Source organism: Leucoraja erinacea, chromosome 18 (genome assembly GCF_028641065.1).
Source record: "Leucoraja erinacea ecotype New England chromosome 18, Leri_hhj_1, whole genome shotgun sequence".
NCBI lineage: Eukaryota > Metazoa > Chordata > Chondrichthyes > Rajiformes > Rajidae > Leucoraja > Leucoraja erinaceus.
This window is the reverse complement of record NC_073394.1, coordinates 27,021,826-27,093,914: the sequence shown is the minus strand read 5'-3', so window position 1 is coordinate 27,093,914 and position 72,089 is coordinate 27,021,826. Positions and strand designations below refer to the sequence as shown.

The 72,089-nt window shown below is 44.2% G+C and overlaps 2 protein-coding genes across 7 annotated transcripts in view; both read left to right on the top strand.

Annotated features, from left to right (window-relative positions):
* Window positions 1–7,249, top strand: part of LOC129705841 (cell cycle exit and neuronal differentiation protein 1-like) — a 9,605-nt gene extending 2,356 nt beyond the window's left edge. The window contains exon 2 of one of the 2 annotated variants that reach the window (XM_055649678.1): window positions 5,693–7,249. In XM_055649678.1, the coding sequence (XP_055505653.1) occupies window positions 5,852–6,238 (387 nt within the window). In that variant the 5' untranslated portion in view covers window positions 5,693–5,851 and the 3' untranslated portion in view covers window positions 6,239–7,249. The remainder of the gene's footprint in view (window positions 1–5,692) is intronic. The other variant, XM_055649679.1, reaches the window with a different exon arrangement.
* Window positions 7,250–21,240: 13,991 nt separating this feature from the next.
* On the top strand, window positions 21,241–62,887 carry mrpl23 (mitochondrial ribosomal protein L23). 5 transcript variants are annotated; one of them, XM_055649675.1, is made up of 6 exons: window positions 23,460–23,494; window positions 37,298–37,420; window positions 40,454–40,536; window positions 40,748–40,821; window positions 41,182–41,230; window positions 45,579–45,679. In XM_055649675.1, exons 1-6 carry the CDS (start codon window positions 23,475–23,477, stop codon window positions 45,662–45,664), a joined length of 435 nt encoding a protein of 144 aa, XP_055505650.1. In that variant the 5' UTR covers window positions 23,460–23,474; the 3' UTR covers window positions 45,665–45,679. The 5 variants fall into 5 exon arrangements, with proteins under 5 accessions (XP_055505649.1, XP_055505650.1, XP_055505651.1 ...); XM_055649676.1 differs by lacking the exon at window positions 45,579–45,679 and adding an exon at window positions 42,493–42,563; XM_055649674.1 differs by lacking the exons at window positions 23,460–23,494; window positions 41,182–41,230; window positions 45,579–45,679 and adding exons at window positions 21,241–21,333; window positions 62,008–62,887.
* The last annotated feature ends 9,202 nt before the right edge of the window (window positions 62,888–72,089 follow it).

The window sequence follows — 72,089 nt, the reverse complement described above, 5'->3', positions numbered from 1 at the left end:
CTCCTGCCTGATCATAATCATCATACTTTATTAGCCAAGTATGTTTTGCAACATACAAGGAATTTCATTTGCCATGGTCATACCAATAAAAAGCAACAGAACACATAAAATACATTTTAACATAAACATCCACCACAGTGACTCCTCCACATTCCTCACTGTGATGGACAGCGAAAAAAGTTCGATCTCTTCCCTTCTTTGTTCTCCCGCGATCAGGGGCCTCGAGCCTTCCGTTGACGGGATGATCTTGGCTCCCGTAGCCGGCGTCGTTTGGACCCTTGCGTCGGGGCGATCAAGCTCCTGCATGGGGGGGAATCACAGCTCCCCCGCGCCGGGTGATCTGACCCCAGGTCGGGGCTGGTCGAAACCTTCTGCGAAGTTTGGAGCTCCTGACATCGGTCTCAACCCGAGACTGCGATCTCCTTGATGGTGAAATCCGCAGGCTGCGGTTGGAGCGTCGATCCCAGGCTAGGGATCGGCTTCAATGGTAAGTCCATGTCCACGTCCCCACGGTGGGGCTCAAAGTCAGTCCCGAGCAAGGCCGCCAGCTCCATGATGTTAGGCCGCAGAGTGACTGGAGATATGATCCGGAAAACAATCGCATCTCCGGCAAGGTAACAGATTGAAAAAAAGTTTCCCCCCACCCCCACATAAAACAAACCAGAAAACATTAACACATACTTTTGAGACACACTAAAAATAACAAAAAAACGACGAAAAGATAGACAGACTGTTGGCGAGGCTGCCATCGTGCGCTGACGGGAGAGGGGAGAAGAGGGAGTGACCGGGGTGAGACTGGTCCTTGATTATGCTGGTGGTTTTGCCGAGGTAGTGTGAAGTGTAGATGGAGTCAATGGAAGGGAGGCCTGGAATTGGAATTACACTGGTCCCCAAAACACACAGTTGTTATGAATAATCTTCACTGGGACCAGTTTACTGTAGTCTTATACAAGCTTATTTTTATACGTTCCATGAATTCCACCCAAGCATGTTAGCTGACTGCACATCATATGATCCATGAGTATACTGTGGGATGTGAATTATTCTACATTAGTCATCCTTGTTAGATGCCTGGTTAGAAAGCAGGAGTCTCGGTGCATAATTTAAATCACTCCCACAGCGATGACAAGCTCGCACTTCAATTCATTGAGTGAGGACCAACTAGTGGGTTGGATGTTAGTTTGCGAGGCCAAGTAGCTGATCCTTAGAATATTCAGCAATGAGGCCCAGATGAAAGTCACAATGAACATTACCTTGTTTTGTTCCCCCCCTATAACAAAAGCTTTTCACTGTGCCATTATACACGGTAATAAACCTTAACCTAAATCAGACTTATTTATCCTTTTTAACGGGGGGGGGGGGGGGGGGGGGCGGGGGCTCATTGAAACTTACCAAATACTGAAAGGCCTGGATAGGGTGGATGTGGAGAAGATGTTTCCACTAGTGGGAGAGTCTAGGACCAGAGGGCTCAGACTCAGAATAAAAGGACATAACTTTAGAAAGGAGATGAGGAGGAATTTCTTTAGTCTGAGGGTGGTGAATCTGTGGAATTCATTGCCACAGACGGCAGTGGAGGAAAAGTAATTGGATATTTTTAAAGCGGAGATTGACATTTTTAATTAGTAAAGGTATCAAAGGTTATGGGATAAGGCAGGAGCATGGGGTTGAGAAAGAAATATAGATCAACCTTGATTGGATGGTGGAGTGGACTCAATGGGCTGAATGGCCTAATTCTGCTCTAATCATTTATGAGTGTATGAGCTTAATAGTCTGGGGCCTGCAAATGGTTCCTTAAGATTAAAATGGCATCGTGGGCCACCGTCCTACAGTTTTCACAGCAGTGAAGAATAAGACTGGCTGTGGACATAGCCCAGACCATCACACAAACCAACCTTCCTTCCATTGACTCCATCTCCAATTCACATTGCCTCAGCAAGGTCACCAACATAATCAAGGACCAATCTCACACCGGACACTCACTCTTCCCCCCCTCTCTCACCGGGCAATAGGTACAGAAGTTTGAAAACGCACATCTCCAAATTCAGGAAGAGTTTCTTCCCAGCTCTTATCAGGCAACTGAACAGTCCTCTCATCAGCTAGAGTGCGGTCCTGACCCATCTACTTCATTGGACACCTTTGAACTATCTTTAATCGGACTTTATCGGACTTCAATGGTATATCTTGCACCGAGGGTATACCCTTTATTTTTTATCTGTGCTCTGTGAATGACGATTGCATTCATGGATAGTCTCCTTTTTGACAGGATAGCACGTTAACACAAACCTTTTACTATACCTGGGTACACGTGACAATAACACATTAAACTAAACTCAATTAAAGTTGAACTGGCCTCACTGAAGAAAAAGAAAGATCTGTAATGAGTAAGGATCTAAATTATTGGTTTTCCACATTGAAACTGATATTGTTGGTCTTGGCACAATGCTCTTGAAATATTGATGTCACCCAGATGTCAAGATGTAGCGGATCTTCCAGAGACTACAAGGGAGAGCAGCTAAGGATGAATGAACGCTGCAATGAGAGCAGGGGTTGGGAGCTTCAAAGGCACCTCCATGGGGTTGGTGAATAATAGCTCCCATCGGAGGCATGCGCTTTATTTTAATTTAGAGATACAGCGTGGAAACGGGCCCTTTGGCCCACTGAATTCCTACCGACCAACGATCCCTGCACACTAACACTATCCTACACACGCGGGGCAATTTACAATTTTACCGATGCCAATTAGCCTACAAACCTGTACGTCTCTGGAGTGTGGGAGGAAACCGGAGAACCCGGAGAAAACCCGCGCAGGTCATGGGGAGAACGTACAAACTCCGTACAGACAGGATCAAACCCGTGTCTCTGTCGCTGTAAGGTAGCAGCTCTACCACTGTGCCACCATGTCGCTTTGTGGATGGATACAGATGTTCTTCAGGATCACTGCCACTTGTAAGTAGTTTCCAGAGGTTCTCTACGAAGAGGAGAATGAAGTCCTCAATGTCTGCACCTCGGCAAAGCCTACAAAGCTGGACTATTATATAACATAAAGGAACTGCAGATGCTAGCTTACAACCGAGTAGTATGACCGTTGAATTCTCTAATCTTAGTTGACTTCAACAGACGCTACCCTCCCCCTTCTTCCCCTCACTCTTCATTAAAAGTCAGTTAACCCTCACGCCCCCACCCCCTACAATCAGTGTGAAGAAAGGTCCCGACTCAAAACGCTGCCTATCCATTTTCTGCCTGACCAGCTGAATTAATCCAGCACTTTTGTCTATCTAATGCTAGACTATTGCAATCACATTGGCCCCTACTGTAGGTTAAAGGAAAAGCAGAGGAAATCTTCTGTCCTTGCATGTAGAAATCTGGTGACCTCAAGATAGTTGTGAGCAGTAGGCTGAGTGATAGGGCAGGGAGCAACCTGAGTGACCCTGTTGTAGGGAGCTGAGGGTGACCCTGACCCTGACCCTGACCCTGACAATTATGGGCAAAGCACACACGTGAGGCAGTATCTGGTATCACAGGAGGTCACAAGGCCCAGTGATGACAAAACATTGCCCTTTGAAAGACCTTCCATTCCCTTTGGCGAGACCAAATGCAAACTAAGCGATCGTTTTGCTAAACACTTACATGCAGTCCGCCTTGGCCTAGGCAATCTCCTGACCTTTATGTCCTGGACCTCCTTCACTGTCAGAGTGAGGCCACATGCAAATTGGAGGAACAGTGACTCATATTTCACTTGGGACGTTTACAACCCAGTGGTATGAATGTTTAAGAAGGAACTGCAGATGCTGGAAAATCGAAGGTAGACAAACATGCTGGAGAAACTGGAAGAAGGGTTTCAGCCCGAAACATTGCCTATTTCCTTTGCTCCATAGATGTTGCCTCGCCCATTGAGTTTCTTCAGCATTTTTGTCTACCAGTGGTATGAATATTGATTTCTCTAATTTCAAGTAACCCCTGCATTCCCTCTCTCTCCGTCCCTCCCCCACCCTAGTCATCCTACTAGTTCCACTGTTTGCACCCCTGGATCCCTTCGTCATCACCTCTTCCCCAGTCAGTGGGCCATTATGGCCTCCATCCGCCCTTCCTTGGTCATCTGTTGCCGGCACTTATTGTTCTGCTGTTTTCTTACCTCTAGTTCCCTCCCCTCTACTTTCAGTCTGAAGAAAGGTCCCAACCTGAAACGTCACCCATTCCTTTTCTCCAGAGATGTAGCTTGACCCGCTGAGTTACTCCAGCATGTGGCATCTTCCTTCAGTCTAAACCAGCATCTGCAGTTTCTCCTCACACGCTTTCCCTTTGAAAGTTTCTCCCAGTTTCCCTATGAAAGTCGCCACTAGGTGGGCTTTCACCATTCTCTCTGCTGCCATATTCAAGAATTCATTGCAAAGATGTTGCTCCTCATCTAGTCATGAGTGAAGTGTTTAATTGCCATGTGTCCCCACAATGGAACAATTAAATTCTTACTTGCAGCAGCTTAACAGGTCTGTAAACACAATACACAGAGATAATAAGCGAGTTCGGTATTCCGAAAAACATGAGGAATCATGGGATTTGTCAAAGGTCATTCCTGAAAAAGAAAAAGCGAATAAAGCGCTGGCTGTATAAACTGTGTATTAATTGTTAATTATTCTACCAATGAAGTAATCTAGAATTCTGTCAACTCAATGGCAGACAGGCGTTGCTCTTTTTTGAACATTAATTTGATCTTTTTTCTATCTCACTTCACTACTGGAATTCCGCAGAACCTCTCCCGGCAGCGTTGGACTTTGCCTTCCATCACAGTGAGGAGGAGATTCGCTGTGATGGATGTTTGTGTGAACTGAATTGTTTGTGTGTCTTGTAGAAATTGTTCTGTTTGTATGGCTGTAGAAACAGAGTTTCATTTGAACCTCATTTGAGGTTCAAATGACAAAGAATAAATATTGTATTGTATTGTATATTGTATTATTGTGTAGTGTTCAAGAGACACCTGGTTTCCGGGAAGAAGCTATTCTTGAACCCAGTGGTCATAGTTTGCAGACTTAAGAGTCATGGAGAGTCATAGAGCCATACAGCGAGAAAACAGGCCCATTGGCCTTACTTGCCCACACCAACCAACATGCCCCATCTACACATGCCCCACCTGCCTGCATTTGGCCCACATCTCTCTAAACCTGTCCTATCCATGTACCTGCCTAAATGTTTCTTAAACGTTGCAATAGTACCTGCCTCAACTACCTCCTCTGGCAGCTCGTTCCATATACCCACCACCCTTTGTGTAAAAATGTTACCCCTCAGGTTCCTATTAAATCTTTTCTCTCTCACCTTAAACCTATGTCCTCTGTTTCTCGATTCCTGTACTCTGGGGATAGATCTGTGCGTTTAACCAATCTAGTCATCTCACGATTTTGTACACTGCTATACCTTCTTCCTAACGGTAGGAGTGAAATGAAAGTGTGATCAGGGTGGTGTGGGTCTGTAATGATATTGGCTGCCTTTTTTATGGCATGCCTCCTGTAAATCCTTTTGATGGTGCGGAGGTCAGTACCTGTGATGTACCGGGCAGAGTTCACGACTCCCTTTAATCTCCTTCGCTCTGCCTACTTTATAAATCTTGTAATTTTGAACGCGCCTGTTAAATCCTCCCTTAACTTTTACTTCATAGAAAGCTCACGTGGTGATTGATTGCTCTGTCTTCTCTTCTCTCAAGGTTGTTCCATCAAGACAATGGAATGTGAGAATTGAAGAGAGAACAGAAAAGGAGACCTGTTCATTTACAATGAATACATTTTAAAAAGACCGTCTGATAATTTTGCCTTTGTAGATTGGAAAATACTGGGAAGCAGCCTAAGGGAGCTCGGAGCCAGCCATGGAAACAAGAAACAGATCCAAGGCAGAAGCAAAAGAATCGCCCAAGTCTGCCACCTCAAAGGTAAACGCTGGTGTTGCCGATAAGAAAGAATTTGCCGGCAAGCAACCGGAGCCCACAAATGTTCCCAAGAAGGCAGCCGCTGAGGCTACAGTGGCCAGTGAAACGAAGCCCGCAGCGGACAGCTCAGTGACACTACCAGCCGTCAGCACGGAGGGCAAGAAGCCTGCAGACCCAGAGCTTGAAACCCAGGGCACCAAGGAAGAAACGTCCGAAGGTCAGCCCAGCAACTTGTTTGAGAATATGAAGCCGTACATACTTGGAGGGGTTGCCATCACAGGTCTGGCAGTCCTGGTTGGAGTGATCTTCATCCTCCACAAGAAATAAAGAAAATGTATAAAACTGTATATTGATATCGGTTATTTTCTGCATGTGTGTACATTGGCGAATATCTTCTCGCTCCTGAACTAGTACTTGTACAACTCTGCTCACCACTATAATCTTGGTTCAACGTGATTGTATTTAACTCACAGTGTCCATACGCATTGCAGAACATTTTGGATTAACTTGTATATTGTAAAGGTTGACTCTCCACTCCCACCCCTCCATCCCCACCTTTCCGCAAGGCCTATGGCAATGTTGAACGGGCCACTCTTGTTCCCATGCTAGCTTCCCACTGAAGATGATAACACACTGTAGATCTCCCCCCCTCCCCTTTCCCTTTTAAGTATTGAGTGTTTATCTCATAGGAAGCCTTATAAAGCTATTCCATTCTCTTGTAGCGAATTAAATAAGATGCATTTCAGCAGCATGCAAGCCAAATTTTTATCCCCTGGGCTCTTCTAGCATACACACACATCCCTCTTTCGTTTGACCCTTGCTATCATTGTCAGTGATAGCAACCCCCACAAAACAAAATACTTTTGAATTGGATGGAGGTGACAAACTGAAGCTCCAACACAGTCGGTAGAAAGAGAACAAAATGGTGGCAGCAATAAAACCAAGTTCACCCCGAACTTCCCATTCCTTCTAGGATTTACTAGTAGATGCTCTGTGTGATTTGTTCTTGGGCCCACGGTAGTATTTAATTCAAATGATGGTGTCACATTTACTTTGACTTAAAACAAGCGTATACATGCAATAAAAGTTATGTTTAAAAAGAAAACAAATTACTAGTTGGAAGTTGATAATAGTTAGAATAGCTGTGACCCAGGCTGCTGCTAATGTTCCCATCCCTCGTTTACTCATATACTCTGGACACTGCTTGTTATTTTAGGTGTTGTATCCACTTGTATGTGGACAGTAAGGTTGCCTAACGGATGTGCTGTATGTGGACTATGTATTCTTTATTCTGTACATAATAAACTATTGGTCGGATTTCAATGTCTGACTACCCAATTGGTCCGAGGAATGTCATTAAATAAAATAACATTTCCGAAAGTTGAATGTGATGCGCTGCCACCAAGTTTGAGTTGATGTGTAACATGAAGAGAAAATACTGCAAACCACTTAGGCAGTGTCTATAGAATGGGAAACACTTCCATAGAGGCGTTTCAGGTCTGGGGCCCTACACGTGAGATAGATAGATAGATAGATAGATAGATAGATAGATAGATAGATAGATAGATAGATAGATAGATAGATAGATAGATAGATAGATAGATAGATAGATATAGATAGATAGATAGATAGATAGATAGATAGATAGATAGATAGATAGATAGATAGATAGATAGATAGATAGATAGATAGATAGATAGATAGATAGATAGATAGATAGATAGATAGATAGATAGATAGATAGATAGATAGATAGATAGATAGATAGATAGATAGATAGATAGATAGATAGATAGATAGATAGATAGATAGATAGATAGATAGATAGATAGATAGATAGATAGATAGATAGATAGATAGATAGATAGATAGATAGATAGATAGATAGATAGATAGATAGATAGATAGATAGATAGATAGATAGATATATAGATAGATAGATAGATAGATAGATAGATAGATAGATAGATAGATAGATAGATAGATAGATAGATAGATAGATAGATAGATAGATAGATAGATAGATAGATAGATAGATAGATAGATAGATAGATAGATAGATAGATAGATAGATAGATAGATAGATAGATAGATAGATAGATAGATAGATAGATAGATAGATAGATAGATAGATAGATAGATAGATAGATAGATAGATAGATAGATAGATAGATAGATAGATAGATAGATAGATAGCCTTTATTGTCATTCAGACCGAAGTCTGAACAAAATTGCAGCAGTCATACATACAATACAATAGAAACAACAATATTTGCTGCAGATTTGTAGACTAAGGTTTATTATTGTCACATGGGCAGCACAGTGGCACAACGGTAGAGTTGCTGTCTTCCAGCACCAAAGCCCTCGGTTCGATCCTAACCAAGCGTGCTGTCTGTACAAAATTTGTGTGATCGCCAGGTCACGGCATGGGTTTTCTCCAGGTGCTCCGGTTTCCGCCAACACTCCATAGACGTGCAGGTTTCTAGCTCAATTGGCTTTTGTTAATTGAAAATTGTCCATACGGTGTAGGATAGTGCTAGTGTACAGGGTGATCGCTGATCCACACGGACCGAAGGGCCTGTTTCCACACTGCATCTCTAAAGTAAACGTGTAAGTAAACATGTACCAAGGTACAGTGAAAAGTTATTTGGCTACTATAATTCACCACTTGGTTTAGCTAAGTGATTGCTAAGTTTAGCTCATTTGAATCTAAGATACAAAGGGGGTCGGTGAGAGTGAATAAGTTAGCGGGGGGGGGGGGGGGGGGGGGGGGGGGAAATAAGGAGAGGGGGAATAAGGGACTGATTGGATTGCTCTGCTGGGAGCTGGCATGCACCTGATGGGCTGAATGGGCTCCCTCTGTGTCATGAGGAGATATATGCCATGCAGAACAGAACAAACTGTTTAATGGACAAGCCTTCCACTATTGAACATCTATAAGCCACCGCGTGGTACACCCACTATGTAAACAGTATAAAGCATCTACAAGGTGCGCAGCCGCAACTCACTAAAATGGAGACACAAGGTGCGGGAAGCATGTGTAGAGCAGAGTGCTGGAGTAACTCAGTGGATCAGGCTGCATCTCTGAAGGACTTGGATAAGCGCTGATCCGGGTCGGGACCTTTCTTCAGACTTGCTAAAGTTCCTTAGGTACGAAGGCCACAGAACAGCACAGCACAGGTATGGGTCCTTCGGCCCACAATGTTGTGCCAAACATGATGGCAAATTCAACTGATCTCATCTGTCTGTACATGATCCATATCCCTCTGCAACTGCCATGTGCCTATCTAAAAGCCTCTTAAACACTACTATCATATCTGCCTCTTCCACTACCCCAGGCAATATATTCCCGGCCCCAACCACTCTCTGTGTAAAAACTACCCCTCTCATCTTAAGGTTATACCCCCTAGTGTTCGACATTCTTTGCCTCTCAAAATTTTATATTTTTATAATTTTATTGTAATCTCATATTTCAATTAATTAATTAATAGTAGTAATTCACAAGCACACAACATTGAAATCTCAGAAAACACCACCATCTCCCCCTCAAATGTCTACATGACATTGTCACTTAGATATATTTTGCTGATCATTCATCTTCTTTCAGTATTGCAACATCATTGTGGAAAGACTTTTACAACAGGTACTACAGTGGTTCAAAAATATGGCACACACCATCTTCTCAAGAAGAGGGAAGAATATTGACCTGCAGTAATGTTCAGTATAGTTTTGTTTAGTTTAGTTTATTGTCACGTCTCCCGAGGTACAATTAAATACTTTGTTTTTGCGTGTCAGCAGAAAGATTATACATGAAAGATTATCCAGTCAGCAGAAAGATTATACACGATTAAAATCATGGTGGCATAGCGATAGAGTTGTTACCTTACAGCGCCAGAGACCCAGGTTCGATCCTGACTACGAATGCTGACTGAACAGAGTTTGTACGTTGTAACCATTGGGTTTTCTCAGGGTGCTCTGGTTTCCTCCCCCACTACAAAGATGTGCAGGTTTGTAGGTTAATTGACTTTGGTTGTAAATTGTCCCTAGTGTGTAAGATAGTGTTAGTGTTCAAGGATCACTGGTCAGGTTGGACTTCAATTCAATTCAATTCAATTCAACTTTAATGTCATCGCACAAATACAAGTATCAGTACAACGAAATGCAGTTTTGCGTCAGTCCGTAGTAGTTGTACATAAAGAAAAACAAAAAAAAATAGAAAGAGGGAAGATACAGAATAATCAGGAAATACAGAATGATTAAACAAAGGGGACGGAGGGACCAGAGAAATCTATCGTCGGGACTCCGAGTTCAGCAGTGTGATTGTGTTGTTGTAGAAGCTTTTCCTCATCCTACTAGTACGTGACCTGAGGCTCCTGTACCGCCTCCCTGATGGGAGGAGGGCAAACAGTCCATGGTTGGGGTGTGAGGGGTCTTTGATGATCTTCCCAGCCCGTCTCAGACACCGTTTTCGGTGGAGGGCATCCATGGCAGGGAGCGGGGCACCGATGATGTGCTGCGCGGTTTTCACCACCCGTTGTAGTGCCTTCCTGTCCGCAGCAGTGCAGCTGCTGTACCATACCGTGAAGCAGGTGGTCAGGATACTCTCTATGGTACAGCGGTAAAAGTTGGTCAGGATCTGGGGGGACAGGTGGGCTTTCTTGAGCCTCCTCAGGAAGTAAAGGCGCTGCTGTGCCTTTTTGATCAGCTTGGAGGTGTTGAGGGACCAGGACCAGTCCTCCGAGATATGTACTCCGAGGAATTTATAGCTGGAGACGCGCTCCACCTCAGTCCCGTTTATATGGATGGCGGTATGACTGCCTCCTCTGGTCTGCCTGAAGTCAACAATAATCTCCTTCGTCTTTTTGGAGTTGAGGACGAGGTTATTGTTGGCACACCAGGTGGTCAGGTGCTGGATCTCATCCCTGTAGGCTGACTCATCGTTGTCGCTGATCAGTCCTACTACCGTGGTATCGTCAGAAAACTTAATAATGGCGTTGGATCCGTACTTTGGGATGCAGTCGTGGGTGAAGAGGGAGTAGAGGAGAGGGCTGAGCACACAGCCCTGTGGCACTCCGGTGTTCAGTGTTATAGTGGAGGAGGTGAGGTTATTGACCCTAACAGACTGTGGTCTGTTAGTGAGGAAGTCCAGTGTCCAGTTGCAGAGGGAGGTGGAGATGCCAAGTCCACTGAGTTTGGTGATCAAGCTGGCTGGGATGACGGTGTTAAAGGCAGAGCTGAAATCAATGAACAGCAGCCTGATGTAGGAGTTGTTGTAGTCCAGGTGGGTCAGGGCAGAGTGTAGGGCCGCCGATATGGCGTCCTCTGTAGACCTGTTGGTCCGGTAGGCAAACTGGTGGGGGTCCAGTGTGGGGGGGAGGCAGGCTTTGAGGTGAGCCAAGATCAGCCGCTCAAAGCACTTTGCAATGACAGGGGTGAGTGCCACTGGGCGGAAATCGTTGAGACTCCCTGTAGCTGACTGTTTGGGCACTGGCACGATGGTTGATGTCTTGAGGCAAGTGGGGACAACACCCTGGGCCAGTGAGAGATTGAAAATGTCGGCGAGGACTGGGGATAGTTGTCCAGCACATGCCCTAAGCACCCGGCCAGGGATGCCATCGGGGCCGGCAGCTTTGCGCTCATTCACCTTGCTCAGTGCATCTTGTACAGCAGAGGTGGAGAGGCTGAGAGGTTGTTCATTCGGGGGTGGAGCAACTTTAATGGCTGGGGTTTTGTTGTCCCGGTCAAAGCGAGCATAGAAGTGGTTTAGCTCGTCAGGCAGGGTGGCGTTGTCTGGGGGAGGGGTGTTAACTTTCTGATAATCGGCAAGGGATTTGATTCCTTGCCACATGCGCCTGGGGTCAGAGTTGTTGTGGAAATGCTCCTCAATCCGCCGTTTATGATTGAGTTTAGCAATCCTAATTCCCATTTTCAGATTGGCCCTGGATGAGCTGTATCCCTCAGCGTCGCCAGATCTGAAAGCGGCATCGCGAGCCTTCAGTAGGAGTCTGACCTCCCTGCTCATCCACGGCTTCTGGTTAGGGAAGGTCTTTATCTCCTTGTGGGTAGTGACATTATCGGTACAGAATTTTATATAGTCCAGAACTGTTGAGGTGTACGAGTTGATGTCCACTTGTGAATTGGAGGTGGACTGAGTAGCAAAGAGACTCCAGTCTGTCTGCTGAAACTGCTCCTGTAAGTCAGAGACAGCCCCCTCAGGCCAAACCTTCACTGTCCTCATGGTAGGTTTCACACGTCTGATCAGAGGTGTGTATTTGGGGAGCAGGAACAGGGAGAGGTGGTCAGACTGTCCAAGGTGGGGGAGGGGGAGGGCTTTGTAGGCTTCAGTGATATTAGTGTAAACTTAGTCCAGAACATTGTTTCCTCTGGTTGGGCAGGAAACATGCTGATGGAACCTGGGGAGTACAGTTTTAAGGTCGGAGTGGTTGAAATCACCCGCAACAATAAATGCCCCCTCTGGGTGAACAGATGGATGTTTGCTGATAGCAGCTTGCAGCTCTTCCATTGCTAGCCTGGCATTAGCGTCCGGGGGAACATAGACTGCAGTGATAACAGTTGATGTGAATTCCCTGGGCAAATAGAAGGGCCTGCACTTTAACATCAGGTATTCCAGGTCAGCAGAGCAGTGACTACCAATCTTAACAGCGTCCGTGCACCATGTATTATTCACATAAATGCATAGTCCGCCGCCCTTGGTCTTACCGGAGTCCTCCACTGATCTGTCGGCCCTGAAGACAGTGCGTCCCTCCAGCTCAATGGCGTTGTCTGGGATGTTGTCCTTGAGCCATGTTTCCGTGAGGCCGTGGGCCGAAGGGTGAGGACTTGGTTGGCCGAAGGGTGTGTTTCCGCGCTGTACCACTCAACTAAATTAAACAAAACAAATTCAAACCGTCTAGAGTGTACAGATACAGGACAAAGGGAATAACTTCCCCTTAGAGCAAGATAAGGTCCTGTGATGTCCGATTAAAGATAGAACGAGGGTCTTCAATGAGATAGAGGGTACGTCAGAACCGCTCTCTAGTTGGTGAAGCAGATGGTAGGTCAGGACCACTCAAAGTCTCAGTAATGAATAAACAAAGATATTAAAGAAGGGTAGACTGTCTCTGGGTGGAAATGTCAAAACCTAGAGGGGGCTGCTTTAAAGTGGGAAGGGCAACATGCAGGGCAAGTTTTTTGACAGAGTGTGGTGGGTGTCTGGAACATGCTGCCAGCTGTGGTGGTGGAGGCAGATACCATAATGGTTTTTGAAGCTTTTGGATAGGCACATGGATAAGCAGGGCTTGGAGGGATATGGATTTTGTACCCGCAGAGCAGATTAGTTGAACGGCATCATGTTCAATGGGAACATAATGGGTCAAAGGGCCTGTCCCCGTGCTGTGCTAAGCTGTTCTAAGCAGAAGACAACTGACTGAAGAAAGTTCTCGACCCGAAACGTCACCTATTCCTTCTCTCCAGAGATGCTGCCTGTCCCGCTGAGTTACTCCAGCATTTTGTGTCTATCAACTGTTTCAAATCAGTACATAGCACTCAGTAGATCAGAAACATACAGTAATATTGAAAATGTGAAATAAAAATTGAAAATACAGTGCATTCAGAAAGTATTCAGACCCCTTCACTTTTTCCACTTTTTGTTATGTTACAGCCTTAGAAACATAGAAATATAGAAAATAGGTGCAGGAGGAGGCCATTCGGCCCTTCGAGCCAGCACTGCCATTCATTGTGATCATGGCTGATCGTCCCCTATCAATAACCCATGCCTGCCTTCTCCCCATATCCCTTGAATCCACTAGCCCCTAGAGCTCTCTCTCTCTTAAACCCATCCTGTGACTTGGCCTTCACTGCCCTCTGTGGCAGGGAATTCCATAAGTTCACAACTCTCTGGGTGAAAACGTTTTTTCTCACCTCAGTCTTAAATGACCTCCCCTTTATTCTAAATAAAGCCTTATTTTAAAATGCATTAAATTATTTATTTTTTTTAAATCATCAATCTACACACAATACCCCAGAATAAAGAAGTGAAAATAGGTATTTAGAAATTTTTGGCAAAGTAATTAAAAATAAATTACTGAAATATCACATTTACATAAGTATTCAGACCCTTTGCTATGACACTCAAAATTAAGCTTAGGTTCATCCTGTTTCCATTGATTATCCTTGAGATGTTTCTACAACTTGATTGGAGTCCACCAGTGGTAAATTAAATTGATTGGAAATGATTTGGAAAGGCACACACCTGTCTATATAAGGTCCCACAGTTGACAGTGCATGTCAGCAGAAACTACAGAGGGCTATAATAAAGGTACAAGAGTGGTCATATAAATGGGGATTCAAATTTTCTGTGGAAAAGACAAAGATAATGTTTTTTACTAGGAAGAAAATTGATAGTGAGGTAAAACTAAAATTATATAACCAGGAATTGGAGAGTAAAATACTATAAATTTTTAGGTTTATGGTTTGATGAGAGGATTACATGGATGGTTCATATTCAGAAAGTAGTGGACAAATGTAAGAAGATACTTAATGTAATGAGATGTTTAGTTGGATGTGATTGGGGGCAGATAGAACAGATTTGAAGGCTATATACACTGGGTTAATTAGATCTGTGTTAGATTATGGTTGTGTGGTGTATGGGTCCGCATCAAGTACTTCTCTTAAGAAAATACACACCATTCAATACCAGGCATTGAGAATATGTACAGGTGCAATAAAAACATCTCCAACAGCAGCATTACAGGTTGAAATGGGGGAGATGCCTCTAGAGATGAGAAGGATACAGCTTTCATTGAATTACTGGATTAACCTACAGGGCCACAGTCAAGAACACCCAGTACAAGTTACTGTCAAACCATGCTGGGAAAAGGAGAGAAGGGAAACAAAAAGTTTTGGATGGACAGTGACCCAGAGAGCAATACAAATTAGCATAGCCCAATTAAATGTGGTTCCAACGGTTCCATTACCTTCAATTCCACCTTGGATACTTCCAGATGCAACAGTAGACTTTACAATATTAGAACAGAAAAACAAGGATGAACAGCATATGTATAATTCAGTCATCATACAGGAATACATTGACAGATACTACAGTTTTGTCCAAATTTATACAGATGCATCAAAAGATTCAGTAGATAAAGTAGGAGTAGCATTTATTGTACCAGAATTTCACATCAAAGTAGGGAAGAGGATCAATAATGAGGTCTCAGTATACACAGGTGAAATGATTGCAATATTGTTAGCAGTACAGTGGGTCGAGGATACTAGGCCTTTAAGGACAGTTATTTGTTCAGATTCAAGTTTAGCAATAAAGAGTTTACAGCACAGTCATTCAGACAATAGACCAGACATTTTGATAGAAATACAACAAACACTATTCAGAATTCAAATGATGGGGCTTAGTCATATTTTTATGGGTACCAGCACACATTGGCATTAGAGGAAACAAAATGGCAGATAAGGTAGCAAAAGAGGTAACAAAAAGAAGTAAGATTGATTTAAGTATTAACATAGGTAAAACTGAAATCAAAGACATTATTAAGCAAAGACTGAAGGAAAGATGGCAAAAGCAATGGGAGGAAGAGCGGAAAGGACGGTGGTTCTACAGAGTCCAGAGGAAAGTGGGAGAGATGAGATGTGCAGGAAAGAACAGAGAAGAGGAGACAGTGATTTCAAGAATTAGATTTGGACACACTGGTCTGAACAGTACACTTTTTGTAATGGGCAAGCATAATACAGGCAGATGTGAATACTGTGGGCAAGAGGAAACGATAGAGCATGTCATTGTACATTGTGAGAGGTATGAGGAGGAGAGAGAACGGACAAGTGAGCAGTTCAGAAAAGAAGGAGTACAATTTGATTTGGTAGATATTTTGCAAGGGAGTTCAAATAAGTGCTATCAAATCCTGATGCTTTTTCTTAGGGTAACCAATTTGTTCGGAAGGATATAGGTTATTAGAATATGTAATGGTGTTGTTTGATCCACACTCCATGCCAGTTGGTGGCGGTAATGCACCAAAAAAGTTGTTTGCCAACCGCCAAAAAACACTATATAGAAGAAGAAGAAGTGCATGCATGTCAGCATAAAAACCAAGCCATGAAGACGAAGGAATTGTCCGTAGACCTCCGAGACAGGATTGTGTTGAGACACAGATCTGGGGATGGGTATGAAACAATTTCTGCAGCATTGCAGGTCCCGAAGAGCACAGTGGCCTCCATCATTCTTAAATGGAAGAAATTTGGAACCACCAGTACTCTTCATAGAGCTGGCCGCCTGCCCAAACTGAGCAATCGGGGGAGAAGGGCCTTAGTCAGGAAGGTGACCAAGAGCCCGATGGTCACTCTGACAGAGCTGCAGACTTCCTCTGTGGAGATGGGAGAACTTTCCAGAAGGCCAACCATATCTACAGCACTTTACCAATCAGGCCTTTATGGTAGAGTGGCCAGAAGGAACCCACTCCTCAGTAAAAGGCACAAGACAGCCCGCTTAGAGTTTGCCAAAAGGCACCTAAAGGGCTCTCAGACCATGAGAAACAGGATTCTCTGATGAAACCAATATTGAACTCTTTGGCCTGAATGCCAAGCGTCACATCTGGAGGAAACCAGGCTCATCATCTGGCCAATACCATACTTACGGTGAAGCATGGTAGAGGCAGCATCATGCTGTGAGGATGTTTTTCAGCGGCAGGTACTGGCAGATTAGTCAGGATCGAGGGAAAGATGAACAGTGCAAAGTACAGAGAGATCAGATGTTTGGCAACTGTGGCAGGTCTTGAATGCCATCAATCAGGAGGCAGCTCAATTGTCAGCGAAGCATCACTCCCCGACAAGCTCAATGTGTTTTATGCACGATTTGATAGGGAGAACACTGATGTGGCTTCCCGAGCCCCCATTTGTCGTGATGGTATTTCAGTCACAGTCACAGAGGACGATGTCAGAAGATCCTTTGGGGGGTGATCCCTCGGAAAGTACCTGGACCTGATGGCATACCCGGTCGTGTTCTTAAAAACCTGTGCGGACCAACTGGCTGGAGTTTTTACGGACATTTTCAACCTCTCACTTCTGAGGTCTGAGGTTCCCACCTGCTTTAAAAGTGCATCAATAATACCAGTGCCCAAGAAGAGCAAGGTGAAGTGCCTCAATGACTATCGACCAGTGGCACTATCGTCTGTGGTGATAAAGTGCTTTGAGAGATTGATTATGGCGCATATCAACTCCTACTTGAACCCAATCGAACATCTCTGGAGGGACCTGAAAATAACTATGCATCGACGCTCCCCATCCAATCTGACAGACCTTGAGAGGATCTGCAGAGAAGAATGGGAGAAATTACTCAAATACAGGTGCCCCAAGCTTGTAGCGTCATACTCAAGAAGACCTGAGGCTGTGATTGCTGCCGAAGGTGCCTCAACAAAGTACTGAGTAAAGGGTCTGAATACTTATGTAAATGTGATATTTCAGTTATTTTGTTTTAATTATTTTGCAAAAATTTAGAAACCCTGTTTTGCTTTTTTATTATGGGGTGTTGAATGTAGATTGATGATCAAAAAATGAATTTAAACCATTTTAGAATAAGGCTGTAACATAACAAAATGTGGAAAAAGTGAAGGGATCTGAATATTTTCTGAATGCACTGTACATGAATAGCCAATAGGTGGTGTCTGTGGAGAAAGAAACAGATTTATTATTTCTGGCTGATGACTTTTTCCCAGTGCACTAGTGGGTGAGGCCTCTCTGCTGGAAATGCCAACTTTCAAATGTTAACTTAAGCTATAGAACAGTGCTGTACAGGAACAGGCCCTTTGGTTCCACAATGCCTGCGCCAAACATGATGCCAATTAATCTAATCCATTCTACCTGCTCATGATCCACATCTTTCCATCCGTTGCATAAAGTATGGCATCGTTTAGTTTAGAGACAAAGCGTGGAAACAGGCCCTTTGGTCCACCGAGTCCTTGGTGACCAGCGAACACCCATACACTAGTTCTATCATGCACACAAGGGATAATTTACGGAAACCAATTAACTTACAAACCTGCACTTCTTGGAATGTGGGAAGAAGCTGGAACAGCCAGAGAAAGCCCAAGCAGTAACAGGGAGAACGTACATACTCTGTACAGACATCACCCATAGTCAGGATCAAACCCAAGTCTTTGGTGCTGTAAGGCAGCAACTCTACAGTTGTGCCACTGTGCCACCCTGGATGGGAATAAATAATAGCTTCAAAGAGAGCAGATGAGACCTCTGTGGAATCTGGTTCATGTTCTCTCCATTGGAGATCAGACACTTACGTAAGAATGCTGTTCACTTACGTAAGAATGCTGTTCATCGATTACAGCTCAGCATTCAACACCATTATACCATCAAAACTGATCACCAAACTCGGTAACCTGGGCATCGACCCCTCCCTCTGCAACTGGATACTGGACTTTCTAACCAACAGACCCCAGTCTGTGAGGTTAGACAAGCACACCTCTTCAACCCTCACCCTGAACACCGGCGTTCCACAGGGCTGTGTGCTGAGCCCCCTCCTCTACTGATTGGCCTCATCAGCAACTACGATGAGCTGGCCTACAGGGAGGAGGTCCAGCATTTAGCAGCATGGTGCGCTGACAACAACCTGGCCCTTAACTCCAAGAAGACCAAGGAGCTCATTGTAGACTTCAGGAAGTCCACAGGCGGCACGCACACCCCCATCCACATTAACGGGACGGAGGTGGAACGTGTTTCTAGCTTCAGGTTCCTGGGGGTCAACATCTCCGATGACCTCTCTTGGACCCACAATACCTCTACTCTGATCAAGAAGGCTCATCAGCGTCTCTTCTTCCTGAGGAGACTGAAGAAGGTCCATCTGTCTCCTCAGATCCTGGTGAACTTCTACCGCTGCACCATCGAGAGCATCCTTACCAACTGCATCACAGTATGGTATGGCAACTGCTCTGTCTCTGACCGGAAGGCATTGCAGAGGGTGGTGAAAATTGCCCAACGCATCACCGGTTCCTCGCTCCCCTCCATTGAGTCTGTCCAAAGCAAGCGCTGTCTGCGGAGGGCGCTCAGCATCGCCAAGGACTGCTCTCACCCCAACCATGGACTGTTTACCCTCCTACCATCCGGGAGGCGCTACAGGTCTCTCCGTTGCCAAACCAGCAGGTCGAGGAACAGCTTCTTTCCGGCGGCTGTCACTCTACTCAACAACGTACCTCGGTGACTGCCAATCACCACCCCCCCCCCCCCCCCCCCCCCAGGCACACATTATTATTTATTCAAATCGTTTGCTATGTCGCTCTTCCAGGGAGATGCTAAATGCATTTCGTTGTCTCTGTACTGTACACTGACAATGACAATTAAAATTGAATCTGAATCTGAACCCCAGTGTTCTCACGTTGTTGTCCGTGGGATCTCACTGAGGGAGGCCAGTCCAACACAAGCCAGCCCTCAAGGACAGCGGTTGTCCTGTACTTCAGTGGTTTGCTCCACACCAGGCCCTGCTGCCACCACATAACCCTCCTGTTGTTCTTGGAGCATCAAGCACTTGGCTCAACAAGGTGCAGCCTGAGAGAAACCCTTTGTAAATTACGAAGGCAAACACAACTGCAGGACCAAGAGCAATGGAGCGGCACAGCTGGTAGAGCTGCTGCTTCACAGACCCGGGTTCAATTCTGACAAGGATGCTGTCTATGTGGAGTTTGCATGTTCTCCCTGTGACCGCGTGGGTTTTTCCCAGAGAGGGGAAAATTTATCAGCCATGATTCAATGGTGGGGTAGACTCGATGGGCCAAATGGCATAATTCTGCACCTTTGTCTTATGATATTATTGATTTGGAGGGAGGAAAGGGAGATTGACTGAAAAAGAGGAAAAGATGAAGATACGGCGCAATGGAGATGCCCGCTGGGGCCGTGGTGCGGAGCTGCTGCCGCCAAGGGCACTCTCGGGGCAGGGTTGGTGCCGCCAGGGGCGCTGTGGGTGCGGACGGCTGGGGCCGCCGTGCGTGTGGGGTGGGATTGGGGCCACCAGAGGCGCTGTGGGTGCGGGGTGGGTCTGGGGCCACCAGGGGCGCTGTGGGTGTGGGGTGGGTCTGGGGCCACCGGGGCACTGTGGGTGCGGGGTGGGGCTGGGACCGCCAGGGGCGCTGTGGGTGTGGGGTGGGTCTGGGGCCACTGGGGCACTGTGGGTGCGGGGTGGGGCTGGGACCGCCAGGGGCGCTGTGGGTGTGGGGTGGGGTTAGTGCTGCCAGGGGCACTGCGGGTGCAGAGTGGGCTGGGGCCACCGGGGGCGCTGTGGGTGCGGGTGGTGCCGCCAGGGGCGGTGTGGAGTGGGGTCGGGGCCGCTAGGGGCGCTGTGGGTGCGGGGTGCAGCTGGTGCCGCTAGGGGCGCTGTGGGTGCGGGGTGGGGCTAGGGGCGCTGTGGGTGCGGGGTGGGGCTGGTGCCGCTAGGGGCGTGGTTGTGCGGGGTGGGGCTGGTGCCGCTAGGGGCGCTGTGGGTGCGGGGCGGGGCTGTGCCGCTAGGGGCGCTGTGGGTGCGGGGTGCGGCTGGTGCCGCTAGGGGCGCTGTGGGTGCGGGGTGCGGCTGGTGCCGCTAGGGGCGCTGTGGGTGCGGGGCGGGGCTGGTGCCGCCAGGGGCGCTGTGGGTGCGGGGTGCGGCTGGTGCCGCTAGGGGCGCTGTGGGTGCGGGTTGGGGCTGGTGCCGCTAGGGGCGCTGTGGGTGCGGGTTGGGGCTGGTGCCACTAGGGGCGCTGTGGGTGCGGGGTGCGGCTGGTGCCGCTAGGGGCGCTGTGGGTGCGGGGTGGGGCTGGTGCCGCTAGGGGCGCTGTGGGTGCGGGGTGGGGCTGGTGCCGCTAGGGGCGCTGTGTGTGCGGGGTGGGTCTGGGGCCACCAGGGGCGCTGTGGGTGCGGGGTGGGGCTGGTGCCGCTAGGGGCGCTGTGGGTGCGGGGTGGGGCTGGTGCCGCTAGGGGCGCTGTGTGTGCGGGGTGGGTCTGGGGCCACCAGGGGCGCTGTGGGTGCGGGGTGGGGCTGGTGCCGCTAGGGGCGCTGTGGGTGCGGGGCGGGGCTGGTGCCGCTAGGGGCGCTGTGGGTGCGTGGGTGGGGCTGGTGCCGCTAGGGGCGCTGTGGGTGCGGGGTAGGGCTGGTGCCGCTAGGGGCGCTGTGGGTGCGTGGTGGGGCTGGTGCCGCTAGGGGCGCTGTGGGTGCGGCTGGTGCCGCTAGGGGCGCTGTGGGTGCGGGGTGGGGCTGGTGCCGCGAGGGGCGCTGTGGGTGCGGGGTGGGGCTGGTGCCGCTAGGGGCGCTGTGGGTGCGGGGTGCGGCTGGTGCCGCTAGGGGCGCTGTGGGGCTGGTGCCGCTAGGGGCGCTGTGGGTGCGGACGGTCGGGGTCGGGGTCGGGGAAGCTGCGACGCGATGCGATGGCGCGGAGGGTGATGTGAGTGACCGGGGCTCGGGGTGGGGGCGGTCGCTGTCGCCGTCGCTGCAGGCGGACGGATCCGGGAGGGGAGGCCTGCAGTTTGGCGATGGCGACCGGTGAAGGTCAAACCAAATCTCTCCGTCCGTCTCTACCCCCACATCTCCCCTATTTACGCCTCGTCTCCCCCACATCCCAACCTCCACTCACTCCCTCCCCCCCACGTTGTTCCCTTCCTCTAGCCGCTACCATCCTCCTCCCTCCCTTCCCGTCCCGTCCCCATGCAGTCTCTCCCCCTCTTGCTGTCCTGCACTGCCACTCATACCCACTCCCCCCCTTATCCTGCCCTATTCCCGTCTACCCTCCCTCCACCTATCCTCCTACCTTCCTCCATACCGTCATCCCTCCCTCATTCCCGTTCCAGTTCTCCCGTCCCCTCTTCTCTCACACCCATCCCGTCCTGCATTCCCCCTTCATGTCCTGTCCTCCCTTTCTTCTTTTCCATCCCATACTCTCTGCTCCACTGCCCTCCCTCCCCCTCTGTTCCTCACCTCATCCCCTGCCCCTCTCTACTAATGGTCCTTTCCCTGCGCAGAGACTAAGATATCGGAGTCTCCCAGCAATGCCTCCCTTCCCTATCCTGGTCCATTAAAGCTCAGACCTGCTCTCTGGGAGCCCTGTATTTGCCGGGCTCTCCTGGTGAATGGGGTGATAGCCCATGTTTGGAGACTGGCGAACTTTTTACTAGACATCAACTGATCTGTGTACTGTTTTACAACAAGACCTAAATATATCTCGTTTGGTATACCGTGAAGAAACATTTTTGACATGTTCGAATTTGAACATATTTTGGAGGTTGATTTCCAAGTAAAAGCATTGAAATTAAAAAAATCAGGAATATAAATATTACGTCACTATTAAATTTACATTATAAATTGGACTTTCAATAAAACAAAGGGAGGAAGTATATCCTGAGTCGACTGAAATGGTTGGGCAGCTCTGTTGGCATCACGTTCCTCCCCTCCACACTTTGCCCTCATCCCCCTTCCTAAGATTGACACAAAAAGTTGGAGTAACTCAACGGGTCTGGCAGCATCTCTGGAGAAAAGGAATGGGTGACGTTTCGGGTCGAGACCCTCCTTTCCCTTTATCCCTTTATCCCTTGTTAGACTTTAGAGATACAGCATGTAGTCCACACCGACCACTAGCACGATCGTACACACTAGAGACAATTTACAATTTTACCAAAGCCAATTAACCCATTAATCTGTCCGCCTTTGGAATGTTGGAGGAAACGAGAGCACCCAGAGTAAGCCCATGTGATCACAGGGAGAACGTACAAACTCCGTACAGACAGCACCTGTAGTCAGGATCGAACCTGGGTCTCTGGAGTCATAAGGCAGCAACTCTACCCCTTCCCACTGCATGGCTTATTTCCTGATGTGAAGAGTTTAAGATCTTGGGGCCCAGACTACAAAAGCCAGTTCCCTCTGTTCCACTCACAAATGCTGACTGACCCACTGAGTTCCTCCTTTTGCTCAAGATTACAGTGGCTATGTGAGGCAAAGATAAGGTCGACAATCAGACCTCTTATCCCAGGGTGGAAATGTACAATACTGGCGGGCAGTGATAAGGTGAGAGGAGGAAAGTTTAATCGAGTTGTGCGGAGCAAGTTTTTACACAGAGAGCTCTGACGACCTGGAACACATTGCCAGGAGTGGTGGAGGATGATACGATAGTGAGACTTTTAGATAGGCACATGGAAGTGCAAGGATTAGAGGAAAAATGTAGAAACAAGGAACTGCAGATGCAGGTTAATACACAAATGAACACTAAGTGCTGGAGCAGGTCAGGCAGCTTCTCTGGAGGAAATGAATAGGTGATGTTTCGAGTCGGGGCTTCACCTATCAATTTCCTCCAGAGAGATACTACCTGACCTGCCTCGAGTACTTTAAGGAATTACTTTGAGTACTTTAAGGAATAGAGGGATATGGATCATGTACAGACAGATGAAATAATGGCATCATGTTTGGCACGGGCATTGTGGGCCGAAAGGCTTCTTCCTGTGCAGTACTGTTCAATGTTTTAATGACAGTTGCTTGTGCCCCATTTTCATGCTGCTTTTCAGTTGAGCCTCACTCAGTGTGCCTGGCCAAGTATGGATGTCTGAGATGAGCTGGAGGTCAGTTGCATTTAGTCTGCTGAGCTCACTGTTTAGTCCAAACGGAGAGCATTGATGTGTTTACAGGTTCTGGATGTGCTTTACGCTGTGGTACAGAATGGCGCATCTGCCTCCATGCCTTTTTCTATGGGAAGGAATCCTCAACCATCAGTGATAACCCCTCCTCTCGTCTCCAAAGGCCCTCCTCCTCTTTGACCTACCCCGGACAGCCTTCTACCCTCTTTAGACCTTTTCATTTCTAATTGCCGGCAGTACATCAACCATCAACATCAAATCCCCTTACCTATTCTAACCTCGTCCCCTCCGAACATACAGCCTTCTGCTCACTCTGCAACAATCCCAACATCATCAAAAGGAGGTGCCGTGGTAGTCTGATGGGCTGATCACTACTGGGCTGAGTTCTCTAACACCTTCTCCCACTTACCCCAAGAAGACCATGACCCCACAGATTAGCACCAGGCCATTATCTCCCAGACACTTTCAGTCTGAAGAAGGGTTCCGACCCAAAACATCACCCATCCTTTTTCTCCAGAGATGCTACCTGACCCGCTGAGTTACTCCAGCACTTTGTGTCTATCTTTTGAATGGCGATCCTATTGATTGATTGATACAGTATGGAAACAGGCCCTTCATCTTTTGGAGTCCATACCGACTACCGATCACACTGACCATTGATCACATCGATAGACATATGTTAGTTACCCTTTTCCCACTCCCTATACACAAGGGCAATTTACAGAGGCCAATGAATCTACAAACTCACATCTTTGGGATGTGGGAGGAAACCAGTGCACCCGGGGGAAGCCCACGCGGCCAAACTCCGCACAGACAGCATCCTGTGTCATGATTGAACCTGGGTCTCTGGTGCTGTGAGGCAACAGCTCTACCAGCTGCACTTCTCTACAGCCCCATTAGAGTGACTTTATTTGAAAGGCAAGAAATAGCAAATGCTGGAAATATGAAGTACAATCAGAAATTATTGCAGATTCCCAGTAGGTTGGGCATCATCTCTGGAGAGGGAAAGAGAGTTATTGTTTAAGGTCAGTGCCCCTTCATTAGAGTTGGAAAACTGAATTGCTTCAATGTTTTATCCCATTCATTAGATTGGTGTCACTGACCCTGCGGATAAAGCTGACTACAGCTAAATAATTGAATTACTTTACTCTGTTGACGTATTTCTAATTAGCTTTATTTTAATGCATTTCTAATCATCAATTTTAAAAACTAACTTTTATAAATCAATATAAAGTGTTCTTGTGTAGGCCATATTTCACTGAGGCAGCTAACAACCCAGAGGTATGAGTATTGATTTCTCTAATTTCAAGTACCCCTTGCATTCCCTTCCTCTGTTCCTCCCCCACTTTGGTCGCCCTGCTAGTTCCACTGTTTACATCTATATATCCCTTTGTTTTCACCTCTTTCACAGCCTACAATGGACCAGTGTGGGCTCCAGCTTTCCTTGGTCATGGGTGTCAGCTCTAATTTGTTTTGAACCTTTTCATACCTCTAGATTCTGTCTCTCCCGTCTCTCAGTCTGAAGAAGGGTCTCGACCTGAACCGTCACCTATTCCTTTTATCCAGAGATGCCGCCTGACCCGCTGAGTAACTCCAGCATTTTCTGTCTGTAAAGTGTTCTTGAATGTCTTTGACAATCAAAAAATCTCAGACATCCTTTGAGTTGTCAACAGTCATTAGGATGATACTAGGGCCTGGCCTAGGGACATGCTGCCCCAGTCCTGCTTGGCTCTTGCAGCTCAATCCATCTCATGGATAACTTTCAGTCCACCTCTCCCTCATCTTTGGGAGAATGGGCAGGCACTACAGGCAGCGATTGTGGCCTTTATTTGGGTACAGCATGTTGTGCCCCAAGTCAGACAATGGGACTACCAGATCGGGAACTAAATGGGCCTTTATTACTAATCGTTTCTTGGAGAAATAAATCTGTCCTTAACCCAGTTTGGAGTACATACATAATGGTTGCTAAAAATTCTATGGTGCAGCATTAGAATAAAATTGGACAGACTACTTGACAATCAACCTTTGTTCAGTTAATTGGACTTTACTGGACTTCAATGTTATATATTTGCACTGAAAGTGCTCTTTATCCTTTATCTGTGCACTGTGGATTGAAAATGCCATTCAGTTTCAGGTATAGTCTTCATTGACTGGATAGCACGCAAACAAAATCTTTTCACTGTACCTCAGTGTACATGACAATGGAACTGATGCACTACAATATTAAGAACACAATTCTTAGGTCTGCCTATTGTATTTGAATTTAACTTGGTTGTATTTATGTATAGTATTATCTGCTCTAATTGGATAACATGCCGAACAAAGCTTTTCACTGTACCTCGGTACACATGACAATAAAAAGCCTACACCTGATAAAACAGTGCTGAATATTGTTTGGGCTGGTAAGTGGTGTGGCACAATGACCATCACCACCATACATGAACCCAAATACTTTTCTTAAGGCAGGAACTGCAGATGTGGTATAAACCGAAAGACTTCAAAAAGCTGAAAACTCATGGGTCAGACAAAATGCAGTTATTACAAAGGAATAATTAACATTGAAAAGCCCAGAAAATGAGTCGTGAAGCAGGGTTATGTTCGACTTAAAACTCTCTCCCTTTGGTATCTCCTGCTGCCCAATAACGCTTGTATCTTTGTGACTTTCACTTTAAACTTTCTTGCCTTCTTTCACTCCCTTCCAACTTCTCTTGGTTTTGCATTTCCTCTTTTGCACATTTTCTGATTTTCCCATTGGAAGCTTCTCTTTCTTCCATAAAACCCATGTTTTTCTCCTATTGGATCAGCGTTGATTATTCTACAACGTAACTTGGGACAGTTTTCAACGTATACGCGTTATTCAATTGCAAGTTAGATGTGGTGGTGAAGCCAGTGTAGATCAACAAGGCATATTTGGATTTAGCTGAGGGAAAGCCTATGGAATTTGTGGAGAATCCATTTGAAAGCCTGATGGGAAAGGTTCAGAGGTGATGAAAGCATGGATTAGGAAATGGAGGTTAGAGACATCACAGGCGCTAGAATATGGATTTAAAGTGCAACTTGAGATAAGCTTGAGTGAATAATTGGTGTAGGGTGGAGAAATGGTGATTGGTGGAGATTTGTATATTGGGTGGAGAATGAAAATATAGGCTTTGCTATCCTGTAATTGAATTGGGGCTTGTTGATTCAAACCTCAATTCTAGATACGTAGTTTCAAAGGGAAATGAATTGTTAGTTATGGAAAGTGCAGAGAGATAAGATTGTTGATCTCAAACTCCGTGCAGAGACTGCATGAATTGTGATTTTGAAAGATGATGGATTAAAGTTCTCACATAAAGAGATCACTCAACCTAAATCAGGCTGTGTCATTTATACTTGTTCACAGGATGTGAGCAATACCGGTGTTTACGTTCCTTCCTAATTACTCCCAAAGGGTGGCACAGCAGCATAGTTACTGCATTAGTTACAGCACCAGAGACCTGGATTCAACCCTGATTATGGATGCTGTCTTTAAGAAGCTTGCACGTTCTCCTTGTGACCGGGTGGGTTTTCTCCTGGTGTTCCGGTTTCTCCCACACTCCAAATACGTGCAGGTTTGTAGGTTAATTGGCTTCTGTAAATTGTCCCCAGTGTGTAGGATAGAACTACTGTACGGGCGATCATAGGTCAGCATGGACTCGGTGGGCCAAAGGGCCTGTTTCCTTGTTGCAGTTCTAAACTCTAAACTATGGGTTATGATGAGTCACATGGATAGGCAAATTGGCCATATTTCGTGAATTTCCTTTCCTGAAAGAAATTAGTAACTTAGATGGGTTTTTACAATTGTTCATTAGTTCCATGATACTGATAATGAGATGATTTTTTTAAAATACAGATTTATTTAGTTTCTTGAATTTAAATTCCCAGATACCATGGTGAGTTTCAAACATGTCTCCAAGATTCTGTGGGACTAGTTCAGTAACTTTACTATATTCCTTATTTGTATATCAACTGATGCTCCCATACAGATATGCTAGTTGATCCTGTGTATGGGAAGGCTATCAACAGGAACTGTAGTTGGAATAAGAGACAAAAAGTGCTTGAGTAACTCAACGAGGCAGGCAGCATCCTTGGAGCACATGGATAGGTGATCTCTGCAGACTGATTGTAAGAGGGGTGGGTGGGGAGAAAGCTCGAAGAGAGGAGGAGTAGGACAAAGCGTGGCTTATACGAGGTGAACACGGGGTTTATTTATGGCAGATGGTTGAACAATGGCCGATGACGAAAACAAAGGTATGAGACAAAAATAATGTAGGGTTATGAATTGTGAAGCCAAAGGAAGGACTGAAGATGGAAGTGGTGGGAGAAATAAATGCGAGTCTAGGTGGGGCACAGGGGAGTGGACGGGGAGAAAGAGCAGTGTGGGGGGAAAAGGGGTTGTTAGAGGTTACTTAAAATTGGAGGTTTAAATGTTCATAACTTTGGGTTGTAAGCTACCCTAGAGAATAAGAGGTTCCACTTATATTAGGGGAAGCGAAGATGAAATGCCTTTTTGTTTGTAAGTTGGTTCGCTATTTATTATAAAATATAATATCCAGATGCAGGGCATAAAGTGGCCATATGTGTGAATTAGAATATGTGTTGGTTTTTTTAAAACTCTGGCGAGACTGCATGAATTGGCATGATTTTGGAGGCTGATGGTATGAAGGGATTATTCAGGCACACCATCGATTTTCCACTACCCTTGATTCCAGAGCCTTGCTGGATTATCCATTTTGCTGGACCACCAGAGAACATGTAATAATAATCCAACAATATACCTCCAACCCACTAATTATGCCCCCCCCCCCCCGTGTCTCTACGCACCATGGCCTTCTAGAAACCGGTACAAAACTTTTCTAGAATCGAATAGTTTCTTTATTGTCATTGTAACATGGGCCATGTACAACGAAATTTAAAATGTCAGCCAGTCAGTGCAGCATTCAAACATTTCTAAAGCTAACGAAACATCCACGGTAAAATAATAAAGATAAGCAAATAAATAAAAAACACAGACAAAGCACGCATACACACCCAACCCTCCATCCTTCTGTCGATTTCACCGTTACCACAGTCCCTTAGTCTGTATCGCCCCTGCGTTCCTTGGCGGCCACATTTAGTGTTTTTATAGCAGTGGGGTAAAAACTGTTTTGTAGTCTATTTGTCCTTGTCCTTGTGGATCTGTACCGTCTGCCTGACGGCAACAGTTCAAACAGGGAGTGTCCAGGGTGGGAGATGTCCTTTATTATATTCTGGGTTTTTTTGGTGCAGCGGGAACTGTGTAGGTCCTCCAAGGTAAGGAGAGGGCAGCCGACAATCCTCTGGGCGTTGTCAATGGCCCTCTGGAGCGCTTTCCTCTGAGCCACTGTGCAGCTGGTGTACCACACGCATACACAATTCTAATTTCTTTGTTCATTGTGAATTCTTTATTTAAGTTTCTAGCAGTCCATGGTGCTTTAGAGACACAAGAACGACATAATTAAAGGAGGTGCCGGACCATCAGTGACTGGAAAATCAATGGTGGAGCTTTATTAATGCAGAGCCATTTTTACCACTCTATTGTTTAGAACCATCTTTGCCCCTTGAAGAACTGCCATGAATTTTGAACATGTAAAAGGTATGCTTTAGAAGTTCTGTTTTTTGTGAAATAATGTTCAAAATTTTAACTGTTCTACCTAACACAGATATATCACACTAATTATCTAAAGATGTGGTGTTATGCAAACTATTCCAGAATTAATTGAAGGAATAGTTGTTTGCTGAAGCGCCCACAAATTTGACCAGGTCTGCCCGATAGTAAGGCAATTGTTTTTTTTTGTTAATTTTGTGCTGTAATCTCTTTTCTAATTATTTTGCCTTCCAACCCACCCCTTCAACGTTTCTCGCTTCAAGGTGAAAAATGGATGCTGAAGTTAATAATTAAACAAAACTCTGGCTTTTTAAAAGAATCCAGATGGTGAGAGGCCATTGCACCAAGTGGAGTATTGCCAAAAAAAACTTTCCATCTGCCAACTGTTGTGAATTAAACTGTGTGTGAACTGAACCTAACTGGCCTCAACCCTGTACAATAACGGCAATCTGTTTATTGCTCCCTTTTTTAACGGATGCATAATCTTGTTCACTTTGACTCTTGACAGATAGGTAGTTACCACGCTGTGAACTGTGAATTTAAAAATGGCAAAGCCGAAGGGTTGGAATGTTTGGTAGGGGCTGATATGATAGTAACTTTCTAAAAGGTCTTAGGATATGCTTAGAAAAGGTTATAAGGAAAGCACACTTAAATCTGGAGCAGGAACAAGTCCTCCAAGCCTGCTCTGCCATTCAGCGAGATCAGAGTTGATTGTAACCTCACCATTTTCCTGCAGTAATTTCTTACCATCTTGCTTATCACAAATCTATCTCTGCCTTAAAATTATTATAAACTCTGCTTCTACCAACCATTGAGGGAAAAATTCTCAAAGATTTACAAAGAGAAAATGTCACCATGACTTTGCCTTAAATGGTTGAGCCCTGCCTTCGTATAGTGATTCCTAATTCTAAATTATCCCACAAGAGGAACCATCTTCTCCAACTCGTTAGGATTTTTTATGTTTCAATAAACATAGAACGGTGCAACACAGTAACAGGCCTTTCAGCTCATCATGTCTGCGCTGGCCATGATGCCAATCTTACTAATGCCATCTGCCTGCACGTGTCTGTATCCCTCTATCCCAGCTCGTTCATGTCTGTCGAAATGCTTCTGAAATATTGCCATCAATTTGCTTCCACCACTTCCCTAGCAGCGCGTTCCAGGTGCAACTACTCTCTGTGTAAAAAATACCAGTCATGTACTCTTAAAAACTTCCTCCCTTCATTTTCCAGCTGTACTCCCTAGTGTTTGACATGTCCAGTCACTTTTCTTCAGGACTCCTGCCAATAGATGCATAGCCTTTCCAAACTCTGTGGCAAGACAAACCTAACCATCCCAGGTATCAGTCTAGTAAACCTCAATTACTCCCAAAGTGTGAACATCCATTCCAAAATGCGGAGGCTAATAGTTTATGAAGTAGTCCAAATGAGGGAGTGGAATAAATTAGATAAATTTTTGATAAATCAGATAACACTACTGCTACAGTGGCCCACATAACCACCTCTTGTCCGTCATTGTAAAATCTGAAATAAATTGGATATGAAAATCTTAGTTTAGTTTACAGATGCAGCCCTGAAGCAGGCCCTCAGCCCACCGAGTCCGTGCCATCCAGTGATCATCCCGTATACTAACACTATCCTACATACTAGGGACAATTTACAATTTTACAAAAGCCAATTAACCTACAAACCTGTACATCTGTGGAGTGTGGGATGAATGTGGAGCACCCAGTGAAAACCCACACGGTCACAGGGAGAATGTACAAACTCCGTACAGACAGCATCTGTAGTCAGGATTGATCTCGGGCCAATGATGCTGTGAGGCAACAATTCTACCGCAGCGGCACTGTACTGTCCTGGGGGAATTGTGAGGGTCAGGCAGCCTCTGTGGAGGCAAAGGAGGCAAATTGTTTTCCCAGTGCTTGGAAAGAGGGCAAATATATCATTGTTTTCATTGTAAGAATAACATTGTTCTGATAAATTATCTCCAGCTGCAGTATTAATTAATTTTTACCCTGAAGGCTAAATACATCTGTCGCTTAAGTTTGATTTAGTCATGTTCATAGTGCAAAAGACTCCGGAGTTGTACCCAGTTTAAATACTTACCTTGGCTCACTCTGACAGTGGAGGAGGCCCAGGACAGAAAAGACAGAATGGGATGGGGATTTCAAGTGTTTGGCAACTGGGAGAGCGCAAGGGCCAAGGCGGACTGAGCATAAGTGTTCAGCGAAATGACTGCCCAGTCTGCACATGTTCTCGCCGATATATAGGCAGTAGAAATTCTGCTTGGTGAAATGCACAGTAAGTAGCAGCTGACACATTTGCTGTAGTGGCTGAAATAGATAGGTTGTGAGGGGGAGTACAGAGGGAGGAAAATAGGAGAAATGGGAGAGGAAAAGCAAATAATTCACGGGGAGTAGGATGTGACAGTGGGTGAGACTTCCAGTTGCATTTGCATTCTAAACTAGAATCATAGTCATACAGCATGGAAACAGGCCGTTCGACCCAACTAGTCCTTGCTGAGTACATAAATTATGTTTTCACAAATAGTATTTTTTTCACTCTGATGATTAAATGCTGTTCAAATAAATCATTGGGGTTCCCTTGGCACCAATCACAACCATCCCTAAATTGTCTTTTGTCACCAATGCATAATCCAGTGGCTCTTCTGTGGTCTTAATCACAGCAGGAATAAGAGAATGCAGTAGAATGCAGATGCTGGTTAATACACAAAGTGCCGGAGTAACTCACAGTTGAGGCAGCATCTCTGGAGAACATGGTTAGGTGAATTCTCGGGTCGGGAGGTGATGTTTGAGTCTGAAAAAGGGTCCCGACCCGAAATGTCACTTATCCATGTTGTCCAGAGCTGCTGCCTCACCTGCTGAGTTACTCCAGCACTTGGTGTCCTTTTAAGAGAATGCAATGTTTGTTGCTGCTTATCTTTATATATATCTTTCTTTATTTTTTCAATTGTGTTCTGTTTACCTGAGCATATTTCCTTTCTTCATAGCTAACAGGTGATTTGGTACAGTCAACTCAGTAATCTCAAAGGCTGCTGTGTTTCCCATAATTACATTCATAGAGCCAGAGAGTCATACAGCATGGAAACAGGTTATTCATCTTTGCCCATGTCCACCCAGATGCCCCATCTATACTAGTCCCACCTGTCTGCATTTGGGTCTTATCTCTCTAAACCTTTCCTATCAAGCAAGGTTTGCTTCTGTCAATATGCTTCTTGCTTGCACCTATATCAAACGTCATAGGCTAGAAAGACAGAAAGTACAGGAGTAACTCAGCAAATTAGACAGCACCTTTAGTTTATTTTCAGTTTAGAGATTCAGCACAAAAACAGGCACTTCTGCAATTCCGTGCTGACCAATGCTCCCGTACACTAGCACAATCCTACACACTAGGGACAATTTACTATTTTTTACTGAAGCCAATTAACCTACAAACCTGTCTGTCTTTGGAGTGTGGGAGGAAACTGGAGTAAGACAGCAACTCTATGGTTGTGCCCTCTTCCTCTGGAGAACATGGATAGGTGATTTTTCGTGTTGGGACCCTTCTTCAGTTCGCAATGGCTAGTTTTGTTCAACCTATGTGCTGACTCTTGTCATTTTAGTTTGATAATTTTCTCAGTTTATTTGAAGCTAAGTGTAAGTACGCCTCACTGATTTGCAACTTGTTTTGTCTGACCTTTCTTCATGTCCTTCTCTTGGTCTTTCCTTGCAAACCCACAGCCTGGCCTGTAGGCCAGTTGCATTCCTTTGTATCAAGCTATCAACTGCAGTTTTTCTGTCATTGACCTCGTTCATCATGTAAACATTTTTCTTCCCTAATTCTATGAAAATTTATAATGTTAAAGCAGATAAGTGATTTAAAGGTTTTAGATAATGATGACCGTCATGACAGAGCAGCTAGCAGCAACAGAGTAATGCAGCGTGGAAACGGGCCATTTGGCCCAACTTACCCACCCCGAACAACATGTCCAATCTAACACTGGTCCCACCTCAGATTCAGATTCAGATTCAACTTTAATTGTCATTGTCAGTGTACAGTACAGAGACAACAAAATGCAGTTAGCATTTCTCTGGAGAGCGACATAGAATATATTTCAATAAATAAATCTATTTACATGCATACAGTCACCTGCCTGCATTTGTCCCATATCCCTCTAAACCTGTCCTATTCATGAACCTGTCTAAATGTTTCTTAAACTTTGCCATAGTAACATTTAGCTCTCTCAATAAGAGAGAGAAACAACAAGATATAAATGAGGTGAGGGTTGGACTGAGGTCAAAAATGGATGTAAGCAGCTCAAAGGAAGAAGCTTCACTAAAGTAGGTATTATCACCGGGACAGTTGATGCCAATAGTTAATTAGAGCTATGGTACCCATACAAGTTACTAACAGGGAGTTGAAATGTATGGAATGTGCAAAGATGGATCATACTGGGGGGGGATATATGTCAGAGCTGCAGTCAAGAGGAGCTGAATAAACAAAATAATTAACAATTTACAGGAGTTGGTGAGGCCTTCATGTTGAGGTCTTAGTGTTTAGGTAGTTTTGTTAAGGGTAGTGTTTGGTGTAGTGTTAAGGGCCTGTCCCACTTAGGCGATTTTTTAGGCGACTACCGGCGACTGTCATAGTCATAGCAGGTCGCTGAAAAACTGGCGACTGGACCCCCCCCTACGACAATGCCTATGCCAACCTATCACCTAGTCGACATCAAGCTACGGCAAGCTACCGACAACCAGCGACCCAATCGTCGCGACTTAGGACGTCTACCTACGACAACCTATGACGACATCTACGACAACAGAAGTCTACCGAAGTCCACCCGTGCAAGCTACGACCTTGTCGACGACAACTGAAGACAATTCAGTCACCGGTTAACGTAGGTAGTCGCCAATGGAATTCACTGGTCAGCACCGGCGAGAGATATGGTCAGCGCGGAGAAGCAGTGCTGGTATCCAGACACACAAAAATGCTGGAGAAACTCAGCGGGTGCAGCAGCATCTATGGAGCGAAGGAAATAGGCGCCGTTTCGGGCCGAAACCCTTCTTCAGACTGATGGGGGGTGGGGGGGGGAGAAGGAAGGAAAAAGGGAGGAGGAGGAGCCCGAGGGCGGGGGGATGGGAGGAGACAGCTCGAGGGTTAAGGAAGGGGAGGAGAGAGCAAGGGCTAACAAAACTGGGAGAATTCAACGTTCATGCCATCCGGACGCAAGCAACCCAGGCGGAATAAGGACTGTAGGTTAACCCAGTGAGACAGGCATAGTTGTGCTGCATTTAGCACTGGATTGAGCCTCCGAAGCCTTGCGCGCATGTGTGTGTGAGTGCGAATGCCAAAAAATTGTGTCCCCCGTCCCCTCCATGTTTCGATAGCGAGTTCCGCTCTTGCATCATTGCACATCCAGTTCTGTCAATTTGTCTCCTTGCCTTGGCTTTCATGTTCCAAAAAGCCTGTGCATTTATAACATTCACCTCAACTACTCCCTGCAGCAGTGAGTTCTACTTCCTCACCTCCCTCGAAGCTTCTCAATTCCCTAGGTGGCTGTCATATTCATGGCTGAAGATATTGATGGTCACAATATTTTTTCTACCTCATGTGGAAAATAACCCTGCACCTACTCCTTCATGATAAATATGACCTTGTACTCTGATGTCATTGTAAATCTCTTTTTTATATCCTTCCTGTGCCTTTATATTATTTTACTCACTATTGCGATCAAGACATGCAGCTTATGCTGTGTGGTCTAACTAAGGTTCAATAGAAGTTTAACATAACATCTAATTTATCCTATCCCCCTTGTGTTTGGTTTGTTTTGTTCCTGACCTTATTAACTGTGTTACTCCTTTTGGTGATTTGTGTATTTGTACTCTCAGATCCCTTTGCCCTCTTGTCCCATTTATATTATTTCTAGTTTAGTGGATCTTATTTTTATTACCAAAAACGACACCCCATTTAGTGATGTTGCAATTCATTTGCCTGTTTCGTGACCATTCTACAGCAGTATTGGTGGCAACAGTGGTGCAGCAGTAGAGCTGCTGCCTCACTGCACCAGAGTTGTTAAATCCTGACCCCTGGGTGCTATCTGTGTGGAGTTTGCATGTTCTCCCTGTGACTGCATGGGTTTTCTCCGCGTGCTCTGGTTTCCTCCCACATCCCAAAGACTTGCAGATTTGCTGATTGGCACAAAGTACTAGAGTAACTCAGCGGAACAGGCAGCATCTGTGGATAGAAGGAATAAATGACATTTCGGGTTGGAACCCTTCTTCAGTTGTGGCGATGATCAAAACCATGTGATCACAGGGAGAACTAGCAAACTCCTCACATGCAGCTCCCGAGGTCAGAATTGAACTCTGGGCTCTGATGCTGTGAGGCAGCAGTTCCACCCACTGTGCCACCACTGGCCACTGGCATCTCCGACTGACCATTGGGCTGTAGATATGTAAATCTCTGGAGATGTTTTATCTCCCATCTTAAACATGGTAATTATAGTTATTTACCAGTCCTTTGATACTATATTTTAACTTATATTCCCCATTGCTTGCAATGGGGAATATAAGTTTGAGATGCTTTCAGAATTTGTAACTTGTTGCATTCTCTCAGTCGCAGACTGCAACCACACCGTTATAGTACCCCCAGGGCAATATGTGGATAGAAGGCATGCTTCAGGTCTAGGTACATCCCAACCACTTAGCAGTCAGAAAGTTACTTTGAAAATGTGGCTACAGTAGTCGTCAAGTCAAGTCAAGTTTATTTGTCACATACACATACAGTGAAATGAAAGTGGCAATGCTCGCGGACTTTTGTGCAAAAGACAAACAACCAAACAACCAAACAAATTATAAACACAGTCATAACACACATATTCTTTAAATAATAAATAATGGAAGGAAAAACGTTCAGTAGAGTTAGTCCCTGGTGAGATAGGCGTTTACAGTCCGAATGGCCTCTGGGAAGAAACTCCTTCTCAACCTCTCCGTTCTCACCGCATGGCAACGGAGGCGTTTGCCTGACCGTAGCAGCTGGAACAGTCCGTTGCAGGGGTGGAAGGGGTCTCCCATGATTTTATTTGCTCTGGAGTTGTACCTCCTGTTGTATAGTTCCTGCAGGGGGGCGAGTGAAGTTCCCATAGTGCGTTCGGCCGAACCCACTACTCTCTGCAGAGTCTTCTTGTCCTTGGCAGAGCAATTCCCAAACCAGATGGTAATATTTCCGGACAAGGTGCTTTCCACCGCCGCTGTGTAGAAGCACTGGAGGATCCTCGGAGACACTCTGAATTTCCTCAATTGCCTGAGGTGGTAAAGGCGCTGCCTTGCCTTACTCACGAGTGCTGAGGCGTGTGATGCCCATGTCATATCCTCGGAATTGTGGACTCCCAGATATTTAAAACAGTTCACCCTATCCACAGGATCCCCATTTATCCTCAATGGAGTGTACGTCCTCGGATGATGTGCCCTCCTAAAGTCCATGATCAGCTCCTTCGTTTTTTTGATGTTCAAGAGGAGGCTGTTATCCTGGCACCAGTGCTAGATCAGCCACCTCCTCCCGGTAGGCCTTCTCGTCGTTGTCTGAGATCAGGCCCACCACCACAGTGTCATCAGCAAACTTAATTATTGAGTTGGAGCTGAACCTAGCCACACAGTCATGTGTGTACAGGGAGTACAATAGGGGGCTGAGGATGCAACCCTGGGGTGATCCTGTGCTCAGGGTGAGGGACTTCGATGTATTCCCTCTCATCTTGACTACCTGGGGCCTGGCGGTGAGAAAGTCCAGGACCCAGGTACACAGGGAGGTGTTGAGCCCCAATTCCATTAGCTTCCCGGCCAGTCTGGTGGGGACTATCGTGTTGAAGGCTGTAGTCCTGAGAAATATAGCAGTTAGCAAGTATGTAAGGCCCCATGAAGAATAATGAAATAAATGACTGGAAAATTTGATGTGGTTTCATTTGTTGCATAAGTACTGGGCTGGAAGTCAGAAGAAGCCCCCTTGACTTGCCTCAATGGAAAGTCAGGGAAGTATGGAGGCCAATAAAATGAACAAAGAATGCAGGCTTTCACATGATTTATGAATGTAAGCCCAGTGGCAAAAAATGTTTGTATAAATTTTAAATCTCTTTTATTTTTGTTTCTGCAGCTATCCACTGTATCAATATGGAAACCCTCAACTCAGGATATTTCGAACCAACTTTTTTATGACCCTGGTGAGGCCTGGGAAGGAGCAACCAGAGGATACAGCCCAGTTTAGGATCCCCATGGAGTGAGTAGGAGGAGATAGAACCAAGCCCGCACAGTGGTGCAGCGGTAGAGTTGCTGCCTTACAGCGCCAGAGACACTGGTTCAATCCTGGCCACGGATGCTATCTGCACAGTTGTGACCACGTGAGTTTTCACTGGGTGCTCTGGCTTCCTCCCACACTCCAAAGATATGCAGGTTTGAGGGTTAATTGACCGGTAAAAATTATAAATTATCCCTAGTGTGTAGGATAGTGCTAATGTGCGAGGATCGCTGGTCGGTGAGGACTCTGGGCTGAAGGGCCTGTTTTCGTGATGTATCTCTAAAACTAAAACTAAAGCAGCAAAACTTCAGGCTTCTGCATGAATTTAGGTGGATCTACTATTCTCACTGGTTCGTTGGAGCTCTCGGTTATTTAACTGAGGATGAACTAGTCCTCAAACGCTAGTGCTGTGCCTTGTGCGTTACTTAGCAGGATGTGACACCAGGATAGCCATTAAAATGATTTATGAATTTGGATTGTGCTTGGATTGGTGCATCTTGATTATTCCTGAATCTGTTGGGAAGCTTTTAGTTTAGTGTTGTTTAGTTTAGAGATACAGCGTGGAAACAGGCCCTTTGGCCCACTGGGTCTGCGCCAACCAGCGTCCCCCGTACACTTGCACTATTCTACACACGAGGAACAATTTGCAATTTTTACCAAAGCCAATTAACCTTCAAACCTGTACATCTCTGGAGTGTGGGAGGAAACCGGAACATCCGGCGAAAAACCCTCACGGTCACGTGGAGAACATACAAACTCCGTACAGACAGCACCCTTGGTCAGGATCAAACCTGGGTCTCTGGCACTGTAAGTCAACAACTCTACTGCTGTGCCACTATTTTTCTCTCTCAACCCATTCTCCTGCCTTCTCCCGTAACCTTGGAAGCCCTTACTAATCAGGAATCTACCAATATCCACTTTAAATGTAGCTAATGTCTTGTACCACTGTAATGTAATGTACCACTGTCATCTCTGGAAATGAATTCCACAGATTCACCACTGTAAGACTGCGCTTCCAGCTGCAGGTGTAAAGCCATTTGTCAAACACATCCTGGGATTATAGTAGTTTTGTAATTCCAAGATATTTATAGTGGAACCACTGACTATAACTAACACAACTCGGCTACGTTAGTGTGCTTCAAACTTTATTTAACTTTAGTGTTTCATCCACCATCCACTAGAGGACTCAAGAGAGCTGTGCAGGAATTATAGATCCACCTACCGGTACATTAAAAATGGGCACATCTAACTTGCAGTGTATTGTATATGAAACTGGGAGCCAGTGTGCAAAACTTTAATGATCGTCAATCTATGATATTTTAGTATAGAGATACAGCATGGAAGCAGGCCCTTCTACCCACCAAGTACACGCCAACCATCACACCCGTTCACACTAGTTCTATGCTACCCCACTTGCTCATTCACTCCACAGTAGGGGCAATTTTACAGCAGCCAATTAACCTGCAATCCCGCACGTTTTTGGGATATGGGAGGAAACTGGTACACCCAGAGGAGAACATGTAAATTCACAGGGAGAACATGTAAAATCCACACATACAGCAGCCGAGGTTAGGATCGAACCAGGGTCTCTGGCGCTGTTAGGCAGCAGTTCTATCAGCTCCGCCACTGTGCCCCATTTTGATATGACAACACATTTCTCCAATAATTAAATGGCATTCAACTACAGGTGCACAACCTTTTATCCGAAATTCCAAATAACGAAAAGCTCCGAATAGCGGACATTTTTTCAGTCCTTGAAGAAAGGTCCTTGAAGACGTTCACCGAGGGCGGCCCGCAGAGGTGACAGCGGAACCTCCGGTCGGTCCTCGAAGAAAGGGGAACTAAATCCCCATTCATAAAAGAGAAGGTGAGGGTATATTGCGCGGGATTAATAATTGACAATCTGCTGCTGCCTGCTCGCTGAGTTAAAAAGTTCCCACGGTAGACTCACGATACACAGTGTATCGTGAGTCTTGCGTGGGAACTTTTTAACTCAGCGGGCAGGCAGCAGCAGATTGTCGCTCCCTTCAGCTTCACCCCACCTACACCCCTCTGCTTCCCGGCCATGTGTGTGACCCCTTCCCTCCCCTCTCCAGCTCCCCGCCCATTGCACCGGCGCGGGGGCTTTGCACTGTCTTCACGTCGGCGATGCCAACAGGTCAGTGCCAGTCACCGGAGACGTCGGGACCAACAGGTCACTGACCCCCAGGCCCACTGCAAGCAGGGAGATCCCAGAGACACACAGCCAGCAGCAGCCCAGCCCCGTTCCAACTCCAGAGCAACACGCTCCCCGTAGGGACAGAAGCTGATGGTGTGCAAGGTACGTCTTGTTCTTGGGATGGCGCAGCTCGGGCTGTGGGCGAACTGCCACTTGTCGCCGTAGCGGCCCATCGGGGAGCGGATTCCTCTGGAGTTGGAGGGGGAGGGGGGTATTGTGCTGTTTGATCACCCCCCTGCTATCCCAGGGACAGGGAGACACATCGGCTTTTGAGAATGGTGGGCAATCACTTCCAAAGTTCTGCCCACACAGTCAGTACACCTCTCCTACACTTGTCTCCCGCACTAAGATCATTTCGCAGAGAATGATCCCAGCCTAACCCTCCCTATTCTCTCCTATTCTGCACGAAAAAAAAAACTACATTGAAGACTCAAACTCGCGATTGAGTAACTGCCGGGATCGAGGCGCAAACTCCCGACCTTGCAGATATGAGCCGAGCACTCTACCACTGAGTCAGCCGTTAAAATCTACGCTAAAAATCTTCCATTCCGAAAGCTGAAAAATTCCGAATTACGAAAAATGTCTGGTCCCAAGGCTTTCGGATAAAAGATTGTGCACCTGTACTAGCCTGTGAAACATCTTGTTGAATTGACCACAGTTGATTAAAGCTGTGAAATTCTCATCTATTTTAAAGTTGCATGATGGTCGGATTCAAACTCCTGGGTTAGTAGAAGCCTTTGATCATTTTTCCCCCTTAACATATTAATATTCTTATTTTTCCAACTTGCATTGAACAGGATGACAAAACCTGACGTGAAAAATTACCTACAGGACATCTACAGTGTCCCAGTGGCTGCAGTTAGGACCAGAATACAATATTGTAAGTAACGGTTAATACTTGTTTAAAGGCAGAGCCTACCTGCTGTGCTTATAAATCCTACTTTAATATTGACTGAAGTCTGGACAACCTTGATAAGTCAACAAATTTTGCCAAGTGTTCTAGATCTTTATCTTCTTTCTGTCCAGTAGACCATAAGCAAGGACATCATCTTTGATTACTTATTTCTCATTGTCTTTCATAACTTTTTTAGGTACTAACAAGAAGAGAAATCATAAGAATCAGAAGGTGAAGCGGCCTGATTATAAAGTTGCCTATGTTCAGTTAGTAAGTGCAATCAAATTTCTCTTCATTTAATGTGCTCTAATTCTCAAGTACTAATCATGATTTACAATTCTTCAGCTTTTAATCCACTTGTTTCGATCCACGTGTTTAATTTTGAAAGTACAGAGGTTACATTTTCACGTGCTCAAAGCAGTTTTTTTTCTTTGTTAATGTTCGTTCTTCCTTTGGCAGCAAATGTTTTTCTTTTATATCCACTCATATTTTCCTATTCATCTTCATACCCAAATAAATAAATGGTTAAATAATGGTCTTCAAGTACATGTGGTACGTGTGTTACAGCTTACCTAAATATTTAATTTATTTATCATTATGCAAACTAAATTTGAGACTCTTTTATCCCAGGCTAACCCCAGTGCTGTGGAGATGTTATTTACAGTGAAATGTTGGCAAGGTATATATTTTAGGATACTTCCATTTTGAAATGTTTAATATCTTTGCAGATTTGAATCTGTTGGAAAAAAAAGGGTTTGAATTTGAACGCTCCTTTTTGCACGAAAATGCTTAAATTACATAACTGCTGCAGGTGCATAAATAAGTGATACAGTCAATCATAGCTCATGTCAAAGAATCACAGGCTTCTGGAAGTGATCACAACTGAAAGTGAGCACGACGCTAGGTTTTGTACAAAAGTCCAGACTTATATAACCATATAACAATTACAGCACGGAAACAGGCCATCTCAACCCTTCTGGTCCGTGCCGAACACGTATTCTCCCCTAGTCCCATACGCCTACGTTCAGACCATAACCCTCCATACCTTTCCCGTCCATATAACTATCCAATTTATTTTTAAATGATAAAAACAAACCTGCCTCCACCACCTTCACTGGAAGCTCATTCCACACAGCCACCACTCTCTGAGTAAAGAAGTTCCCCCTCATGTTACTCCTAAACTTCTGTCCCTTAATTCTCAAGTCATGTCCCCTTGTTTAAATCTTCCCTACTCTCATTGGGAAAAGCTTATCCACGTCAACTCTGTCTATCCCTCTCATCATTTTAAAGACCTCTATCAAGTCCCCCCTTAACCTTCTGCGCTCCAAAGAATAAAGCCCTAACTTGTTCAACCTTTCTCTGTAACTTAGTTGCTGAAACCCAGGCAACATTCTAGTAAATCTCCTCTGTACTCTCTCTATTTTGTTGACATCCTTCCTATAATTAGGCGACCAAAATTGTACACCATACTCCAAAATTGGCCTCACCAATGCCTTGTACAATTTTAACATTACATCCCAACTGCTCTGATTTATAAAGGCCAGCACACCAAAAGCTTTCTTTACTACCCTATCTACATGAGATTCCACTTTCAGGGAACTGTGCACAGTTATTCCCAGATCCCTCTGTTCACCTGCATTCTTCAATTCCCTACCATTTATCATGTACGTCCTTTTTTGATTTGTCCTGCCTACAATAGTTGACATTGCCTCATAATTCAAAATAATGGTTGATTGCATCAGGATATGCAAACTGACCTTCAGAGTGTGTTCCAAAGAATGTCAGACATAGACAAACGAAGTACAGTGTCGTAGGATATCGATCCACTTAATTCATCCAGATATGTTATCCACAGGATAATGGATTTTATTTTTGCTTTGCTTCCTGTACTGAGTTGGAATGAGTATAAAAGTGAATGAGGGGATAATTGTTTAATTTCAGAGAGAGAGTGCAAGAATGATGTGATGACAAGCCTTTTCTGTCGTACAATTATTTGATGGACATACCACCAGATTTTGACACCCTGTTCCTCTCCAGTCTATCTTACCAATTAGAACAAATAAAGATGCCTGAATCATCAACTCTACATGGTATTTGAAATTAATATAGATTATTTAAACAAGTAATTTCTTAATGAAAGATCATTGTTGTTTGTACGAATATTTCTAAAAGGATCTGAACATGTTAGCGCATAATGGTGCTGCAGTAGAGCTGCTGCATTATAGCGTCAGAGACCTGGGTTCAAACCTGACAATGGGTGCTGACTGTACAGAGTTTGTACGTTCTCCCCGTGACCACGTGGATTTTCTCCGGGTGCTCCGGTTTCCTCCCACACACTAAAGACGTACAGGTTTGTATGTTGATTAGCTTTGGTAAAAATTATGGATTGTTCCTAGTGTGTAGGATCGTGCTAGTGTACAGGGATAGCTGGTCGGCGCGGACTCAGTGGGCCGAAAGGCCTGTTTCCATGCTGTATCTCTAAACTAAACTAAACGTTAAGAGAGTGGAGGCAGTTGGGCAGATCCATTGAGAAGTGGTTTGCCAGTCCTGAAAGACAATACCAAGTGGCTAATAGGACCTCTGACCAACAAATCTTGTGAGGTGTTTTGTTAGACGTAGAATAGTGTTAAATATTTTCTGACCGATAAATCAGATGTAAATTGAGGCAGGTGAAGGGTTAAGGCTTCACTCATGCAGTTTTTTTCTTCGTGAGCAGGAAATGTTACAATTTTTATTCCAAGCATTTTTTTTAATGGATACACTGAGCTAGTTGGAGCACAATGCCAGGTCAGTAGAGTCATGCTTTCTCACTTGTTTACAAGCAATGAAGTTGGAGTTGTTTCAGAGACCTCTGACTGGCAATAAAATGGCAAGGAGAGGGAGAAGAGTGTTTAAGAATTAAGTCACCATTCCTTAGTGATGACATCGGCTGCAATGTTTCTCATAACTCCTCTCTGCAAACTTGCCGATTTAGTCAGCAGTATTGTTTTAAAGAGAAGAAAGGTCAGTGGGGAAATAGAACATGGGGATCAGAAATTAGTAATTTTAGAATCATATGGCACAGACACAGGTCCTTTGGCCCAACTCATCCATGCCCACAAAGTACCCATTTAAGCCTGTCCTGTTTTATTGCATTCGACCTATATATATCCTTTCCTATCTATGTACGTTTCCAAATGTCTTTTAAATGTCGTGATTGTATCTGGCTCAATTACTTTGTCTGGCAGATTGTTCCATACACCCACCACCCTCTGTGTGGAAATAGTTGTCCCTCAGGTTCCAATGAAGTTCTTCTCTTCTCACTTGAAACGTATGCCCACTAGTTCTTGACTCCGTGACCCTTCATTACTATTTAGAGGTCCTGATATTTTGACTGGAATCACGTACTCTGATCGGGTAAACCTATGGAATTGCACAACAGACATTTGTGCAGTGAGGTAAATATAAACTAACTTTTCTCCTGAAGCCTTAAAATAGATATCCTGATATTGTCAAGTCAAGTCAAGTTTATTTGTCACATACACATACGAGATGTGCAGTGAAATGAAAGTGGCAATGCTCGCGGACTTTTGTGCAAAAGCCAAACAACCAAACAAACTATAAACTCAATCATAACACACATATTCTTTTACATAATAAATAATGGAAGGAAAAACGTTCAGTAGAGTTAGTCCCTGGTGAGATAGGCGTTTACAGTCCGAATGGCCTCTGGGAAGAAACTCCTTCTCAACCTCTCCGTTCTCACCGCATGGCAACGGAGGCGTTTGCCTGACCGTAGCAGCTGGAACAGTCCGTTGCAGGGGTGGAAGGGGTCTCTCATGATATTTTTGGCTCTGGAGTTGCACCTCCTGATGTATAGTTCCTGCAGGGGGGGGGCAAGTGAAGTTCCCATAGTGCGTTCGGCCGAATGCACTACTCTCTGCAGAGCCTTCTTGTCCTTGGCAGAGCAATTCCCAAACCAGATGGTAATGTTCCCGGACAAGATGCTTTCCACCGCCGCTGTGTAGAAGCACTGGAGGATCCTCGGAGACACTCTGAATTTCCTCAATTGCCTGAGGTGGTAAAGGCGCTGCCTTGCCTTACTCACGAGTGCTGAGGCGTGTGATGCCCATGTCATATCCTCGGAGATGTGGAATCCCAGATATTTAAAACGGTTCACTCTATCCACAGGATCCCCATTTATCCTCAATGGAGTGTACGTCCTCGGATGATGTGCCCTCCTAAAGTCCATGATAAGCTCCTTCGTTTTTTTGATATTCACGAGGAGGCTGTTATCCTGGCACCAGAGTGCTAGATCAGCCACCTCCTCCCGGTAGGCCTTCTCGTCGTTGTCTGAGATCAGGCCCACCACCACAGTGTCATCAGCAAACTTAATTATTGATTTGAGTTAATTATTCCACTGCTCTAGGAGCAGTAATCAACCTTGAAGTTTAGGGAAGTATTGTCATCTAAGTATTGTTATCGAAAGAAAGACTGTTAGAAAAAGAGAACAGTCATAATACCTATAACAACTCTGAAGAACTGCCTGAATTACTCTAGCGCTTTGTGTCCTTTTGTGTAAACCAGCGTCTGCAGTTCCTCGTTTCAACATAATACCTTGCATGCTCTCAAAGTATCTCAAGTGTTTCACAGCTATTGAATCATCTTGAAGAGTTATCACATTTGTTACGCAAGGAAGCATTGGATTAAACATTTTCATTTAGGGCAGCATGGTGGTGCAGCGGCCGAGTTGCTGCCTTACAGCGCCAGGGACCTGGGTTCATTCCTGACTACGGGTGCTGTCTGTACGGAGTTTGTACGTTCTCCCCGAGACCGCGTGGGTTTTCCCCGGGTGCTTCGGTTTCAACCCACATTCCAAAGACATACAGGTTTGTAGGTTAATTGGCATCCATAAAAGATTGTAAATTGTCCCTCGCTTGTGCATGGATATCACTGGTCGGCACGGATTCGGTGGGTCGAAGGGCCTGTTTCCACACTGTATCTTTGAACTCTAAACTAAACTAAACTAAACTCTATTCCTTGGATAGTTTATGTCCACCCGAATGAGGAGGAAAATGGAGCCCTTGGTTTAATGATCCAACTGAATGAGGTCATCTTCCGATCCTCTCAATAACAGCCCTTGATGAGCATTGGACCCTGTGCACTGTGTTGCGAGAGCATTTCCACTGGCATGAGTGGGGCAGGTAGTTTTTTATTCTGCAGAAAGAGAAATCCTGAGCTAACTCAGCGGGTCGGGCAGCTTCTCTGGAGAACATGGATAGGTGAAGTTTTGGGTCAGGCCCCTTCAGACTCAACATAGATAGGTGAGATTTTGGGTCGAAATCCTTCTGTAGCGTTTCCATGTCCTCCAGAGCTGCTGCCTGATCTGTGGAGTTACTCCAGCATTTTGTGTCTATTTGTGCTATAAACCAGCAACTGCAGTTCCTTGTTATTACATTTTAGTTCATGATTCTGTGTTGCTCACTCAATATAATTGTGTGGCTTGTACTGTACCAATTGTCCACTGAGGAGTTAAACTGGGTAATGTGTTAATAATATCCTGAATCATGTACAGCCATATTACTTGCTTTTCCTAAAGATTTTTATTTTAAGCATCCAAATTCTTGTCAGAACTTTATCAGTCTCCCTGTAGTTAATTGTATTTCACTACTAAGTGCCATTTTGGCATTATAATGTGCTTCCACTGCAGTCTTTTCCAGCTTGTATCCTAATGAAAAAGAATGTAGCTACATCCACAAGCAATGACCTTTTTGTGATGTCACATTGTTCCTCATAAGTCATGTAGTTCTGGTTTGGAAGACATATCCCTATTCATTCACGCATTTCCAAGAAGGAGTGTGCCTTATGTAAACCATCATTGTCAAGATACTTTACAGCATTTCAGTATCTGTTTGTCAGTTACATTTTATCATTTGGTCACAATATCCCTGGGCTGTTTTGCTCCCTATTATAGTCAGTGAAATCTTACTCTTCCACCGAAACTGGAATTTGGATCCCCTTGCAGTGTCACAAATTATTTGAGGATCTTTGCAATTGGCCCAAGTAGTAAATAGAACTAATTTATTTAGTATCATTCACAGGAGAAAAGATGTTGCCAGAGTGCTCCCTATCAATAAGGCCTGGAAAGAGTGGACGTGGAGAGGATGTTTCCACTAGTGGGAGTGTCTAGGACCAGAAGCTATAGCCTCAGAATAAAAGGGAACGTATCTTTAGAAAGATGATGAGGAAGAATTTCTTTAGTCAGAGGGTGAGGGAATTCATTACCACAGAAGGATGTGGAGGCCAAGTCAATAGATATTTTAATGGCGGAGATTGACATTCCCAATTAGTACGGGGCAATTAATTAGTATTATGGAGTGACAGCAGGAGAATGGGGTTGAGGGGGAAATATAGATCAGCCATGATTGAATGGTGGAGTAGACTTGATGGGCTGAATGGCCTAATTCTGCTCCTGTAACTTCTGAACATGAATAAAAAGACATAAAGTGCTTGGGTCAGTCAGCATCTATGGAGAGTATGGATAGGAAACGTTTGAGGTTGGGCGCTTCTTCAGACTGATTGCAGTGGAGGGGAGAAAGCTGGAAGTGAGCTGGGGAGTAGGACAAAGCCTGGTTAGTGTTGGGTGTAGTCAAGTGGGTTGGTGTGAGGGAGGGATGGGTTGATTGGCAGATGGATGGATAAAGGCCAGCGTTGGGGAAAAAGACAAAAGGCTTTGAGAAAAACAAAGAAAATGTGAAGCCAGAGGAAGGGATGAACATACAGCAAGGGGAAGGGGAAGGCGGTGTGGGATAGTGGGAGAAATGAGTGTGCATCCATTGTTCCGTTTCGGTACATATGACAATAAAACACTTGATCTTGACTCTCTTGATCCTCTGGATGGCAGTGTTGCCCTGACGTGCTTCCCATTTCTCTTTCATAGATTCTTTCTCAATGGTGGGTGGCAGCAGTCTTTTCATATTTATAAAATATATTTATATCTTAAATCACCTTTTTGCCGTTGGTACCTGTTATATTTAGTGCATCATACAGCAAGGTTTTTTTTATTGCTACTGCTGCTAAAATCCTGAAATATATCTTCAATAGTTGCCCCATTGGCAGTGACCCTTTTGCTCACCCACAAATTGTGATGAACCCCCTGTGGTCGCTGGGCTTGTTCATGACTTTGGCTTTTCTGGATGAACCTGTGAGTTCCTCCTCTACTGCCTATGTGGTTGTGTGGGAAATGGATGGCACTTTGACTCTTTGTCAGGGAGTTTGGGTGATTTAAGTGACTCCGAGGCCTGTCTGAACTATGGTGCCTCAAAATTGGATTGCACCCATTTTTGGTGTGCTAAAACATGGCAGCATTGAACACCAATATCCTGAAGCCCCAGCAGAAAAAGAAGTGGAATTGGCCAAAATCCATCGTGAAGTGATTTTGGGATGGTTAGGATGTACGTGATTGCTGAAGCCACCTCACAATTATAGGCGACCCCTGACATTTTGCTACAGAGGATGAGCAAAAAGTAAATGTGGGCGGCACAGTGGCACATCGGTAGAGTTGCTGCCTTACAGTGCCAGAGACCCCAGTTCTGACTGCGGGTGCTGTATGTTCAGAGTTTGTACCTTATTCTTGTGACCACATGGATTTCCTCCGCGTGCTCTGATGTCTGTCCACACTCCAAAAACATGCAGGTTTGTAGGTTAATTGGCTTTGGTAAAATTGTAAATTGTCCTATGTCTGTAGGATAGTGCTAGTGTATGGGGTAATTGCTGGTCGGCGCAGACTCGGTGGGCCGTATCTCTAAAGTGTAAAAGTATAGTCTAAAAGTCTAATCAACCCTGACAGTCATGCTTTACTGCACATTTTTCAGAAATGCACATTTTGACTGCATGGAGGAGAGAGTGCTGACAATAACTCAAAGGTGCATTCAAGTTCTGCTCTCTCTGATGTACGGTAGGAGAAAGGCTTCTTGTCATACAACAGACCAAGAGACATGTCAGGTTCACCGTACATAGAGCTGATATCAGTCAGTCCTCCAGAAGTTAGAATCACCACCGTATGAAGCAATGTGGAAACAAATGTCATGATCCAGCAAAATACATCAAGATGATCAAGAGATGTACATCACTGTTTACATCTGGAGAGAGGTGATCCTTGCAAAACCTTTTGAGGACATCCAAATTTCTCCACTCGTAAGGAAATGAAGACATTTTAGAATGCCATTAAAGTAATTGGAGTGGGTTTATTAAATCATATGTTCCGGACAGGCATTTGTGCCCCCAGGGTCTGCAGTGATTTTATACTACACCTGCCCTATTCCAGTTGATTTTAGTGTACTGTGTTGGTATCAGTAGATGCTAGTGTGAAGAAGGTCACTTGGTTTTCATTTGCAGAATTTTAATTTACATGCCTCTCGTAAAAATCCCCTCTCTGCTTGGGAGGATGTTGAATACTGTGTGGGCAACGCCTTCTCTTCCACTGGGGGATGAAGCAGGGACCACCATCCTCTGGCATTTGTTGTTCCTCCAGCTGTTCAGTCTGTACCCCGCGTCCCTCCTCACTGGATCTTTTGGCTGCCCCTCTCCCTGCACTCATAAAAAGTGCGGAAGTGACCTCTGCACTTGCCGTGTATTATAAGGAACCCTTCAGGCAACAAAATCGTATTGTGAAGAAATTGTGGCACTAACCTGGTACTTGTACGACTCTTGATGTTCAGCTGCTGTGATCAGAGAAGACATTGGCACGAGGGAAGACGGCATTAACCCCTTGAACCCCAGGGTCCATTCAGGCAGTGCCTACTGCTGACAATCCCAGGCAATACAGTCTCCCTCAGGATGAAAGAGTTCAGTTTGTCCTGGGAATATATTCTCAAGGTGGAAAGTCATCTTGTAACCCACACACACTTCTGCACATTGAGGAAGAGCAAACTTTAATTGTTCATAAAAAGGTCCTGTTTAGTTAAGACGAGGTCATATGAGTGCAGTCAGCAATTGCCTGCCTCTCTTGGCAGCCACCAATGCTGGGAAATCCCAGTGCCTGGGACACCACCAGTCCCTCACCAAAATCATAGTAGATTAAATACTTCATTTGCCAATAAAGTGTGTGGAAATTCTTCTGATGCAAAAGTAAGCAGCAAATAGGATACAGTCTGCTCTAGTCACTCGGACCTATCTTGCAGTTGGTAAGACAAGAGACCGTGACTTCCACAGAGAGACACTGGTTTGAGAGTGTAGCTAAAGTTCTGCCCACTGAATATCCCATTTGATGAATAGCTCAGCCTGCAAATTTATTACTCATCAGTGAGGTCTTGGTAGAATGTTGTGTCTCTCGTTTCATAAGGAGTGGGGTCTTTGCTAAAGTGCATGCCTTGCGTTCTGCTCCTAGGTCCCCGATTTAACCTGAATGGCCTTAACATAGAAAATAGGTGCAGGAGTAGGCCATTCGGCCCTTCGAGCCTGCACCGCCATTCAATATGATCATGACTGATCATCCAACTCGGTATCCTGTACCTGCCTTCTCTCCATACCCCCTGATCCCTTTAACCACAAGGGCCACATCTAACTCCCTCTTAAATATAGCCAATGAACTGGCCTCAACTACCTTCTGTGTCAGAGAGTTCCAGAGATTCACCACTCTCTGTGTGAAAATTTTTTTTCTCATCTTGGTCCTAAAGGATTTCCCCTTTATCCTTAAACTGTGACCCCTTGTCCTGGACTTCCCCAACATCGGGAACAATCTTCCTGCATCTAACTTGTCCAACCCCTTAAGAATTTTGTAAGTTTCTATAAGAGTCTTATGATGGTCTTATGATGAGCATATGTCGGCACTGGACCAGTACTTGTTGGAGTATAGAAGAATGAGGGGGACCTCATTGAAACTTACCGAATAGTGACAGGGCTGGATAGAGTGAATGCAGAGAGGATGTTTCCATTGGTGGAGGAGTCTAGGACCAGAGGGCATAGCCTCAGAATAAAAGGACGTACCTTTAGAAAGATGAGGAGGAATTCCTTTAGTCAGACGGTGGTGAATCTGTGGAATTCATTGCTGTGGAGGCCAAGTTATTGGCTATTTTTAGGGTGCATATTGACAGATTGGTGATTAATACGGGTTATGGGAAGAAGGCAGGTGAATGGGGTTGAGACGGACAGTTGTAGCAGTCTGTGGACTTATGTTTAGGTTTATCATTGTTATGTCATTGTCATGCATTGAAAAGCTTTGTTTTGGAAACTCTTCAAATAGATCAGATAACACTACACTTAAATACAATCAAGTAAAACTCTACTATAATAGATTGAGCAAAGGAAAAGATACAGAGTGCAGAATATAGTACTCAACTTTGTAGCACATCAGATGCATAGACAAAGTCCAACGTTCACAATGGGGCAGAGGTGAATTGGGCAGTACCCTAATTTATGGAAGGATCATTTGGAAGCCTAATATCAGAGGGGAAGAAGGTGTTCATGAGTCAGTTGGATGCGCGTACGCTTTCAAGCTTGTGTGCCATCTGCCAGACGGGAGCAGAGAGAGGGAGGAGTGATCGGGGCATGACAAGTCTTTGATTATGTTGGCTGGTTTTGTGAGGTGGTGTAGGTTGAATGTGTCACTTACGAAGGTGCCAGTCAAGTCTTCTTGTGTTACCAGGGTGTTCTTATAACTTGTGAAAAATGTAATGGATTAGCATGATGTTTTCCTCATTCTGTTGTGTGGTGACTTTTGAGCTTGCCCGTAATGCTGTGGGCAGAAATCGGAGTGTCATTTCAAAATGATATAATCTGTGTGCCTGACACTGGGAAAGTGCCAGGCATGTAATGTGAACAGTGATCAGAAGTGTTCAGTTAAGCAAGAGCATCTATGGAGCGAAGGAGATAGGCAACGTTTCAGGCCGAAACCCTTCTTCAGTCTGAAGAAGGGTTTTGGCCCGAAACGTTGCCTATCCCCTTCGCTCCATAGATGCTGCTACACCCGTTGAGTTTCTCCAGCATTTTTGTGTACCTTCGATTTTCCAGCATCTGCAGTTCCTTCTTAAACAAATGTTCAGTTAAGCATCTGGCTCTGTTTAATCTGGACACTATCTCCAGTGTCACCAACTGTGATTTTGTAAAAACATTTGAAAAGTGTTCAAGAATTGGGTGTAAGATGATCCATTCTCTAATGCTGGGATGCCAGCTCTGGGATTAGTGAAGATTCTTTCTCATCCTCCATTAACAAATTCAATGACACTTTCAATGTTATCTTACTGCCACATGTACCTAGGTACAGTGAAATGCTTTGTTTTGCGTACAACCCAGTAAAATCACATGGCAGACCTCACCTGGGCAATACACAAGTGTCGCCACGTTTCTGGCGCTGACAAAGTTACAAAAGTTCACCGAACCGTCCTCTCTTTTAGTAATCAAACTCTGTTTTCAGCTTTGTCTCCTATTCCCCAATTCAAAAAAAAAACGTGGCACTTCTTTTGTTTGGCAACTGTGAAATAAAGGAAAATGAATACATTTTATAAACAACGATGGACTTGCCAGTTCTTAGTTGTTTTTATACTTATGGAGCTGGTTATCTGTTGCTGTGTGAATAACTGATACTATCCAATTAAGTGCTTGGCACTTCCAGTGCAGCTCACTGGACAGAATGTGAGAAAGAGCTTCTTATTCAAAACTGTGACAAATAGGGAAATACAAATTTTACATTTCATCCTTCCAACTCATTGCGGTAGACCCACGAAGCAACTGTTATAAGTTTCATGTTAACATGAAACTTAATATTCGCCACGTCCACAGTTTAATTTGCACTACTTTTTCCAAGCTTTAATTCCACTGGGCTAACTGACACATCATATTTTAATGACTGGAATTATTTGCCTACTGTATAATCGTTCTGAACCCATACCATAGTAGTTTAATTGCTTTGACTACATCTTGATTGGAATCAAAGCACAATGGCAGTGTAGTGTATTGACCATTAGACCTATCATTTTAATGTGCAGAATTATCCAATGCTTATAAAGAATTAAATATGAATGGAGCATTTTTAAAGAATTAAATATGTACGTTTTGATCTGTCTCATAGTACTAGTCGACTTGTACCAGGGTATGATCGTTCTCATGTATAGTAAGATTTGACTGAATTGTATGCAAAGAACGATTTCCACTGTGCATAGCTACATGTGACAATAAAGTACCATTGAACATAACAGATTTTGCAGATTTGACAATCCTGTACATTTTCTGTTCAAGTGTTAAACCTTTACTATCTATCTTTTTAATTGTATTTTTCAATTTTTTAGTTGAATGTGTTAGAATTGTCGATATTTGCCCAGATTGGTCTTCATATACATTCTGTATCAGTAAAGATACTTGATTCAATTTTAAGATATTTAAATAAAGTTGTATAAATAGTTGTATAAAAAGTTGTATGATGGTGCAACGGTCGAGTTGCTTCCTCACAGTGCCGGACACCCGAGTTGCATCCTGACTACGGTTGCTGTCTGTATGGAGTTTGTGCGTTCTCCCCATGACCTACATAAATGTTGGTATGTTAATTGGCCTTGGTAAAAATTGTAAATTGTCCTTAGTGTGTAGGATAGTGTTAGTGTACAGGGTTCACTATTCGACGTGGACTCGGTGGGCCAAAGAGCCTGTTTCCACATTGTATCTCTAAATTAAATTAAACTATAAAGTTTTCTTTATATTACTGAGTTGAACTTTTATAATAGAAGTTTAATTTTTCAAAACCATAGAAAATGTGTTAAAATCTGAGAAGGGAATACAATTCTCATTCACAGAATGGCGCTAGGAGTCCCCATGGGCGGCATATTGTTGGTGTGACAACTCTTTGGATTGTAAATGACCTCATTTATTTCCTGGTGTGCCTCTGTAAATAAGCAAATAGTAAATAAAGTATTAAAAATAAATAGAGGATTCATTTTTGATGTGGATTTACTTATCTACGAGTATCAGCCTTATCTGTATATAGAGGATTAGTTGTTATGAGAAAATAGCTCTTGGCAAGAAAGCCCAGTTGGCTTTTTGTAGTCTGTTTGGAACTTGGCAACTGTGAGTCAGTATAAATTATGGTAAATTCTCAATTGACCAAACTCAACAACAGGTCTTTCCATTATATTGAGCGTTCGTCGCAGTAGAACAAGGTCTTAGTCAATATCCATGGTCTTGTGGTTTCTGGTTTATGTCCAAGAAAGATAATTGGATATTCTTTTTTAATAGCAGAATTGTGTAGAATGCATCAAGGAAATGTAGGCTGGTGTCACGTGGTTTTTATTGACATAATTTAAAAAATTCATTCATGAAAAGTTGGAACCACAGGCAAGGCCATCATTCAGTGCCCATTTCTAATTGTACTTGAGATGGTGGTGGTGCACTGCCTTTTTGAACTGCTGTTCTTCTGATGGCAGTGTGGGGAAGGAGGTTCCGGGATTTGAACTCCACAATAGTGAAGGAGCAGTGACATGTTTCCATGTCACTGGTGTGTGGTGTGAGATTGGTGTCAATGGTGTGTGACTTGGTGGGAACCCACAGGTGATCTTGTTCCATTGTGCCCAGTATCTGTACCTCCCTTGGCATTGGAGATTGCAGGCTTGGGATGTGCTTTAGTGAAAAACGGTCACACGACTTGTGTATGACGCACACTGCAGGAATGGTTTGCCAGTGGTGGAGGCAAAGATTATTGTGGTTTGTGGGCTGCTTTATTTTGGATGGTAAATTCCTTGACAGGGCTGTGAGTGCAGGATATTCCATAACACTGACTCACCACATTGTACACAGTTTATGATCTGCTGGTGCATCTTTAGAATTATCTGTTGGTTAAGTTATGTTAGCGATGTGAGACTTGGCAATAGTACAGTTGCATGAGGAATCTTGTTGGAGGTGGCCATAGTGTGACATTGGTGGTGCAGCCGTTAAAAGGAAGTGCATATGGGTCTTGTAAGGAGGCATTGTTGAGAGATACAGTACGGAAACAGTCCCTTTGGCGCACCGAGTCCACGCCGTCCAACGACCCCCAGTACACTAGCACTATACTCAGCACTGGGGACAATCTACAATTTTATGCCAATTTGGTCTTTTGTTCCTGGTGTCACCCCTCCACAGCAGGTCCCCCTTTGTTCTGGGTGCCACTCCCCTCCACTCCGGGTTCCCCTTTGTTCTCGGTGCCACTCCCCCCCCCCAGACCCCCTATCGGTGGTTTAGTTGAACCTACCTTCGTCCTCATCGTCGGTTTGTGGTGGGCGTGTTCTCCTCGAGCTCAAGGTCCGTGGCTGGCGAGTCGGGCCTGATTGCCGGGGGTGTCCTGGCACTGGAGCACCAGAGAAAACCCACGCGTTCACGGGGAGAACACACAAACTCCATAAAGACAGCAGCATCTGTAGTCAGGATCAAACCCGGGTCGCTGGCGCTGTAAGGCAACAACTCTACCGCTGTTAGAGCATTGCAAATATCAACCACATGTGTGAAAGGATAATTTGCTTCAAGTCACTTGTTAAGCTCTTCCCTGTTATTTCCTGGCTCTATTCACTTGTCCTTGCCTCCCCTCCGAAAGAAAGCAACTTCTCGCTGTCAATTCTTCTCATTCCATCATTTTATATACAGTACATTCAGAAAGTATTCAGACCCCTCCACTTTTTCCACATTTTGTTACGTTACAGCCTTATTCTAAATTCTTATTTATCCATCTATTTACCCATTTATTTATTTATTTATTTTCTTATTTATTTCGAACAGAATAAAAGAATAAAAAGCAAGTGTGAAACAAAATTCATTTTGTTTTATCATCAATCTACACACAATACCCCATAATAAAAAAGCCAAAACAGATGTTTAGACATTTTTGCAAAGTAATTAAAAATAAATAACTGAAATATCACATTTACATAAGTATTCGGACCCTTCAGACTCAATACTTTGTTGAGGCACCTTTGGCAGCGATTACAGCCTCAAGTCTTCTTGGGTATGACGCTACAAGTGTGGCACACCTGTATTTGGGTAATTTTTTCCATTCTTCTCTGCAGATCCTCTCAAGCTCTGTCAGGTTGGATGGGGAGCATCAATGCACAGCTATTTTCAGGTCCCACCAGAGATGTTCGATCGGATTCAAGTCAGGGCTCTGGCTGGGCCACTCAAGGACATTCACAGACTTGTCACAAAGCCACTCCTGCATTGTCTTGGCTTTGTGCTTAGGGTCGTTGTCATGTTGTACGGTGAACCTCCACCCCAGTCTGAGGTTCAGAACACTCTGGAGCAGGTTTTCATCAAGGATCTCTCTGTACTTTGCTCAGTTCATCTTTCCCTTGATCCTCACTAGTCTCCCAGTTCCTGCTGCTGAAAAACATCCCCACAGCATGATGCTTCACCATAGGCATGGTATTGGCCAGGTGATAAGCGGTGCCTGGTTTCTTCCAGACGTGACTCTTGGCATTCAGGCCAAAGAGTTCAATCTTGGTTTCATCAGATCAGAGAATCTTGGTTCTCATGCATTTTGGCAAACTCCAAGCGGGCTGTCATGTGCCTTTTACTGAGGAGTGGCTTCCGTCTGGCCACTCTACCATAAAGGCCTGATTGGTGGAATGCTGCAGATATAGTTTTCCTTCTGGAATGTTCTCCCATCTCCACAAAGGAACTCTGGAGCTCTGTCAGAGTGACCATCAGGTTCTTGGTCACCTCCCTGACCAAGGCCCTTCTCTCCCCATTGCTCAGTTTGGCCGGGAGGCCAGCTCTATGAAGAGTCCTGGTGGTTTCAAAGTTCTTCCATTTAAGAATGACGGAGGCCACTGTGCTCTTCAGGAAATGCAATGCTGCAAAAATTGTTTCATACCCTTCCCCAGATCTGTGTCCCAACACAATCCTATCTCGGAGGTCTACGGACAATTCCTTCGTCTTCATGGCTTGATTTTTGCTCTGACAGGCACTGTCAACTGTGGGTCCTTATATAGACAGGTGTGTGCCTTTCCAAATCATGTCCAATCAATTTAATTTACCACTGTTGGACTCCAATCAAGTTGTAGAAACATCTCAAGTTTCAATGGAAACAGGATGAACCTAAGCTCAATTTTGAGTGTCACAGCAAAGGGTCTGCATACTAATGCAAATATGATAAAATGATTTCAGTTATTTCTTTTTAATTACTTCGCAAAAATTTCTAAACGCGTGTTTTTGCTTCTTCATTCTGGGGTATTGTGTGTAGGTTGATGATAAAAAAATGAACGTAATCAATTTAAAAATAAGGCTGCAACGTAACAAAATGTGGAAAAAGTGAAGGGTTCTGAACACTTTCTGAATGCACTATATACCTGTCAAATCCTTACCTTGGCCTTTTCTTCAACAACATTAAAATTGTGTTCACTTTGTAATGGAGCAAACCCCGTAACTAATTTGTGCACATTAATGTTTTGCAAGCAGCAATGAATTAATGACCAGATCAATTGTTTTGATGCTGTTTGTTGAGATATATATATATATATATATATATATATATATATATATATTGGCCAGAACACAGGGGAAAACTAATCTGATTTTCAAAAATAGTGCTGTGTGGTTATTTGCATTTATCAAATGAAGAAGTTGGTAGTTCAGTTTTACATCCCATCCCTAAGACTGCCTCTTGAGCAGGGTGGCACTCCCTCACTTCAACTAGTCAAGAGTCAACAGTGTTTTATTGTCATGTGTCCCAGATAGAACAATGACATTCTTAGTTCCTGCAGCATAGATTTTCTCCGGGTGCTCCCGTTTCCTTCTACATTCTAAAGATGTACAGCTTTGAACATTAACTGGTTTCAGTAAGTTATGAAATTGTCTCTAGTGTGTAGGGTAATGTTAGTGTACGGGGTGATCTCTGGTCAGCCCGGACTCAGTGGGATGAAGGGCTTGTTTCCCAGCTGTATCTTTAAAAAAAAACTTTCAATTACTAACTTATGAACTAAACAGAGAATGGCCAATTGTTGCAAACAAATGCACTCATGCTTTTATCACATGCCCATGTAAGTATACTTTCCAGGATTTATCTTTAAGGAGCAAGACGTGTGGCTCTTATTCCCCACCTTCCATTGAGCAGGGCACTGGTTGGTAATATTACCCCTGAATTAATCTAGCACAGATTGCCCGTAGATTCTGCAGTTCAGTCTTTGTGGCTGCATGGAATGCATTTACTCACCAAACCATGAATGCATATTGGATGACCCTATGGAAGTGAGGAGCAATTTTATCACATAAAATAATTGGGATTCTGCTTTGTAAAATGTAAACAGCTAAATTAGGTAACTAACCATACACAACAGTTGCTTACCAGTTGTCTTGGGGAATGTCACACATCTTCAACTGTAATACACTTGCATCTGTTGTTATTTTCCCTCGTCTTCAAGTAGTCACTCCTGCTTTGAGTTTTAATAACATTTAACCTCATGCTATGGCAAGTCTGGGCTTGACTATGGTTATATTTGGCCTGTGGCTTAAGCCTACCTTAAATAGCTGTGCATTTTGAAACCTGTTTTTATATAATTTTGCTCAGGTTTATCTCACAGCATTTTTTTACCCAAAAAGGTGTTCTGAAAGTATCTCTTTTGAAAATATGCAACAAATACTATTCATGCTTTTGGATTCTACTTGAAAATTGGTGGCAAAATCTAATTTTAGTTTTATTGTTAAGTGCTTTAGCAAATGTTACAGGCAGCCATTGATTGTTGGTCTGAGAAAATAAATCCTGTTCCAAAGAATGTCAGGAAATTTCCATTATCTTTCATTGCCAAGCTTCCCCTTAGTGGAGGTCAGGGCTTCTATCATTGGGGCCTATTTCTATGTGGACCTTTAGGCTGAAAATATTTATCGTTCGATCACAGCTAATATCATATCTGTAGCTGCCGTGTATGCTGTTGATAGGGTGAGTTTGCAGGAGTTGCCATTTGCAATTAGATGAGAGATGCTTATGTTGTTGGAGAGACAAAAGAGGACCAGGCTCACTATGAATAAACTACAAGAACGGTGCAATTTTCCTTCTCTTACTTTCATGCAAGGAGCCTCACAGATAGGACAGTGGAGCTGAGAGCGTGGATCAGCTCATGAGATTATGATATTGCTGCAATCATGGAAATGTGGTGAAGGGAACAGCATGACTGGCCGTTCAATTAGATCTAGAATTTCCTGACGTGACAGAGGAGGTGTAAAAGAGAAGCAGGTGTTGCTGTTGACTGTCGTGATCCCTGGACAGAATCGAGGGAGGAGGTATAGGGACAGGTGTTGCATCTCCTGTTGCTGCAAGGAAAGTACCTGGGGAGGGGGTGGTTTGGGTGGGAAGGGATGAGTTAACCAGGGGGTTGCGGAGGGAACGGTCTCAGTGGAAAGGGGTGGAGATTGGAAGATGTGACTAGTGGTGGGATCTTGTTGAAAATGATGAAAATGTCGGAGGATTATGTTTCGCATGCGACAGCTGATGGGCTGAAAGGTGAGGACTAAGGGGACTCTGCCCCTGTTGTGACTAGGGGGAAGGGGGAGCAAGGGCGGAGCTGCGGGATATATGTGTGAGGACCTCACCAATGATAGAGGAAACCCCCATTCCCTAAAGAATGAGGACATCTCAAATGTCCTGGTAGGGTGCGGCATAGACAGAGGAATATTTTAAACCTTAATTTTGTATATTTGTCAGTTTTATGCAGCTGAACTTTACTTGAATTACCTGCGTAATCAAGGACCAGTCTCGTGCTGGTTATTCCCTCTTCTCCTCTCTCCCATCGGGCAGGAGGTACAGAAGTTTGAAAACGCACACCTCCAGATTCCGGAACGGTTTATTCCCAGCTGTAATCAGGCAACTGAATGGTCCTCCCATTAGCTAGAGTGTGGCCCTGAACTCTCATCCACCTAATTGGAGACCTTTGAACTATTTAATCAGACTTTATCAGACTCCAATGTTACATCTTTGCACTAAATGTAGTGCCCTTTATCCTTTACCTAGCACTTGTATTCATGTATTGTCTTTTCTTTGACTGGATATCATGCAAATAAAAGCTTTTACCTTGGATATAAATTAAACTAAACTAATCTAAACTATACTCTCGTTTGCTCCACATTTTCTGACACCCTATTGCTTTATGTGCTTTCCTGTAATTGACATTTCTGCATTATGCATAAATTACTCTATATTCATTTGCATTTCTGTATGCTTCTGTAACACAATTATCACATGCTCAATAGTTGAGTACAGCCTACATGACTGCAAACATGAAAATTTACTGGAATAAATGGGAATCCAGTCTAGAAGCAGACTATGCAATAGCATTAATAATAAAACAGCAGTATAATTAACAGTGTAGTGACATAAATCCACCTCATGTATTATGTATTCAACCCATTCTAATATCGGTACTTCAGCAGGGTGAACGGTTAGTGATTTTTAACTGTTAATGAAGGCTATTTGTCGTTTAAGAAAAAGAAAACAAATATTGCTGTGAAATTTGATTAGCAAATTCCATTCTGTTCGACTGAAATGTCCCTTCCTCATGAATGCATCTGACTGTGGAAGTTACCCGAAACCAATTTGAAGCAGAGACATATCATCAATTACTCATGAATAGAAATTCTTTTGGCAGAATGTACAAGGATTACATATTGTGCTGCACATCCGCTGGTTTACCCAAGTGGCTGTCCAATTCTGAGTTGAACATCTTTTAGGGTAGGCACATGACTTCTTCGCAACCATCATAAATTACGATAGAGACATATTCATTAGGACAGGCAGCTTTCACAATATAGGATAAATACACTAAATTGAATAATTTAGGGCGACACGGTGGCGCAGCAGTAGAATTGCTTCCTTATGCGGCAGAGACCCGGGTGCTATCTGTTTGGAGTTTGTATGTTCTCCACATGACTTGCGTGGGTTTTCTCTGGGTGCTCTGGTTTCCTCCCACACTCCAAAGACATACAAGTTGGTAGGTTAATTGGCTTGGTAAAAGTGTAAATTGCCACTAGTGTGTAGGATAGTGTTGGTGTGCAGGGATCGCTGGTTGACGCAGACTCGGAGGGCCGAAGTGTCTATTTCTGCGCTTTAAATAAATAACTACCAGAAATTGTGCAGAAGTTATTTGTTTTTCTTTTTTGTCTTTATATCATCTTATTCACCCTCAATATGAGTATCAATGATTTTAATCATTGAAACTGCATAACCTTATCGATGATACTTCATTAGCATGTTTTGATCAAAATAAGATACATGCTAAAACTTAAGAACATTTGAAAGGCTGATCAAAAGTATGCCCAAAGAAAAGGTTTTGTATCTTAAAAGGAGGAAGGATGGAAAAAAGTTCTGAAAAGAAATTCCAGCGCATGCGTGCCAGTGTTGGAACGAGTATGTTGGGGATGGGAAAGAAGCCAAACTTAAATGAGTTCAGATATCCAGGTTGTTTATCGGGCTGGAGGGTATGGGGATAGCTGAGTGAGTAGAGGGCAGTGCCAAATGTAGGGGGACAAGCAGAGGATCAAGGGGTGGTAGATAAATAGCACAAATCACATCACAGAGATCAGAGTTTATGAGTGTAGTTATTCTCACTCGCTGTCTTCTTAAAATATGCAACCCCACTTCAATGGTCAATGGTTCTTTATTATTGCAGGTACAAATATAAAGTGAAATTCCTTTTTTGCATTCAGTTCAGTAAAGTATCGCCATTCATAAGCATAATCCCAGATTACTACAAAGTGCATAGAATTAGTCCACTGAGACAGCATGCAAAAGTCACCCAGGTTTTGCCATTGTTTTCAAAGTCCAGTCGGTCTCGGTCGGTCTCGCGCGCTCGGTCTCCTGGAGTGGCGCCTGATCCAGGCGAACTCCAGGCTGTTGCAGGACCTCCAGCCATCGCCTCTGTCCGGTTCGCCTAGCAAACCGTCGTCTCTCTCCTCACCCGGCCACCTTCAGCCTTTGTGCCCTGAATGGAGCACCCCGCAGCCGACCTTGACGGTACGGAAGTTAAGACCATGACTCACTTTCTTACCGGTCTGTGGTCTTGCGTCCGCCATCGCCGGCTCCCTCCATCCTCCTCTTCGCTTCTCCGGTCCTCGGGGGACGAGCAGGGGCTGGGCTCGGCGGCTCCCTCTACAGGCCGCTACAGGCCCGCCGGTCGTCCTGTTTGGCTGCGTCACCCATCGGCCAGTCACTTGTTCCTAACACGAGGACCTTCCTGTTGAAACAGTTGTCATAGGCAGTAACAAATTATGACCAGTGTCCAATCCCACATCTGCCTTGGTTTATCTGCCACTTCCTTTGATGCCAGCTTTATTTGTTCCACTCTTTGTAAACTTGAGATCATTCATTTTGGGAATTGCAAGTGCACTACTGTCCCAGCTGAAAGTGAGTCCCTTTGTGAATTAGTCAACCTCTTATTTGCTGCATTTCTATAACTGTTAGCAATCTTAAAATTAATTATTTTTTAGATTGTTGGCCCCGCATAATTATTTAACATTGCAATTATTTTTTTTTTTATATAGGCTGAAGGTCAGACTTTCAATTTTCCAAACATTTTTCCCGAGAAGGATCAAACTGCTGAATCAGGCTCTCTGGAAGAAATCCAAAATAAGTTCTTGGAAGAAGATAAACAGAAACAGAAAGCAGACCCACGGCGAGGGGGTGTCACTGAATGGTTTGGACTTTGAGAAACACTTCTTTGGAAGTTGAGATCTTTTTCAGAAGAATTATCATTTTTCAGATACTGTTCATTATGAGGGGTAACTCTGTAGACATTATACATTTTGATAACTATTGCTCACCAAAATTCCAGTGATTTGTGTCCATTACTTATAAAGCAGCGGTGTAGTGCTCTGGTACGTAATGGGCTGCGAGTCAGTTTTGATGTCCATTCATTGAAAATCCAGTTCAATATGCACATACTGACCATAAGAGCAGAATTAGGCCATTCAGCCCATCACGTCTGCTCCGCCATTCGATCATGGCTGATCTATTTTTCCCTGTCAATCCCATTCACCCGTAATCTTTGACGCCCTTACTAATCAAGAACCTATCAATCTCCACTTTAAAAATACCCACAGCCGTTATTGGTATTACTGAAGGTAGCTCATGTATGGGTGCTAAACTGAATGTGTATGTAAGTTAATATATCCTGCACCCGACAGTTTATGCTAATTTGTTAAGAGGGCAGACTTGATGTTTGTTGGGGGTTGGAGAGAAGGTACGTGGAAAATAAATCTAATTATTCGAAGACCAACTGTCGTATAAAAGATTATGCCTGCCAAGGAAATTATTGAGTTACTTTTGTAAACTTTTTTTGAGAGAAAATCAAATGCAAGTGTATCTGGTCATTCTTGTTGTAGCAGTTGTCTAAAATATTGAATAAAATTTGAAAGGGCAAATGCACGTGAGTTTCTGCTACATATGAAAAATATAGGGATGAAATGTTTTGTGAACTCCCCGCATGAATTGCAATGTTGACGCGTTCCAATTCCCCAGTGGTGCTGTATATGAATACATGTTTGCTTTCCTCAAAATGCAAATCCCTTATCTCAGGAACCACTCCCGGCGAGCAGCACGGCCAGGGTTGTTCCCGGCGAGCGAGGCCAAGCCTCCCGCTAGGCCCGGCTCACCCACTGCAGACTTTGATGGGATTCACGCGGCAAGTGCGAGGAAAGACTCACGAACAACCGGCGAGAGTGTCGGAGAGTGAGGTGGGCCGTCGAAGAGTGAGGAAGACCATTAAGAATAAAGGGGGACCCGGCGAACGTGGGGGCACGGGTGGTGGGGTACTGAGAATGCAGGTGGAGGTGTTGGGGGGCGGCAGACGCAGAGAATTAAAGGACCAGGCGGTGGGGGGAGGGAGGCTTAAATGAAGGGGGGGACCCGGCAGCAGGTGGGGGTGCTGCCATGTGCAGATACAGTTTGCCCTAATTAAAAGAAAAGTAGGGGGGAGTGGTGAGGGGAGGGGGCTTTTAATTCCTGAGAAATGCAGTTTTGGTGCAATGTCATCTACAGTACCCTCCATAATGTTTGGGACAAAGACCTATCATTTATTTATTTGCCTCTGTACTCCACAATTTTGAGATTTGTAATAGAAAAATTCAAATGTGGTTAAAGCGTCAGATTTTAGTAAAGGCCAATTTTATACATTTTGGTTTCATCATGTGGAAATTACAGCTGTGGTTATACATCGTCCCCCCATTTCAGGGCACCATAATGTTTGGGACACATGGCATCATGGATGTTTGTAATTGCTCAGGTGTGTTTCATTGCCTCCTTGATGCAGGTATAAGGAAGCTCTCAGCACCTAGTCTTTCCTCCAGTCTTTCCATCACTTTTGGAAACTTTTATTGCTGTTGATCAACATGAGGACCAAAGTTGTGCCAATGAAAGTCAAATAAGCCATTATGAGACTGAGAAACTAGAATAAAACTGTTAGACATCAGCCAAACCTTAGGCTTACCAAAATCAACTGTTTGGAACATCATTAAGAAGAAAGAGAGCACTGGTGAGTTTACTAATCGCAAAGGGACTGGCAGGCCAAGGAAGACCTCCACAGCTGATGACAGAAGAATTATCTCTATAATAAAGAAAAATCTCCAAACACTTGTCCAACAGATCAGAAAAACTATTCAGGAGTCAGATGTGGATTTGTCAATGACCACTGTCCGCAGAAGACGTCATGAAAATTTTGTGGACAGATGAGACGAAGATTAACATATCAGAGTGATGGCAAGAGCAAAGTATGGAGGAGAGCAGGAACTGCCCAAGATCCAAAGCACACCACCTCATCTGTGAAACACAGTTGTGGGGGTGTTATGGCCTGGGCATGTATGGCTGCTGAAGGAACTGGCTCACTTTTCTTCATTGATGATACAACTGCTGATGGTAGTAGCATAATGAATTCTGAAGTGTACAGACACATCCTATCTGCTCAAGTTCAAACAAATGCCTCAAAACTCATTGGCCGGTGGTTCATTCTGCAGCAAGATAATGATCTCAAACATACTGCTAAAGCAATCAAAAGAGTTTTTCAAAGCTAAAAAATGGTCAATTCTTGAGTGGCCAAGTCAATCAAGATCTGAACATAATTGAGCATGCCTTTTATATGCTGTAGAGAAAACTGAAGGGGACTAGCCCCCAAAACAAGCATAAGCTAAAGATAAGCTTCAGGCCTGGCAGAGCATCAGCAGAGAAGACACCCAGCAACTGGTGATGTCCATGAATCACAGACTTCAAGCAGTCATTGCATGCAAAGGATATGCAACAAAGTACTAAACATCACATTGCTATGTCCCAAACATTATGATGCCCTGAAATGGGGGGACTATGTGTAAACACAGCTGTAATTTCTGCATGGTGAAACCAAAATTTATATAAATTGCTTTTATTAAAATCTGAGAATGTTTAACCACATGTGATTTTTTTTTTTCTATTACAAATCTCAAATTGTGGAGTCCAGAGGCGAATAAATAAATGATGGATCTTTGTCCCCAAACATTATGGAGGGCACTGTGTATGGTGTGAGTGAGTGTTCAGTCTGAAGAAGGATCTTGACCCGAAACGTCACCCATTCCTTCCCTCCAGAGATGCTGCCTGTCCCGTTGAGTTACTCCAGCATTTTGTGTCGATTTTTGGTTTAAACCAGCATCTGCAGTTCCTTCCTACACATTTCTACGGAGATGCTGCCTAACGTGCTGAAGTACTCCATCACTCGATGTCTTTTTTAGTTTTAGGAAAATAGCTGTTTCAGAACCTGGTGCTGTGTGTCTTTAAACCCACAGCCCCACATATTGTATTTAAATCTGTGTCAAAGTTCCCACAGCACTATTCTGCAGGAGAATCTGAGAAAATAAAATCCCCAATGTCCTGGGTCACTATCTATTCTTCAATTGTCATGCGTAAAAAGATTATTTGGTCGTTGTCTTATCACTTGCGTGCCAATTGCCTCGTGTTCTGTACATTAAACAGTGGCCATCGGTCAGAATTACCTCAGGAGCTGTAAAGTGCTTTGGGCCATTCTGAGATCATGATAAACACACAAAAAAAAAAGGAATCTCTTTCTTGCCTTCACACTTACGTGAAGGTTTGAACACTGGTGCCAGCTTGTGATGGATGGATGGTCTTTTCCTATCAATAAACTTCAAGGTAGTTCAGCAGTTTAAAATGTGGTTTTGCTATTATTTTGCTGGCAGTTTGTTATGACAGACTCCCTTGAATGAGTTTTCAGGATTCTACTGCATGTCTTGCATTGATGCGGCACAAATACTTGTCTTCCTTCGACCTTAAAAAAACACTTGTAAATTGGGCAGAACTTCAGTCAGTGGAAAGCAATGTGTGATTAAATATTAAATGTAGATTTACCCAAAACTGAACCACAGGAGTTTCCAGTGAAGATTATTTTTTTGTGCTGTGTTTAACAGCGTATTGAAAAATACATTATATCAGTTTAAAGAACCTGACATATAGCATTCAATATGTGTAGCAAGGACCCTCAGATGCAGGTTTATACAGAAGATAGACACAAAATGCTGAAGTAACTCAGCGGGTCGGGCAGCATCTCTGAAGGAATAGATGAAGCTTTATGTCAGAACCCTTCTTCAGACCACTAACATTCAAAAAAGTTTTAATAGGAGGCTGAGTGCCAGCATCTCCAATGATAATTTTTTTTGAGATGATTAGGTTTTATTTTGACGACGTTTACTGTAATATAGTTAATGACTCATGCAGCCTTCCATTGGCTTATCAAAGATTTGAAACATTTTTTACATGGCTGACATGATTGCTGGCTGCATCATCCGCAACTGCTAGAATTCCCAAACACCCTTAATTAGGAATGAAAGACCAGTGAGTAATTGTGAAGTGATTAATATAGTCCGTTGCCAAGGAGACACACAAACATGCACTATAATAGATCATGGTGACTGTCTCCTCTCATTACAAAGGATTCTCTCTTATCAGTTCTCCCATGTTTGGACCACCGCAGCAGCTACCAAATCTGACCATATGGGTTATGTTATAGTTTTGAGTGTGGTAGGTATTTTGACATGCACTCTAACACCAGACAGTCTCACTTGATAGCCCCTCAAGCTTTGAGAACAGCTTGACTTTACAAGTAATGATTACAAGTGCCTGGCATGTTTCTTGCGATCTTGGTGAAAAGCAGCTTTGACTAATGATCTGTAAATGGTGTCATTAGAAAATAAAACCACTGCTGACTGGCATTGATTGACCAATGAAGTCAAAATAAAAACGAACAAAGTGAAGCTTGACATCAGGAAAACATTTCTTTTACTTAAAAAAACCAAATGTGTTTGCACCATTTTGTCATGCAGTTTGCTGCGAAGTTGACTGCAAAACTTCTCTCACTCAAGGTGAAAGGTCAGCTGGGCTATTTCCTACTGAAGTATTTATTTTCTTCCGTGTAGGTCTCCAGAACACACAACAAACCCGTCAGAAAACAGATGAAAATGTTAGGGCCTCTGTAATGTAGACAGCCATGAGGATTTGAGGACAGCCATGGACCTGAGATTTAAGGCACAACTTTACCAAGTCTCCTCGGCACTTTAAGCCAATTTGACGATTTCAAAGAGGAATATTTAGAACACGTTTGTGCGCCAGTTTTTAAACGTTTAAGGCGTGAACACCAATGTTTAGAAATGAATTCTGTTTAAGTTTTAGTTATTTTCCTTTTCCTTTTAAATTTCAGAGAATTTTACTGATTGGAGCATTTGTCATTTTCCAAGTCAGAATCGAACCTGGATCACAGCAGCTCTACCAACTGTGCCACTGTGCAGCTGATTTGAAGTTTGAATGATTAATTTTGTTGCTGAAAGGAGCTGTGTGTCGATGGGGTTTATGTGACAACTCGAGAATTAATTGAAACTTGTAATTACCTTTTTTTTCTCTAAAGTCCATAATACAGATGCAAGTGTGACATTGCTTCAATTAAAAATACACTTAATTGAAACTGATAATTAAGGTTTTTCTTTAAATTCTATAATACAGATACAAATGTGACCTTCAATTAAAATTAAACTAAATAGAAACATAATTTTTCACTAAAGTCTTTAATACAGATAAAACTGTGACATAACTCCAATTAAATATACACTTAATTGAAACTTGAATCTGACGACCCATAATATCTGACTGACTTTATCGAAACATGACAAGAGTCTTGTACCATTAAGACTTGACCTCTCCCAATGAAAAGCCACTTTCCTGGCTATCAGCTGACTTTGTGCACTCTGCATATTTGCCATGATAATGGAAGCATTTAAAGGGAGTTAGGAGCTTCAAATCTTTTCCAGGCTGAAAGAAAAAAACGAAGGTGGAAAAATCAGTCTTGGAAAGTGGGGGTAGGGTGGGAACGGAAAAGGAAGATCTGACAGCAGGGGGAGCCATTTGGCAACAGGACAATCTAAATAGGTCCATGACAGGTGACACTGAAGAATAAATTTAAGAGTACGAGAATGCATGCATGTACGTAATAGTTGGAAAATCATTTTGATGCTTGGAAGAAGTGTGTGCTATCGTCCATCTACGATGAAAGATCTATTGAGGTGAAACATTTAAATTGTAGGTTGTGTGATACCTGTAAATATAAACATCTGAAACAGCTTCTAATAGCAATCAAATAAGACTGTTTAGTAACTTTAGAACTACAGCACGAAAAAAGGCTTGTCAGTCCACCGAGTCCACGTTGACCAGCGATCCCTGTACTCTAGCACTATCCAACACAATAGGGACAATTTACATTTTTTTTATTGAAGCCAATTAAACTACAAATCTGTATGCCTTTGGAGTGTGGGAGGAGACCAGAGCACCCGGAGAAAACCCACGGGGTCACAGGGAGAACGTACAAACTCCATACAGACGGCACCCGTAGTCAGGATTGAACCCGGATCTGTGATGCTGTAAGTCAGTTACTCTACTGCTGCGCCACTGTGCTGCCACACGTATTATGGACTTAAGAGGAAAAAAAAGTAATTACATGATAAACATTATTTTGGGGTGTAAACTCATTTACTATCATTGATAAGACCAGCATTTATTGTAGAAACAATGAACTACAGATGCCGGTATACACAAAAGGGCACAGTGCTAAAGTAACTTAGCATTTTTAGAAAACATGGATAGGTAGCGTTTGGGTCAGGATTACCTGAAACTAGAGAATTCAATGTTCAACCTTTCAAGAGGCTAGGCATGTGAAGAAAATAATTTATAGAATAATCAAATCTATGATTGTATGTCCGTCCACAACTTGCTTAGTGCCAGCATGAGTGTTATTCTTGGGGGTGGGGTGACAGAGTGTTGATGTGGACTGCAGCCTCACTCCTCGGCTACCTCCACTTCTCTGCGATCATGTTATTTAAGGATATGATTAGAAGCAATGTCCGACCACATTACGAGAAGCCTTGAGACCATAATGGTCATGGAGAACATAGATAGGTGGCATTTCAGATCAGGATCCTTCTTCAGACTTATTGTGGGGAAAGAAAGCTGGAAGAGAGGAGGTGTACAAAATCATGAGGAATAGATCCTGTGGACACACAGAGTCTCTTGCCCAGAGTGGGGAAATCGAGAACCAGTGGGCATAGGTTTAAGTTCAAGTTCAAGTTCACATTTATTGTCACATGCATCAATTAAGGTACAGTGATATTTGAGTTACCATGCAGCCATACAATTGAAATAGAAAGATTAAACGAGAACTTACCGTTTGATGTTTGATCTTTATTTTATGAGAAGTTGAAGTGAGGGACTACGTGAAGAGCCCACCAGCCCGCATGCGCGTCAATCTTCAGAGCAACTGTATGAAACCACAGACCACTTGCACGAACTTAAACTATAGAAAGATTAATAGCCCTTGACCTACCAAATGATCTTTATGAGATTCAGGGTTGGGAGTGGAGGGCACGTGGTCCCTCACTTCAACTTGTCATGAAATAAAGATCAAACTTCAAATGGTAAGTTCTCGTTTAATTTTTCTATTTTATATCAAAGTCACGTGAGTGACTACGTGAAGCCTTCGAAGCTCTGTGGTTTCATGCAGTAAACCAATCTGTGTATGAAACACTTAAACAGATAAACCATAAATGATAGAAAAGACATGGGTTATTAACAACAAGGTGCTGACCTGCATACATGTCCTTTGTCCTTAATCGGACCACAGTCCCAATTGGCTTTGAGTTAGACAATAACTCATGCAACACTGTTCAGAATTCTATCTGCAATCATCCAGGTATATTCAACAAAATGTTATAACTTCTGAAAGTGCAGTATGTAATCCTCCTGCTGTTGCAAGAAGATGATCAAATGGGAATATCCATTCTATTGGCTGCTAATGAGCCAGCCCCCTTGGAAGAATGAGACTTGAAATTATTTGAATTCACACCTGCTATTAGCTGCTTACACTCTATTCATAGAAACATATAAAATAGGTGCAGGAGGAGGCCATTCGGCCCTTCGAGCCAGCACCGCCATTCATTGTGATCATGGCTGATCGTCCACAATCAATAACCCGTGCCTGCCTTCTCCCCATATCCACTAGCCCCTAGAGCTCTATCTAACTCTTAAATCCATCCAGTGATTTGTCCTCCACTGCCCGATGTGGCAGGAATTCCATAAATTCACAACTCTCTGGGTAAAAAGTTTTTTCTCACCTCAGTCTTAAATGACCTCCCCTTTATTCTGATTTGAGATAGTCCGCACCAGCAATCTCTTGATTGTCATCTCTTGATAGTCATGTTGAGATAGTCTGCACCAACAATCTCTTGAGAAAACTATTAACTAACAATGAAGGAACTATCCTTCATCTGATAGGTACTAGCAAGCTCAGTGTGCCTGTATACATAATAACACTCCCAATCTCCGATCTGGTGGGTATGCTGTCAACTCCAAATTGTACCCAACCATGCCCGTTTTGCTTTATGAGATCATTCCCATAACAAGCTACCTCCATGTCAGTTATGACCCAGAGGCCGAGCTGGAGATTGAGGAAAGACTGTGTTCTTTTTGCTGAAATCAGTTGCTAAAAGCATAATCAACTTAAAAGATACTGCTCCCATTAGGAATACAGTAGATGAATATCTGCATAATAATTTACCGATACACATTCCACACTACTATGTCTAGGCTTTAGAGTGTTCATATAAAAGACACCTTGCATAACGTTAGTCAACAGTGGGTGAATAACCAATCATTTATAGTCCCACATGGTACTAGAGAGAATGACTAAGCAGCACAAGCAGTGTCAATTGTGCTGCTCAATAATCGCTTCTCTAAGCCCAAACTGAAACACAAACCTCTGCTACTTCTGTTTCCCTTTTGGAGCTCCAAAGGAGGTGTCTGAACAGGCCTCGCCCGTCAGATGCTCTGAACAGCCGCCTGCTCCCTCGGAGCTTCAATAGCGGTAACTGCAAGGGCCATGCCCGCCAACTTTTCGCGTTCAACCACCCTCCGTGGCGGTAGCTGTGCGGCTGCTTCTTGAGTAGCTGCACTGGCCGCGGCCGTCAGCTTCTCCAAGCCTGCTGCACCTAATTAACGTAGCAGTGGGCCGTTCCTGGAATAAAAAATTCCTTACCCGCCGGGGCAGTTTCGAACTGCTCGGAATCCTGCGCCATGCATCGACGTATTGACGCGCAGGCGGGCTGGCGGGCTCGTCACGTAGGCACTCACGTGACTTAGATATAAAATAACACAACACACGATTGAACATAACGTAAACATCCATCACAGTGATCACTGTGATGGAAGGCAATGAAGTTCAGTCGGTCTTCCTCCTTTTTATTCACCCCTGTTTTGGAGCCATGAACCCTCCGTTGTCACCGCTACGGACGGCCCGATGTACAGGCCCTCTCGTCGGGATGATCGAAGCTCTGACGTTTCGGACAGAATACCCGAATTGGCCACTTTGTTACCGGAGACCGCAACTTCTCGATGTTATAGGCCGCAGGCAGGCCAGCAGTCGGAGCTCCTCTCTGGTGATCCCCGGCAAGGGATCCCTAGCTCCAGGATGGTAAAGTCCACTCCACGCCTGCGGCAAGAAGCTCCGCAGACTGCGGCTTCAAGATGTTAAAGTCAGCAGGCCGGCGGTCGGAGCCTTGCTTCTGGCTCCACGATGGAAGTCTGCGCTACGCCCGTGCTGAAACCCTGGGCTGTCTTCGGGAACGACCGCACCAATCCAAGTTGTTAGGCTGCGAGGGAGGCGAAAATGTGACTAAGAGAAAAGTCGCATCTCCGCCGAGGTAAGCGACTGGAAACGTTCCCCCTATTCCCCACTACCACCCCCCACATAAAAACATACCGAGAAACATTAACACATACATTTAGACATACTAAAAAAACAAAAGTCAAAATTACTGACACACTGCTGGCGAGGCTGCCGCCCGCGGCGCCACCCGATGTCGAAGGGGGAAAGTGAAGGGGGAGAGATGTTATAGGAATCTGAGGGGTAACTTTTTCACGCAAATGGTGTTGGGCATATGGAACGAGCTGCTGGAGGAATTAAGTGAAGCAGGGACTATCACAACGTTTAAGAAGCAATTAGACAGGTACATGGATAGGATATGTTTAGTGATATGAGCCAAACGCAGGCATG

Bases quoted from the DNA above. Each gene is read 5' to 3' on its own strand.
- mrpl23 (XM_055649673.1), top strand. From the start codon at position 23,475: ATGTCTGAGATGAGCTGGAG. The intron at 40,537-40,747 runs GTAAGTAACGGT...TAACTTTTTTAG, and splicing joins TAGGACCAGAATACAATATT to GTACTAACAAGAAGAGAAAT. The intron at 40,822-62,007 runs GTAAGTGCAATC...TTTTTTATATAG, and splicing joins AAGTTGCCTATGTTCAGTTA to GCTGAAGGTCAGACTTTCAA.